Here is a 72,089-nt window from a genome sequence, read left to right on the forward strand (position 1 = left end):
TGTTCTAGCTTCATTGGACATTGGGAATTTCCTGATTCAGACTGGGGTGGCCTCAGGCTTCAACTGGACTAGAACTGAGGTCGTAGGATGGGCAAGTCCTATTGGGATCCTTTTTTGCCCAAACCTCAAGGAATTTTTGAAGGATCCACTGAAGGTAAAGAAGACTTAGAGATGTGACTGGAAAGGGAACAATTTGTACTCTTCTTTTTTTGTAAGACACCAAAGTTGCCTTACCACAGGAGTGCAACCCAAGAGGACAAATTTGCTGGAGCTGACCTCTGATCTCTTCGCCAATTGTGGTCTGGGGGAGCATGATTACTGGCCAATGCACCAAAATGTTGTAAGACCCCATAGTGCACCACCCATAGAGCACAGATTGACAAAGTGACCAATGCAATAGCCTAAGGGTATAAGGTTTTTAATCCACATATGTGGGGTTGCTCATCCCCACAGGGAGAGGCAATACCAAATCCAAAAAGCACACAACTTTTATTCATTACAGAAGGCAGACTTCAGCAACATTGTTAGCTGGCTTATTCTCACTACTCATACACAGGACAAAGGATCTTGTCAGGTATTGGCTGGCCTGCTCAAGGGGCAGTTCTTGCCTCAGTTAGATATTTTCCTCATCCAGTGCTACAACTGACCTTGGTGTATCACTGGGAATGGGTGAAATTGGCACATCCCTTGGCAGGGGGTGAACTGGGTGTTCGGGCAGGGTCAGGATAACCTCTTGGGATTGTTCTCAGAATTTACCACAGGGAGGGGTAGGGAGTCTTTCCAAGAACAATTGTTTTTGTTTTGTCCTAATTAGCTTGGCCTTGGTCAGTGAGGCCTGGTCATTCTTGACTCAATATCTTGATCACCAAAACTATATCATATCACTTGGCATCCTGACATCAGATGTATCTCTCAGAAAGGTCACAAGTTTGTCATAGGCATCCTGACCACCAGATATAGTTCTCGAAACCTTGCTTTTACACCTTTGTTTTTCAAGTCTATGAAACTAACAAACCTTATTTCTTCAGTGTCAATTATCTTCTTCTCCTCTTAAATAGAAAGCCAAAGACACATGGTTAAAGCTGCTTAGTTCTCCTGCTTGCAGGAATTGGAACATGGCCCTCTTGTTCTATTACAACATCACTAGCTTCCTCTTTTCTAAATCCTTCACTGTCTAAAGTTGGCTGTCCAGGATATTGCTCTGTAGATTGACCATGAATTTAGACATCTGTGTGCCAGTCTCGTGGGATTAAAGGTCTGTACCACCACACGTGATTTAAGCTTTGTCTCACCTAGAATTTGCTCTGTTCTAGTCTGGCATTGAAATCGGAGTTTTGCTTGTCTATCCCTTCTAGGATTAAAGGTTTGTACTAAGTTGCCTGGTGCTAACTTAACTGGGTGGGAACTTGCCCCAAGGTCATTACTTCCTTAATTTAATTTAATATCTTTGAACACAGGATTCAGCTCCATTTCACTTCCTGCTGTCCCTTTAATACTCGAATCACATAATTTGCTTCCTCCTTTTTCAACTTCCTTTTCTCATTAAAATGCTCGTCATAAGACTTAATTTTAGTAACCGTACAGAAGAACTTACAGTAGGCTGTTTTGAGTCTTTCTTTTTCAAGGAAATTAATCTAAATCTCTTCACTTCAACCTCAGATAGACACTTCAGACAAGGGCAAAAAGTGGCCACATTCTTCACCAAAATACCACAAAAGCATCCTACAGAAATTCTTCTCCTCTAAACCCCTTGGGCAAGGCCTGCGCAATTCAAATTACTCTCAGTAACAAAGTCTACTCCATTTCTACTAAGATGGTCCATTAAGCCCCATTTATATTATTATTATTATATATTATATATTATATATATTACAATATATATTATATTATATGGATTTCCTAATCCAAAGTCTCCAAATCTATATTCCCCAAACGAAAGCTTGGTCAGGCCTATCACAGCAACACCTGGCTCCGGGTACCAACTTCTATTCTAGTTAGGGTTATATTGCTGTAAACAGACACCATGACCAATGTAAGCTTTATAAATGACAATTATTTGGAGCTGGCTTACAGTTTCCAAGATTCAGTCCATTATCATCAATGAGGGAGCATGGCAGTGTCACAATATCCAGGCAGGCATGGTGCAGGAAGAGCTGAGTTCTACATCTTTACCCAAAGGAAGCCAGGAACACACTCAGTATCCTCAGTCAGCTAAAACAAGTTCCTCCAAGCCTGCCCCCACACTTATGCACTTCCTCCAACAAGGCCCTGCTTTCTAATAGTGACACTCCTGGGCCAAGCATTCTGAAACCATCACAAATGGAAACAAATTATCCAGCACTTTCACTCCCTCTGGGTCAAAATGGAACTGTGCTCCTCTTTGGTGACGGAATGTTTTCCATCTGGGAGTATGGGCATTCAGAAATAACCATAAATGAATCCGAATTATTCCAAAATCTCTCTTTCTTTGGCTAGACCTGGATAGGTCATGGTGGCTGTTGCCCCTGTACCCATGGTTTTTTTTTTTTTATTTGAAATTTGCACCAGTGCTTTTTTCAAGACAGAATTTTGTGCCCTGTGCCCACAAAAAACTATCTGGCTTTCCCCTCCTCCTTTAAGATTACACAGGGCATGGAATGAAGGTGAGCCACGAGGCTCTCAGTCATATAGTTCTTCCTATATAAAGTTATAGGACGTTGCTTACCAGCAAAACAATCCAGGCACTGAAGTTCCTGACAGATATCAGGGTCTGTTTGTTAAAAAAAAAAAGCCAAGCTTCCCACTGACAATTTTCTCTCATTTCTGGGTCCTACAGTATATAAATCTTATGGGCTTCAAACAGTTCTTTTTAAATATTCTGTAGAGCTCTCATTATTTCACCTGGTTACCATAGGTAAATTTATAGGCCAACTTGATTGAAGCTTCCCTGAGGCTAGGCCTACAGAATCTGGTAGTAGACACATATACTCTCCCTATCTTCAACAGCCTTAAAATCCCAGTTGGGTATGGTCAAAGTTAAGGCTGTATCAAGATTTGCCTGGACTTGTGTGGGCAGACCATTTACCTCTGGAACCAATTTCCAAGCTTCTCTGACAATTCTCTCACTTTCTTCATCTGTGAAAAGAACCTGGAACTGTTGTTGACAGTCATCCCAGGTGGTATTATGAGTCAACATGATTGAATCTAAAAGACCTAGGTGATCTGAGGGTCTTTTTGAAAAAGGAGGGAGGTGATCTACGACTTACAATTATAAAGGTTATTACTGGTTAATGGTACATAGGACACAAACTGTCTCTCCTGTACATCTGTGTGTTCAGAAGACTAGAGGAGTAAGGTCATAGCACAGTCAATCCCTTTGGGCAGTATAGCATGAATGTGTGTTGAACTCATATTAGGTAAGGGCACTAAAACTCATCAAAGTAAAAACGCCTAAGCTGCCATTTCAATTCTCACTATCTGTGCACCAAATCAAAGGCATCAAAGTATAGCAGCAGTCATTAAAAGTCTCCCCATCAGAAAATGCCCAGGTCCATAATTTTCATCTGCTATACTAAGAGGCATTATGGCATATACTCCTCAAATCATTTCACATAATAAAAAGAGAAGGAATATTTCCCACTCTATTTTATGAGAGACTACAGTTACAGTGATATCTAAAACACACATCAATTTCCCTTATGGACTCATGCAAACATAATCATTAAATAATTGCAAGAATACATGAAAAATATCATTCACAAAAAGTAGGGTTTGTCTCAAGGTGAGTAATGGTGGTTCAATATACAAAAATCTATAAAATTTAATTGACCACATAGATTAACTGAAAGAAAAAAAAAGCAAAACAAAAGCGAACAAACAAAATCAAAAAACATGATCATTAAACTGCATCAGTACATGGTCTTTAAGAAATGATCCCTTAATGATAAAAGTTCTACAGAGATTGGCACACAGATGATATGGCTAAATATAATAATGGTAATATAGAAGAACCCCATATCAATATCAACTTAAATGGGGAGAAACTCAAAGCAACTGTACAAAAGCAAAGGTCAGTCAAGGTTGCTCATTCTCTTAAATGGATTGAATACAATTGAAATCTTAATTGAAACAATAAGGCAATTATCAGTAAAGAGGATAAATACAGTAAAGTTGAAAGAATTTTTATTTGCAGATAGATACTACACATGAATTAGGTGGAAAACTTTACACACATCAGTTAATACATTTAAGTTAGTTCACCTATTCTGCTCAGTCCAATGCAAACAGGTTTCTCCAAAGAAAGTCAGATAGGATCTGCTTCAGGCCACATAAATTCCAGGTCCAAGACATCAGACAAGAATAAAACAACATCAACAGGATAGGTGTCACGTAGAGTGTCCAAGACCCTAGTGCTGCACTTACCCTACACACCGTTTTGAAATATTACTGCTCTGTGAAATCCATAGCCACCATGCTACCTTGCCCCAGATTCACTGTAAGTGTTCCAGTCAAACTGTAATCTAAACAGAAGTCATTGTTAAAAACACTTGTTATAGCTGTTAGCAGCCAGGTTCAGGCCATAACTGACAAGCTCCTAAAATATCTTTTGGCGTTTGAGTGAGGGCTCCAAGGAAAAACAATGTACAGAAGCTAGGGTGCGAAATGCTTCCTCCACCAAGTGGGGATGTGACCCCACCATTGACTTCCACTCCAAGGTCTCAGAGACTTCAGAAGCATGAAGTATAATGAAATCCATGGCCTTAGTCTTCAGGTGCTCTGTGCTGTGGAGGTCAGCCAGGATGAGAGTTGTTACAGCATTCTTCACAGAGAGGTTCCTGCACAGGGAATCCTCACAAATGACCTTCAAGTCCTGCAGATCATACTTATCAGCAGTTGCCAACAAACCAGTGGCCATTGAGTGGCTGTGGAGATGTGGTGCCTTCCCTGTGTAAATGAAGGCCATCATTTCCTTAAAGACTTGCAGGTGAATGTCATGGATCTCAATGCGGTTTGTTAGGCGCTCCTGCATTTCATGTTCAAACATGGCTCTGAAAACTGGAGAGCGAGCTGCTAGGATGGCTTTGTGAGCTCTGAATTCCTGCCCATCTACAACAAGGGTGCAGTCTGTGAAGAGGGAATTTTCCCACAGCTCTCCTATGTCATTAGCCAACATCTGTGTTGGATCCTTGATTGCAGGTCTCATGTTATGTCCAGGCCTGCTAAAGGAGGGTCCTACTATGGACACCTTGCAACACAGGATGAGCTGGTCTTCAGGGAGAAGCCAATGCCTATGAGAGAGGAGGAAATCTCGAAGGATGAACTTCCTCAATGCCCATTGTTCATTTGGAAGAAACCTTATAACATTTGGGATCTCTGTAATTTGATGTTTCTCTCCTTGGGCATTTATGATCCAGCACTGGAACTTTGCCAAAACTGGGCTCTTTGGACAACTGTGCAAACCCAGGCAAACAGACAGGTAATCTTTGCTTTCTTCATCAACACCATTTGGATATAATGTCAAACACCATTGCACTTCTTCATTGGCCTCTAATGAGAACACTGGGCTTGTAATAATTTCCCAAATTCCATCCATACAAAATGAAAAGTTGCTAATGGTCCACTTGTAGCAGAATTTCTGAACACTGATATGTGTGTAGCCGCAGAGCTTGTCTTCCAGGTCCCCTGACATATCTTCTGGAGGTAGTTTGGAGATTAAGGTTGATCTGAAAGAAGTAATAGAATTTACTCTTTATTCTGCAAGATACAAATATAGATAGCCTTTCGTTTTTATTTTCAATTTCTGCTAAATTGCCCCTTTCATATTCTTGAAAATGTCTATTTCTAAGCAGGATCTGTAGGTTTCCATACTTGTTCTACCAAACATAAAACAGACCCACTATGACTGTTAAATCTCTCTCTCTCTCTCTCTCTCTCTCTCTCTCTCTCTGTCTTGTCTCTCTCTCTCTCCTCATTTGATTGTGTCTGTATATCTCTGTCTTTGTTTTTTTATGTCTCTCTCATTCTCCACTACCCCCACCCAAAACTACCATGGTTCTGTATAACTCTGTGTATCTTTATTGAATATTAGGTCAATAGTAACTAGGTTTGACTATTCTATCCAACTTTTGAACTGTTTGGAAATGGATAAACACTACCATTTCAACTGTGTTGTACTAATCAGGGGCGTGTAATAAACATAAAGAATAAATTTCTCTATATAAATAGAAACTGGATGTATGAGAAAAATCTGTAGGCAGAAGTCAAACTAATATAAAGTTGGCTAATGTCAATACTTACTTATTCCACAAGATTTGAAGTCTCAGATCCTCTTCATAATTCAACAGAATCCTGCAGAAATAGGTTCAGATGTCAGTATAGAAATGAGCTTGCTAGTAAAGTGAGAGCAAGCAGGCAGACTCACAGCATCCTTCTTCTATGTACTTTTATAGGCCTGCAAGAGAAGTGGGGCCCAGTTAATGGTGTGTCTTCTAGACTTAAGATTTGGATTAATGGTACATGTTTTCCAGACTCAAGAATCAGATTAAAGGTGTGTTTTTCTACCAAAAGAGTCTGTAGATGAACTGGATATATCTACTTCAACTTAAGCCAAAAACTGTTAAAAACCATCCTCTCCAGTTTTTTAGGTTACTTAAGTCCACAGGAAGTCTAAAAAGGAGGATGTTAGGTACTCCTTCACAAGCAAAATGATGTTTCATGATTGTGGTGCATTGGGATGTTGGGAGGGGTGGGGGTGTCTGAGCTAGAAAACAAAATAAAGACCCTGCTATGAGTTTTGTCAGATAGTCTCCTGTCTGTTATTTGAAGCAAGGGGGTGGTGAAGAACTCTGCAAGGATAAACTGGAATTTACATCCCAAATATATTTATTTACATTTGGGATGTAAATAAATAAAATAAATAATGAAGAAAAAGAAACCAGTACAGAGAGAAAAGTAAGAGGGGAGGCAGTTTTTCCAGGAGAGTTTTTCGGAGACAGGTTAAAGAGAGAGAAATGGAGACACAGGGAAAGACAGAAGGATTCAGAGAACAAGAAAGGAGCCAGAAGAATACAATAGTTGGTGAAAGTTAGTATGAGGCAAGGAAGAGCAGCTCAGGAAATCCTGAAATAATTCAGATTGAATCAGGTACAATGGAGAAGAGTTTTAAACTACCCATCCAGACCTCAGAAAAAACTAAAAAGGAGTGACTTATTCACCTATAAGTATCACAGGCTAAATTTTTTTTCTAGGCCTAGAATAGACTTAGTGTCTAGAAGCTTCCAGAGATGACAATAAATACAAATAATAGTAGTTATTTTTACTATAAAAACACTAGAAAGTCTTCAGCAGGTCTAAACCAGATGTGACAGCTGAGCTGTTCCATGAACAAGTCAAACCCTCTTCATTCAGCAATAGAGGATGAATGATTACAGGGAAAGGAAAGACCACTTGTCCCTCAAAGAAAACATGCCCATTTATCTCTGTGTTTTTCTCTTTTTATGGTTTTTTTTTTTTTTTGCTCATACACATCCATTTATGACAATTACAAGATACAAAAAACCTATGACTTTCCTTCAGAGAGGGGTGTAGCTTCAGCACCATCTTCATTGAGGGCAGACTGCTGAGTGACTGCCATCTTTGTTGTTGGTAGATAAGGATTTCCTGTGCTATTGTTTCAGCACCAACTTAGCTAATGCAGACCATATGACTGGTTGTAGCTTCAGTGTCGTCTTAGTTAATGACAGGCCAGTGGCCATCTACCATATTTGCTATAGGCAGTTACATAAACATTGCCTCCTTACATTAGAATACTCTTTGAATCACTAATTTCTATCCTGATTTGGTAAATCTTTATTTAATATTAATTTAATGATTTGCAGCAGTAAAAATTTAAAGAGCATTAATGATTGCATAACTCATATGCTTAATAGATATTCACTATCAATCTTTTTGGAAATCTGCTGAATGTAACCTTACATGTTTAAAGTTATTAGGACAGAGAATCCCATCCATAGATGTTACAACTGCCCCACCCCCACCCACCAAGATCTCTAAGAAATAGACACAGTGACAAGTTTGCCTAGATTGTGGTATGATAACCACTAAGAAACAGTGCTCCATTGCCTTGCTGCTGTCTGTATCAGCCTACACTGCTGTCAAACTGAGGATACAAGAGAGTTAAATGTCTCATATTGCCTAGGACAAGGTAAGGCTGCTTGCTCCTTCCTACTCCCTTATTCTCTTACTCCTACTCTCCCTGATACTTTAACCCCTTTCTCTATCTCTCTCCCCCTTTCCCCATTCCTCTTCTTTCTCCATGTGTTCCTGGCCAACAACTCTATCTCCATTTCTCTCTCTTTTTGTCTTCCTCGCTCTCTGACTCACACAGTCTCTCTAAATGTATGTCTTCTTTTTCAGCCTCTACTCTCTTCTCTTCCCTACCCGACTTCCCTTCCTATGCTCTAAATAACCTTGATTCTACACTGTAACTATACTAAGTGCATATATATATATATATATATATATATATACATATATATAATATGTATTTCTATATCCATGTATCTACTGATTTATCATCTATCTATACTATCTATACTAAAAATAAACTACATCTAAACCATATAATAAACTATATTCTATACAATGGCTGGTAACCCTGGGGGAAAGGATACTTCAGGATGGGCCTGAAAGTGCAACCCTCCTACCCACACCACACCTAGTTCTAACAAACATATCCTGGCAATCTTTTCATAAAACAAAACAGATGTAATGTCGACCTATCAATGGGTTTCAAAAATGTTCTACGTTCTGATTTCAAATTTGTTATGTTAGTCAGAGGCCTCTAGAGAATGTACAGAATAAGTTTATCTGTATGAATAGAAACTGGATATATATGAGAAAAATCTAAGGGTGAGGTCCAGCTACCTAACAATGGCTAAAGCCAGTACTTACGCAGTCAACAAGGTTTGAAGTATCAGGTCTTCTTCTTCAATATATAATAGAATTCTGAAGTGGGCTCTAATGCTGGTGAGGAAATGGGCTGCTAGTAAGATGAAAGCACTCAGGCAAAGACACAAGGCTTCCTTCTTCCAAGTGCTTATATAGGCCTCCATCAGAAGGTGTGGCCCAGTCCTGTAGTCCCAAAATCTGGATTAAAGGTGGGTAAGTTTCTGACTCAGCACTCAGATTAAAGGCGTGTTTTTCTAGCGAGACACTATTTGAACCAGCTGTATGTACTTCAACTTATGAAAAAAATTAAAGGTTATGTATGCCAACTAGTTTTGGACTTAAATTAATTAAATTAATTAAATTAATTCCAGAGTTAGTCCAGATGGGAATATGAGTAGCCATGGCCAGTGAACTGTGGTGAATCTTCCATAAATGAAGGGAATTTTCTGCAAAGCTATTATTTAAGCTTGTGCTGGTCTTACATTAATTCCTTACACAAACATCATCAGAGAAGGGATCTGAACTTGTCAGAAGTATGAGTGTTCACAAAATGGGGGGCAGGTGGAAGAACTCTTATATGGTGGGCAAAAAGCAGAGCCCCAAACCTCTGATGGTGGCTTCTTCTATCACGTATATTTGTCCAATCAGACCCACAGACCTTGTGGTGACTCCCCCAAATTTGGTTGGGGGGGTCTTGTAATTCCCTCTCAAGTACATCCTCCTTAAAAATGATTTCCCAGTTTTACTTAAGGGTGTGGTTAAAGAATATCCTAAGTGCTTTTTCAATTCAATCACTTTAACTGGAAGGATTCAGCTCATCAGTACTTCATAATCTACATCCTGTGCAGGTGAGTTCTCACCTCTTCAGACTTGGGACTGCACTGCTTGTTCTCTTGGTCCTGAGAAGTGAGAGAGTATTCTTTTTGCCAAGGGCTACAGCATATATTGAATAGATATCAAAGATTGAAGTTTGTGATGTTTACATTGATGTAAAGTACATGTAAAATTCTATTTAGATCTCTCATCTCTCTAGTTTGTCATGTCTTAGGAAGAATCCATGGCAAGGAAGACACAGAAAAATATTCAGTGATTCAATCACTTCAACAGCACCTAGCTCTCGTGTATAACTTGCTCCAAGTTTCTTTATCTCTCAATACTAGATAAATCAATCAATTGATTTTTACTCTTTATTCCTGTGTTAGACTTATTGAAAAGTATGAGTATCAGTGACTCTGTCTCTGGTTTTTGGGGGCTTCAATAAGAGGATCCCTGGATAGATATGTAACATTGGAGATGCTTGTAGATGATCACTGTGCAACCATTCCTTTACAGGAAAGATGCTCTAAATAGTTCTTTTCTTAGCTCTCAGGAGCAGGCTCCTGTAGAGTGGAAGTGTGACCACCTGGGCATGAATCATGGGCTTTGCTAATGAAATCTCTGTCATAGGGTAAGATAGTGGTAGAGTATTTGTAGGGTCATGAATGGGAGGAGTGATTTACTAGAATCCTGCCAGAAACAAAAGGCTTTTGTACCACACAGTAGGAAGACAGATGATAATGGTAGTAATTATCCTCATACCAAAGAATGCACCTAGTTATTATAAAAATCCAAACTGATTGTATGAGGACCAGCAGTCTCTTTTAGCTTCTATCCTCGGGATCTAGTAGAAACAGTATTACCAACCAGGCAGTATACACTAGCTGAGATGAGGCCTCCAACATATGCACATCAGGAGACCTCTGAGTCTGGGTTCAGTCAGAATAGACAAACCTAACCCTCAAGAGACTGGAGGCCCCAGGAAGGTTAGAGTTCTGGTGGAGTATATGAGAAGGGGACATCCTTGTGGAGATTGGAGCGTGTGGTTTAATGGGGGCTGGGAGTTTGGGATGTGGAACCCTGGGTGGGAGGGTGGATCAGGACTGGAATAAAATCTGGAATGTAAAAATAAATAAGTAAAAATATTGAGAGATATTTAAAAAACAGACAAATGTACATAGAAAGCTCAAGAGAGAGATGGATAGAGCAGGAGAGAGAGAGAGAGAGAGAGAGAGAGAGAGAGAGACAGACAGAGAGACAGACAGAGAGACAGAGAGACAGAGGACACAGAAATGAGATAGAGATAGACAAAGATGCACGGAGAGATAAAGAGACATACAGTGACACTAAACAGACAACAAATTGTGGCTGGCACACATCCATGCTCCCAGAAAGAGGAGAATCTGGTGATGTCTTTCACAGGCTCTAGAAACTGGTATGTACACTGAAGATGCTTTAACCATACTTACCTCAGAGGTTTCAGTCCAGGAAGCAGTCAAATACTTTCCTCTAAAAGACATATTTATTTGCACATATTAATTGTCATCCTTGAGGTTTTTGCTTTGGTCTGCTGACATAGGACCAATCATGGAAGATTCTAGCCTATGTCAAATCAAACTAGGCTTAGAATGTTCTCATCTTCTGATATTTATGGCTGAATAAGCTCACCACTTTCTAGTGCTTTCTGATCTCTGGCTGCCTGATTTCATTTGTTCTGGCTCTAAACTTCTCTCCACTGAAACTGTTTTATTTTGGCTTTTCTCAGCTGCCTGTGAATTGCCTACTTGGTCTAATACTAACTTTGGAAATCAGTTCTAATCTTCTGTCTCCACCTCACTCTCTGACTTGTTCTGTCTGTGTCTCTCTTGTAGTCTCTTCAACCTCTCTCTGTATCTTTGTCCCATTAAAACTGGCCTCTCTATCCTTTGCTCTCTTCACTGACCTCTTGAATAGCTTCCATTCCTATACCGTCTTGTCAAAGTTGGGCACATCCTTTTCTGTCTAATACTTCTCTGATTTTTCACTTTCCTTTCACACTGTTGCTTCTTTCTACTAATTTATTTTACTTTCAGTGTGTGGAATTTATTGTGGATACTAAGGGTTTGTCTGTATTCCAATCAGAGGGATTAAACTTGTCTCCCAAAGCTAAGCCACTTCACAACTAAAAATTTTATTTATATCAAATGAGTTTTGAGTTCTTTGTGTAGGCATTTTGGGGTTGAGGATTTACTGTTATAAATCTGGCTAATAAATTACAAGCTGGTGAGGATTTGATTTTATGTGGTTACAGGTACTTGTTCAGACTTGTAGCCAGCTTTCTGGCGACTAGTCAAGCTTTTGTTTGTTTGCTTGTTTTTTTTTTCAGGAGGTAACACAATTATTATCAAGTATGCTGAAACAGTTTCCTTTTTTTGTTGAAGTATCAAGCTCCTTGTAAGTGTTTTAGGAAAAAAAAAATGATCAAACAAAATCGTCCCAATCTGGAACTCAGGTTGAGCACACTCTGGAGTCCCTTGACCACTGCCCTCTCTTCCTTGCTCTGAAGGGGTTAGACCCTAGCATCTCAAAGTATAGTTTCTAGAATTACTGTGGAGCCTCCAGGATTCTTGTTTTGGGGTCTCCTGAGAAGTCTTGAACATGAATTCATGTTCCATGGCATTTTCATATTTATTGACTTTTCTCTTATATATTACACCTTAGGAAGAGTTTTTCCTCCCTCATTTCCTCCATGTAGGCCCAGCAACCCCAATACATCCTCTTACACATCAACTACTTTGGTTCCTTCCAAAGGAGAGCAGGCCTCCCAAAGATGTCAACCAAGCAGGACAGGTTACATTAAGTCTGGCACACGCCATCATACTGAGGTGGGACACTGCAAACCAGTAGGATGAAAGAGGTCCAAAAGCAGGCAAAACAGTGAGAGACAGGTACCTGGTGATTATAAAAAACGGTCCATGCTATATCCTGCTGCCAACAACAGTTGTCTTTTCTGTCCCCTTGGTTCCCATGGATAGCAGGGTTCAGAAATACCCAGATCTTCCCAGGCCACCCTGGAGAACGAGGAATGCTGCTGGAATAAATCCTCATCTCCTCATAGAACCAAATGTACAGTCTCGTAATTTATCAGCTAGATTTATATCAGTAAATCATCAACTCTGAAAAAGCCCAAACAAAGAACTGAAAACTCAATTGATATAAATACAAGCTGTACCCAGATGGGGCAAATGTACCCTACATTACTCTACTGCCCTTTGATAGCAACTTGGAGCTCAATCAGGCCATTTGGTTCTGTTTAAACATTTCTCTCAATGTCCTGTCTCATCTCCCCCTCTATCTAACTCTGTCGCTCCCCTCTCTAAACCTACAGCTTGCCCCTTCCTCCCACTCCCCTATCACACCCTGTAGACTTATCTGACTAATTAAGATTTTGCTGACTGCATGTGAATAGAGGCACTCCTGAGAAAGCAGAACATACACACAGCAATCCACAACAGGGACAGGCTATCTTCGCATTGTTACAAATCCCACCAGAACACCAAGCTACTCAACTATAAAATATACACACAGGGCATGTCTGATCCCATTGAGGCTCCCTGAATTTACAAGAAGTCTCTGTGAGCTCCATGGGACTAGGTTAGGTCAGTTGATACTTTGAGTCCTGAGCTTGTGGTGTCCTTGACACTGCTGCCTTCTAAATCCTTCTTCCCCCTCTTTTGCAGGATTCTCTGACTTCTGCATAATGTTTGGTTTTAGGTTTCTTCCTCTACTCCAATCTATTGCTGGATGAAAACTCTCTGGTGACAGTTATGATAGACTCCTTTCTACAAGTATAGCAGAGGATCATTAGGAACAGCTCCATTGACTTTTTTACCCAGTTGTATTTGATTCTACATAACATCTCTGGACTATTCATCCTCTGGGTCTTGGCCCTCCAGACACTTCCAGGTAGGTATGGGCTCCTTCTTCAGGCATGGGCTCAGGTGGTACCAGTCACTTGGTATCCACACTTACAATTTCTGTGTGATTATTACCATAGGACACCTTCCATATGGAATAAATTATAGGTTGAAGTTTGAGTGGCTGCGTTGGTGTTTCAATTCCTTCCACTGGATGCCAGGCCTTACAGAAGCTGGCCAGTTCAGGCTTCAAATCCCAACTAAGAGTCTTTGCTAGGATTGCTCTTGTAGATTCCAGGGAGTTTCTATTGCACTGGATTTCTTTCCTCACCCCTGAAATCATTCTAAATCCTACCGATGTCTCCCAGTACTCTCTGCTTCCATAATGTTCCCTCATCTTTGCTTTATCCATCCCCATATGACCACTGTCACCAGGGAATCTATTCTGTTGTCCCTCCCTGGAGAGGTCCCTGCATTCCACACTTGAGCTCTCTTGGTATTGATCTCATGGGTCTGTTGTATGATTGTTCTTTGCATTACAGCTAATAACCAATTTTAAGTGAATTCATTACTGTGTGAATTTCTGAGACTGGATTACCTCACTAAGGCTTTTGCCTGCCAAATTCATGATGTTATTTTTTAATATCAACCTTGTAATGCTCTATTGAGTAAATGTGCAATTTTCCCTATCCATCCTTCTTTTGAGTTTCATCTAGGTTTCCAGTTTTTGGGTATGATGATTAAAACTGCTCTGAACATATTTAGGAAATGAACTTGTGGTAGGATGGAATGTCCTGGAGATTGAGTCCCAGTTATCTGAGAAACAGACATAGTGATTGTCATAGCATCTGTACATGTTACCATTTCTACCAGCATATACTTCATAGCCTTAACTGCATGGGCTCTCACTTGTGTTTTTGAACTTAGCCATTCTGAGAAGTATCATATGGATTTTTGCAGTCATTTTGATTTGCATTTTTCTGAGAACCAAGGATGTTAAACATTTCCTTAAATGCTTCTTAGATATTTCAGATTCCTCTGTTCAGAATTTCCTCTTCAGATGTCTAGCCCATTTTTAGTTGGTTTACTTGGTTTGATAGTGTCTAGATACTTGAGATGTTTATATATTTTGTAAATTAGTCTCCTGTCAGACGTTGGCTTGGTGAAATTTTTGCATTTCAACAAACTGCCATCTTGTCCTATTAATACTGTCAAAATCTCTCATCGAAGCATTTCAGTTCCTTGACGTCCCACTTATTAATTCTTAACCTTGGTGCCTTGGTTCTTGTTGTTTTGTTAAACAAGCTATCTAAGCAAGTTCCAATGTTCTCATGGTTATTCCTGTAAACATTTCAATAGAGGAAATGATAACATACTTCTCTTGACACCCAAACAGTTCAATATTCCTAATAGTTACAGAAGTGCATTGATACAACTGAATGTGGGTAAACAGAAAAAAGATGGGGCAGGAGAAGAGACTTCTGTATCAGTAACACCAAGCGTTTAGATATGCACCTAAAAGAGGAAATTGTGCTCCCTCTTTGGGGTGCTTCAGAACTCTGAATTCATTTGTCATGTTTCCATACCACATGAGCTTCTGCGGAGAGTAACAGAAGATGTGGAATCCAAGCTGAGCCCATATGTTGCTGTAGTTAGGAATATTTGATGCTATTCAGGAGAACACAGGTTTTCTTCCTAGTAAAATGTAAAAAAAAAAAAAAAAAAAAAAAAAAAAAAAAAAAAAAAGCTCCTGAATTCCATCTGGATGCCAGCCTCATGGAATCTATCACTCCCTTCTTATTTCTATATGTAGCACACATGCAAGTATTACGCACATACATATGCAGAATAAACACCCTAAATATGAAATGAACTAATTTTCCAAAACAGTGACTGAGACAATTTCATCACAGTTGGAAGAAACAGCCAAGAAAATCAGGAGCCAGCTTCTGTACTTTAATTTTTCTCAGGTATTTTAAAATGTTTCCTTATACATAGTTACTGCTAATATTAATGAATATAAGTGTCCCTAGTCACATTACACTAAAACTGAACCAGAACTGTGCTACTTAGAAACATTTTTGTCTCATTATGAACGTTCTCAAAACCTCATTGGCCCATACCCCTTTTTTCATTTTAATTAGACATATATTATCTATATAATAAGAATACAGTTCCACTTTCCTTTTTTCTACTTCCTTCCTAATTTCCCTCTCATATGGATCCCCCCTTTCTGTCTCTCAGAAGAGGAAAGGCTACTATGAAATAACAATAAACAACTTTGCCATGCTGTTTCTATTACTATAGCTCTGTACCTCAAAATATGGAAGGTGAGAGCTCCTGTAGTTCTTTTATTGTTCACATTTGTTTTATCTTCTCCGGGTTTTCTCATGTCTTCTTATGAAGGTGAGAACTGTGCTTTCAACTTATTTAAACTATTACATTGGCTTTAGCAGGAAATGGCATGGAATCTGTAGATTGTTGTGGTAAGGTGGCCAGTTTAATGTGTTAATCCTACTGATTCATGAATATTGGAGATCTTTTCATCTGAGATGTTCTTCAATTTGTCTCTTCAAAGACTTGAAGCTTTTATCATGTAAGACCTTCATTTGTTTGGTCACAGTTAGTTAAAGATATTCTATTTTGTCGGAGGTTATTTCTTTCTCAGGCTGTTTGTCCTTTCTATAAAGGGGGACTGCTGAGTTTCTTTATTTGTAGTTAATGTTTCCAGCTTCTTTGCTGAAAGTGTTTTTCAGCTCTAGGAATTCTCCAGTAGACTTTTAGGGTCAGCGATGTTTTGCATATCATCTGCAAATAACATTTTAATTTCTTCCTTTCTGAATTGTGTCCCCTTAGTCTCCTTCACTTTTCTTAGTGCTCTACATAAGACATCAAGTATTATATTAAGTAAGTATGGAGAAAGTCGAAAATCTTTCCTTCATTTTGATTTTGCTGGAATTATTTTGAACTTCCCACATTTAAACTGATGCTGTTTATTGTTATGGTGTAAACTGTGCTCTTATTTTTAGCTATGTCCCTTGTATCCCTAATCTCTCCAGGACTTGTGTTAGTTATCACGGGGTGCTGATTTTTGTCAAAGGCTTTTCTACATGTAACGAGATCTTCATGTGGCTATTTCTTTCGATCTTTTATATGGTAGATTGCATGTATTGAATTTTGTATGCAGAACCATTCCTGCATCTCTGAGATGGAATTTTCTTTATCCTAGTAAATGATTCTCTCGATGTGGTCTTGGATTTGGTTTGCAAATACTCTATTGCTTATTTTTGCATCTGTGATCATAAGAGAAATAGGTTTGTAATCTTCTTGCTCTTCTGGGTTTTTGTGTGATTTGAGTATCAAGGTAACTGTGGTCCTCTACAATGTATTGTCAATTGTTTCCTCTACTTCATTTTGTGAAATCATTTGAGGAGTACTGATGTTAGCTCCTCTTTGACATTCTGGTAGAATTCTGTCCTAATGTCACCTTAACCTGAGATTATTTTTTTCCTGTGGAGAAGTGATTTATAATGACAGGTTATATTTCACTAGGGGATATAAGTCTCTTTTTTCCTTTCTTAAAATTTTTTATTAGTTACATTTCTTTACTTTCATTTCAAATGTTATTCCCCTTATGGTTTCCTGTCCATAAGCCCCCATCCCTTCCCCTCCATCTCCCCCATGATCCTGATTTTACTGTGGTAAGTGGAAGCTATTGAGAAATTTAACCCTATCTTTTAGAGATTTCACTTTAGTGGAGTAGAGGCTTCCAAATATGTCCATAGAATTCTCTGGATTTCTCCAGTATTTAGTTAATTTGGATAAGGGTTTGCTGATCTTACTGATTTTCTCAAAGAACCAACTCTTTTTTTAATTTTACTTTTTTTATATGTCTGTGATGTGTTTTGACAATATTTAGCCTCTGTACCCATCTCTTATTTCCCTCCATTCTCCCTGGAATGCTTCCCTTCCTAATGTCTCCCTGATTGTTCAATATGTTTGTGTGTGGGGGTGTGTGTGTATGTGTGCAGAGTGCATAATGTGTAATGACCAAATCATGGTAACTTGGACTCCTATATTTTTAATTGCTAAGATTTGTAATCTGAGCCTCTCTACTTGTTTTTTTAAATTACAATTATTTTTTATTGAATATTTTATTTACATTTCAAATGTTATTACCTTTCCCAGTTTCTCAGCCATAGGCCACCCTCTCCAATCCCTCTTCTCTTTCTTCTATGAGGATATTCCCACACCACAACCATCTCCCTCTCCGACCCCCTCCTTACATTCCCCTGTCCTGTTGGGGTCCAGCCTTGGCAGAACCAAGGACTTCTTCTCCCACTGGTGACCAACAAGACCATCCTCTGCTACACATGCAGCTGAAGCTATGCATCTGTCCATTGTAATCTTTGGGTAGTGGATTTCTTCCTGAGACACATTTGTTTAATTGATACTTTGTATTGTTTCAACTTCATTGACTTCAACGTTGAGTTTGACTATTTCTTTCTGCCTACTTCTTTGGGTGTGTTTTTGTTTTTGTTTTGTTTGTTTTTGGTTTTTTTTTCACATTTCTATGTAGAGCTTTAAGGAGTGCTCTCATGTTTCAAATAGGATATCTCTCCACGTTTTTTTCTGTTTTAAATTATCTTTGACAGTGGGGTTGATGATTTCTATGGAATCGTCTGCTCCTCAGATTCTCTCTTCTATCTCTTGTATTCTGTTGGTGATGCTTGTATCTAGGGCTCCTTGTCTCTTCCTTTGGTTTTCTATATCCAGGGTTGTCTCCCTTTGTGCTTTCTTTATTCCTTCTATTTCCATTTTTTTAATTCCTTCACCTGTTTGATTGTGTTTTCCTGGAATTATTTCAGGGACTTTTGTGATTCCTATCTGTAGGCTTCTACATGTTTATTTATGTTTTCCTGCGATTCTCTAAGGGAGTTCTTAATGTCTTTCTTAAAGTCCTCCATCATCATGATCAAATGTGATTTTAAATCAACATCTTGCTCTTCTTGTGTGTTTGGACATTCAGTGTTTGCTTTGGTGGAAGAATTGGGCTCCGATGATGCTATGTAGACTTGGTTTCTGTTGCTTGGATTCCTGCGCTTGCCTCTTGCCATCAGGATGTCTCTGGTTTTACCTTGTTCTGCTATTTCTGACAGTGGCTAGACTGTCCTATAGGCCTGTATGTCAGGAGTGTTGTGGACCTGTTTTCTTGTTTTCTTTCAGCCAGTTATGGGAACCGAGTGTTCTGCTTTCAGAAGTGTTGTCTTTCTTGTCTACTGTTCTTCAGTTGTTCCTGTGGGCCTGTGTTCTGAGTCCACCAGGCAGGTCACTTGGATCAGAAAAGTTGGTCTTACCTGTGGTCCTGCGGGGTTGCTTATGAGCTTTTCTTGACGGCTGCAACCAGGAGGGCCTGCACCACCTTTTCCCAGGTCCCTGTGCACCAGGGTCCTAGATGGCATTAGATGGTTTCCTCTGGAGTCAGAAATGTGGGCAGAGTGTACTCTTTTCTGGCTTCACAGGCATGTCTGCCCCTCTGAAGTTTTAGCTACCCCTCCCACGGGATTTGGGTGCAGGGAGCTCTTAATCGGGTCCCTTCAGGTCCTAGCATTGTCTGGACCTAAGGGTACCTACAGCTTGAGTGCCCCTATCTTCTGCTTCCCAGAGGCTCTATACAGTTTCCTCTTGGGCCTGGGATGTGGGCAGTATTGGTGGCTTCTCTCGCTCTGCAATCTCAGTAGTTCCCACCTGCCTAGGTGGGGAGGTCTCTCTCTCTCACAGGGTTTGGGAGCAGGGAGCTGTGGGCCAGGGTAAGCGAGGTTCCAGCTCCAGCTAAAAACCGGAAGTGTCCGATCACAGAGGACTTTTACCCCTGTGTGTCCTGAGTCCACTAGGCAGATCACTGGTAGCAGAATAGTTGGTCTTAACTCTGGTCCTGTGGCTGAAGTTGCTCCTGGGAGGCTGCTTTTGAGCTCTCCAAGTGTGCAGCAACCAGGAGGGCCTGAACTGACTTTTCCCGAGGCCCCGGTGCACCAGGGTCCCAGATGGCGTTAGGTGTTTTCCTCTGGAGTCAGAAATGTGGGAAGAGTGTTGTCTCTTCTGGCTTCCCAGGCATGTCTGCCCCTCTGAAGGTTTAGCTCTCCCTCCCACAGGTTTTGGGTGCAGGGAGCTGTAGATCGGGTTACTTCAGGTCCAGGCAGTGTCCCTGGTGCTCCAGGCTTGAGTGTCCCTGTCTTCTAGTTCCAGAGGCCCTATCCAGTTTCCCCTAGGCCAGGCATGTGAGCAGGGGTGGGCAGTATTGGCGGTCTCTCCAGCTCTACAGTCTCAGGAGTGCCCACCTGTCTGGGTGGTGAGCTCTCTCCCCCACGGTATTTGGGAGCAGGAAGATGTTCTCTCCACTTTTTAATTAGTCACTTATTGCTATGAACTTTCCACATATATCTACATTCACTGTGTCACATAAATTTGGGAATGATGTATATCCATTCACACTTAATTCTAGAAAGTCTTTGATTATTCTTTAAGGGCCTCTATCATTTTCATAAGGCTGGTCTAAGGTCCCATTCTTTAGCTATGTTGGAATATTCCATGTCAGCTATGGTAGGGTTGCTGGGTTCAAATAGGTACATGCTGTCCCGGATGTTATTGGTTGTGCCCTTGACGGTGACATCGATGCACCTGACGCTGTGAAGACTTTTATAGGTCTGGGTGATGAGATCTGCTTTTGTCTCTCCAGGATAAGAATTTTGTTATTTCTCTCTGCTTCCTGGAGTTTAGGAGGGTGTGGTGGCTTTCTGGTGCACTGTAGAAAACTTGGTAAGCACCTGTTCTCATGGCCTGCTCTGCTTGCATGTTTCCAGCCTATGCCTGCTGGGATTGGAGGTTGTGATCATGGGGTCAGTAGGAGGAGGTAGGTTGGAGATCTTTGTGATCCTTTTAATCTCCTGCAATATAGCAGGGAAATGGAGACTGCAGCAGGTTTTATGCTACAAAGCTGGGGATGGGACTCAGGGTTTGTGTTTGGAGATGTTGGATTTCTGTGGATCCAACATCACCCTACATGTAGCCTTGGCAGTAATGATCTTTGAAATTAGCAGGAATGGGAGTTGTGGTTGTGTGGTGGGACAAAGCAACAAATGGGGAGAGGGAGAACACAAAGGGAAGCTGTTTAGGATCCACTGATGATAGGAAAGGATGGGGCAGGTAGAAAGCTATAGGAGTTAGATGCGTACTAGGAGGTGAGCCTGTGTTATAGCATCTATGGGAACTGAAGGAGAAATGAAGATTGGCAGGCAGACTGCCAGGTTTGAAAACGCTCAAGTTAAACTATGTTTAACAAAATAGAATTAAAATTTTATCTAGCTAACATTGATATAATTTTTAAATTAATAAATATCGGACCACTTTCGAATGTTGTAGCTTTTCACCTAGAAGATTTAACTGTAGGCTGTAATGTATGAACAGGTAAACAAAATGAGGAATTAAGTGTCTTCCTAAGGGCAGAGGTCTATGATTTATAAAACATTCCTGACCTTTCAACAGTTTGCATTTGAAAGAAAATAAGTTTGTGTTCTATAGGATTCTGTGGTCTTCCTCATGGACACACACAACTGTAGTAAACACTGTTTTTCATTGCCATCACTTTAAATGTTTTTTCTGGTGTTTGAATTATGTATAAATGAAACATCAATGGACTCCTGAATGTTGGGATTCTTCTCTACACTGGGGTGTGAGATTCACACAGGCTGAGTTGTCAGGAGGGCCTTTTACCATCCTTGAAGTAAGGAACCTATTCATTAAGTTGGCAGCAAATCGAGGTTTCTCACAGATACCTGACTAGATTCTACTTCAGTGTTGTGGTAACTTTGAGGGAGACACAGGGGAGGGTCCCCCTTGCCTTTTTATTAACTCATTTATGTTGAAGATATCCTAGGAGTGGAAACATTAGGGCCAGAGCATCCTGAAAATTTTCAGGTTGGAGGGACTGCCAAAAAAGTAATTTTGTCAACTCAGACTTTTTCCAGACCAGACAATGGAAAACTTCATTTCTCCACAGGGTCACCAGTGACTGGTTCTGACAGATTTTAAGAATAATTGTGATAGATGATTAACTTGTGATTTTCATTTCACTGTTGTTTTGGGTCATTGTAAGCATTAGTATTACTGTGAGAAACACTATGACCTGAAAGACTTTAATCAGCCTACACATTCACATTGCTGTTAATCCCTGAAGGAAATTAGGACTAGAATTCACACAGGAAGCAGGAGCTGATGCAGAAGACATGGAGAAATGTTACTTATTGCCTTGCTGGTCCTCACATGCTCAGCTTGCTCTCTTATGGAACCCAAGACTACCAGAACAGCAAACACACCATGCAAAATGATCTGGCCCTCCCCCATCAGTCATTATACAAAATGCCTTGCAGCTGGATTTCCTGGAGGCATTTTCTCAGTTAAGTTTCCCTTCAATCAGATACCTCTAGTTTGTGTTGTTAGTTAATATAAGACAGGCCAACATGTGTAGTAAAGCTGGAGATCCCTTGACTTTACTATGAATCATGTCCACATTCTCCTTGATGATGATGTGCCTACTCAACTGCTGTAATAATTGCTCAACCTGTTTTTGTTGTTTCTTTTATTTAATATTTGGTTGGCTGTTTTTGTTTTGTTTTTTAGATATTAATTTGTTTAAGAAGAATGACATCAATTCAAATAAACTAATTTCCCATGACAGCCTTACTCACTGTGTTTTCCATGACACCACTTCAGTTTAGGTCCTTCTGCTTCTACCTCTTGACTATAATTTTCAGAAGGATACCTCTGACTTTAGTTTCAGAGTTGATCTTTTGGGGAGTTATACATAATGGTGTGGATATTCATGTGGAATTTGTGAGTTTGTTTTCATTTTGGAGAGAGAGAATCAACATATATGTGAGAGACACACCTATCAAACACCCAGGAGTCCGACTTTATGAATTTTCCAATGCAGACCATTTAAAATATACACCTTTTCTGCATATAGTGAAAACAGATTTTCATCTCTCCAGGGAGAATTTTGAATCATTGTTCAAAATGATCTTCTTGTATATAAACAATTTCCTCTGACAATCACAATAAAATTGTGAACTAAAACATTAATCACTCCATACATAACCACAGACCAATTTCAGATTGATTTGTGCTTGTTCTCTCTCTCTCTTTCTCTCTCTCTCTCTCTCTCTCTCTTTCTCTCTCTCTCTCTCTCTCTCTCTCTCTCTCTCTCTCTCTCATTTGCAACAGAGTATCTTTATATAGCCTTGGCTGTTTTGAACTTACTCTATAGAACAAGCTGGTCTAAAAATAAGACAGCGATGTTCCTACCTCTCCCACTTATGACTAGAATGTAAATGCTTAACTTCTTAATTTGTAAGGCACAATACTAGAAGTGGGAAAGGTTATTACAAATGAAAAATACATAATGTAAAAGTATTTTGGAATGTATGGAATGTTCATTGTTGACGTGCTGTCAGTGGGCCCTATTAATGCAGAGACAGAGTTAGAAGAATAGGTGTCCTTTAGTCTGGTCTGTACATGGAGCTCCACCACAGCAGAAAGAGATGGAAGAAAATATCAGTTGATATCTTTGTTTAATATGATTATTTTGCCTGGCAAATGCAGAAGGAGATCTTTCTCATGCTCTCCTCTTCTCCTTATATGTATACATTCTCAGTTTGTTACTCTTGTAACATCTCTCTGCCCACCAGGCTAGCCTTCATCCTCCTATCCAATCTGGGTCTCCCAGGCAAGATCAGTCATGAGTACCACACACCGTGACTCAGTGACCCTATTAAGGAATGCCCCAGAGATCAATCAATGCAAATATTCAGTGTGCATCTGGCCTCCTCTGATTGGTCTCCAGGCAATTTTCTTTTTTCTGGAATCAATCCACATATACAGGTAGTCAACTGAGGAAAGTTGCATCTGTGTGTTTAGCAGAAGATAGAATTGGGGACCTCAACATGCTAGGCAAGTTCCCTACCACTGAACTAAGTTTTCACACTGCATTTCTTTATTACTCCTATGAGTTCTTTTAAAAACAGTGTACAGCAAATCAGTAGTCAACATTAAATAAAATGGAGAGAAATTTGAAGCAATCCCACTAAAATCAGGGACTATGGAAGGTTACCCACTTTCTCCCTATCCATTCAATATAACACTCAAACTCCTATCCAGAACAGTTAGACAACAAAAAGGGGTCAAATCAATACAAATTCAAAAGGAAGTATTCAAAATACTACTATCTGCAGATGATTTTGTAAACTTAAGGAATATAAAAAATTCCACCAGAGAAGTCCTAAACCTGATAAACAACTTCAGCAAAGTGTCTGTATACAAAATTAACTTAAACAAATCAGTAGCCTTTTTCTATTCAAAGGATAAGCATGCTGTGAAAGAAACTAGGCAAATGACACCCTTCACAATAGTCACAAATAATAAAAAGAAATACCTTGGTGTAACTCTAATCAAGAAAGTGAAAGATCTGTATGACAAGAACATCAATTGTCTAAAAAAAGAATTGAAGAAGATCTCATAATTTGTAAAGAACTCACATGCTCATGAATTGGCAGGATTAATATAGTAAAAATGGATATTTTGCTGAAAGCATCATGCTGATTCAAGGCAATCCCCATTAAAAATTTCAACTCAAATCTTCATAAAGTTAGAAAGGGCAGTTTGCAAATTCATTTCAAATAACAAAATGCACTGGATAGCAAAAACTATTCTTAACAATGAAAGACCTTCTGGGGTAATTACCATCCCTGACCTCAAGCTGTTTTACAGAGCAATAGTGGTAAAAACTGCATGGCATTCGTACAGAGACAGGCAGGTAGATCAGTGGAATAAAATTGAAGACCCAGAAATGAACCCACATACCTATGGTCGCTTGATCTTTGACAAAATAGCTAAAAGAATCCAGGGGGAAAATGACAGTATTTTCAATAAATGGTAATGGTTCAACTGTCGGTCAGCATGTAAAAGAATGCAAATTGATCCATTTTTATTGCCTGGTACAAAGCTCTAGTCCTAGAGGATCAATAACTTCCAAATAAAACCAAATATACTGAAACTAACAGAAGAGATAGTGGGGAAGAGCATCAAATACATGGGCACAGGGGAAATTTTCCTCAACAGAATACCAATGGCATATCCTCTAAGGTCAAAAGTAGACAAATGAGACCTCTCAAAATTGCTAAGCTTCTGTAAGGTAAAGGATACTGTCAATAGGAAAATATGGCAACCAACAGATTGGAAAAGATCATTACAGATCTCACATGCAATAGAGGGCTAATATACTATATACACAAAGAACTCAAGAAGTCAGACTCCAGAGAATCAAATAACCCTATTAAAAATGGGGTACAGAGCTGAAGAAAGAATTCTCAACTTTGGAATATTTAATGGCCCAGAAGCTCTTAAAAGAAATATTCAACATCCTTAGTCATCAGGAAAGTACAAGTTAAAACAACCTTGTGTTTACAGCTCACAACAGTCAGAATGACTAAGATTGAAAACTCAGGTGACAGTAGATGCTGGCAAGGATGTGAAGAAAGAGGAATACTTCTCCATTATTGGGGGATTACTAACTGATATAATCACTGCAGATATCAATCTGGCAGTTCATCTAAATTGGACATAGTACGTTTCCCCAATATAACAAAGATATATGCACCACTATATTCCCAGCAGCCTTACTTATAAAAGCCAGAAGCTAGAAAGCACCCAAATGTTCTTCAACAGAGGAATGGATTCAGAAACTGTGGCACATTTCCATAACCAAGTACATTGCAGAGGCCAAGAAGTGCTTGCTGACAGGAGCCTGATATTGATGTCTCCTGAAGATTCTATTCCAGAGCTTTAAAGATACAATGGGAAGGCTTGCAGTTAATCATGAGGCCCCAGTAGAGTTAGAGAAAGGACTGAAGGAGCTGAAGGGGTTTGGAACACCACAAGTAGAAAACAATATCATCTAACCAGAGAACTCAGAGCTCCTAGGGACGAAACCACCAACCAAAGAGTACACTAAGGGACCCATGGCTCCAGCAGCATATGTAGCAGAGGATGGCCTTATCTGCCAACAGTGGGAGGAGAAGCCCTTGGTCCTGTGCATGCTGGATTCCCTAGTGTAGAAGAATGTCAGGGCATGAAGGCAATAGAGAAATGTTGGTGTTAGGGGGCACATCCTTATATAAGCAGGAGGATGGGGATGGGAGTGGGTGTAACCAAAAAGGAGATAAAATTCGAAAAGTAAATACATAAAAATATCCAATAATAAAATCAAAATTCTTAAACAGTTTTTCTAAAGAAAACTTGGTTCAAGAAGTACACAGAGCAGATAATACTGTGTTTCTGAGACTGGTGTTACTCATAATGTGTTGTATCAGTGCATGGGGAGCTCAGGTCTCTATTTCCAGCACTGCAGATTATAAGGCAGAACAATCTTTATTACTTAGATGTTAAAATCATCTACATCAAGAATTATAATATAACAAAAAATATAGGTTTCTGTAAATCCAATAGAGGGGATTCAAAAAGTTCATTTACTGGGTTTTCTACTCTCCCATGGTCATTGGTTTCTCCTAAGACCAGTCCAGGCTCTGCTGCAAGGTGAGCATAGTACAAGGGTCCTTTAGCATTTCTGGACAAACCAGTAAGTTTTTATTCAACATTCCAAGAAATGTGAAGCCCCACCTGGCTTGTTATGTCTTCACAAAGATGGGTAAAAAAAAAAACCCTTTTATTTGGAAGGATAGGAGAATTCAGCCAGGATCAGCTGATTCAGTGTCCAGAACATGTATGAGATGCTACCAGATTTTTAGTGTAAGTCATTCTGTCTGCAACCTCCACACACACAATGCACTACCTGTCAAATCAGAAACCAAGGAGTATTTGATCATAGTCCATGGTGTTGGACTGTAGTGCCAGGGAACTCTTCGTAATCTCCTAAAACACAGACAGAAGCTAATCTGAAACAAGTTAAATCAGGGTCTTATTCTATTCTAGCTATCTCAGGCCCCTCCAACACACCACGTTTACAAGCACAGAATGATTAAATCAAATTTGATATCAGGGCCTACAGGAGGACTCCTTTTCTGATGTTAAAGGGTAACCTTGCCTATCCCTGGTTGATCTGCATTCATCAGGCCAGTGTCAGACTTTGACAAACGTTTTGCATTTTCCAGAAGGCTGAAGTTTTCTCTTTTTATTCTTTCTAGGTTAAAAAAACTGTTTCTAGTCATGTCTTGCCTATAATTCGTTTTCAAATGTCCTTCCTCACCACAATTAGAATATCTCCCATTAGGCATGAAGATCCCAGGAGCCAAACTAGGGAAAAAAAGAGGCCTTTGACTGAAAAAGAGGCCCGGGTTCTGTTTGAGAAGATTACAAAATACATTGGAGAGAATCTAAAACTCCTCCTGGACAGACTGGACGGCACCTACTGTTTCCAGCTCCAGAAAGACCAAGTGTGAGTGAGATGAACCCTAAACTGGATGCCAACATATCCAGAATAAGCTAGTGTCCCTGGGGACATGTTTTGGAAAGTTTACTAAGACCCACACATTCTGGTTGCACATTACAACATTGGATTACCTTGCACCCTATGCTAAGTATGAATAAAGCCTGGAGCAAAGCACTCCTTCTTGAATGGAAACCCTGTGTGAAATCCTGTCTGAGTCAAATCACTGAATACACGTCTCAGTACCAGGGAGTAGTGATTTATTCCATGGCAGACATTCCTTTGGGTTTTAGGATAGCAGTGAAGTCTACCCAAGAGTGCAGAAAACTGGACCCCATTGTAGTGGTCATGTTCCATCAAGCAGATATTGGAGAGTACGTATGCCAAGAAGAGACATTGATTTACAATACCAGGGAGTAGTGTTTATATTGAATAAGTAGGGAGAGTGTGGGCAACATTGTCTAGTCTCTGATTTTAGTGGGATTTCTTCAAGATTCTCTCCAGTTAGGCTAATGTTAGCTATTGTTTTACTGTATATGGTTTTACCAAGTTTAGGTATGGACCCTGAATTCCTTTTTATTTTTCTGGGACTCTTATCATGAAGGGGTGTTGAATTTTGTCAGATTCTTTCACTGCATCTAATGAAATGATTGTGTGTTTTTTTTTCTTGGGGTTTGTTTTTATAGGGGATTACATTGATGCTTTTCTGGATATTGAACCATCCCTGCATACCTGGAATGAACCCTAATTGACCATGATGAAGGATCGTTTTGATGTGTTCTTGGATTCTGTTTGCAATAATTTTATTGAGTATTTTTGTGTACATATTCCTAAGGGAAATCAGTCTGAAGTCCTGTTTCTTTGTTGGGTCTTTCTGTGGTTCGGTATAAGAGTTATTGTGGCTTCATAGAAGGAATTTGGTAGTGCTCCATCCATTTCATCTTTATGGAATAGATTGGACAGTATTGGACTGAGGTCTTCTATGAAGTTCTGATAGAATTCTGCACTAAATCCATCTGATCCAGGGCATTTTTTTATTGGGAGACTTTAAATGACTGCTACAATTTCCTTAGGAGCTATGGGGTTGTTTAAATTGTCTGTTCCTGATTTAACTTGGGTACCTGGTATTTGTCTACAAAATTGACCATTTCCTTCAGATTTTCAAGTTTTGTTGAATACAGGCATTTGTAGTAGGATCTGATGTTTTTTTGAATTTCCTCTGATTGTTTTGTTATGTCTCCCTTTTCATTTCTGATTTTGTTAATTTGGACATCCTCTCTGTTCCCTCTGGTTAGTCTGGCTAAGGGTTTATCTATCTTGTTGATTTTATCCATGAACCAGCTTTTGGTTCTGTTCATTCTTTTTATAGTTCTTATATTTCTACTTGGTTGATTTCAGCACTGAATTTGTTTATTTCCTGCCTTCTACTCCTCCTGTGTGTATTTGCTTCTTTTTGTTCTAGAGCTTTTAGGTGTGCCGTCAAGCTGCTGATGTATGCCCTCTCCTATTTCTTTCTGCAGGCACTCAGAGCTATGAGTTTTCCTCTTAGCACAGCTTTCATTGTGTCGTATCAGTTTCAGTATGTTGTACCTCATTTTCATTAAATTCTAAGAAGTCTTTCATTTCTTTCTTTATTTCTTCCTTGACCAAGTTATCAGTGAGTAGAACATTGTTCAACCCCCATGTATAAGTGGGCCTTCTTTCCTTATTTTTGTTATTGAAGAACTTTCTTAGTCCCTGGTTGTCTGATAGTATGCATGTGACTATTTCCGTCTTTCTGTATCTGTTCCATCCTGTTTTGTGAATGATTTTATGGTCAGTTTTGGAGAAGGCACCATGAGGTGGTGAGAAGAAGGTATATCCTTTTGTTTCAGGATGGAATGTTCTATAAACATCAGTTAAGAGCATTTGGTTCATAACTTCTGTTAGTCTATGTCTCTGCTAAAACTCTGAAAGATATTTTAGGAGCTTGGCAGCTATGACCTACACCTTGCTGCTAATAGCCACAACCAGTATTTTTAACAATGACTTCTGTTTAGATTACGGTTTTGCTGGAACATTTACAGTTAATCTGGGGCAAGGCAGCATTGTGAATATGCATTTCATACAGCTGTAATATTTCAAAATGGTGTGTAGGGGAAGGGCAGCATTAGGGTCTTGGACACTCTACCTGACATCTATCCTGTGGATGTTTTATTCTTGTCTGATGTCTTGGAACTAGGATTCAACTGGCCTGAAGCAGAGCCTAACTGACTTTCTTTGGAGAAACCTGTTTGCATTGCACTGAGCAGAATAGTTGACCTAACTTATACGTATTAACTGACATGTAAAGTTTTCAACCTAATTCATGTGTATTATCTATTTGCAAATAAACATTCTTTCAACTTTACTGTATTTATCCTCTTAATTGCCAGTTGCCTTATTGTTCTAATTAAGACTTCAATTCTTTTATTGAGTTTATTTAAGAGAATGAGAAACCTTGACTTACCTTTGCATTTGTATACTGGCTTTGAGTTTCTCCCCATTTAAGTTGATGTTGATATGGGCTTCTTCTATATTACCATTATTATATTTAGCCATATCACCTGTGTGCCAATCTCTGGAGAACTTTTATCATTAAGGGGTAGCTTCTTAAAGACCATGTCCTGATCCAGTTTAATGATCATGTTTTTTGCTTTTTGTTTGCTCCCTTTTGTTTTGCTTTATTTCGGTTAGTTTATGTGGTCAATTAAATTTTATTGATTTTTTTCTATATTGAACCACCCTTATTCACCTTGAGACAAAGCCTACTTGGTTTTTGAAAATGATATTTTTAATGTGTTCTTGCAGTTATTTAATGATTATGTTTGCATGAGTCCATAAGGGAAATTGATGTGTGTTTTAGATATCAGTGTAACTGTAATCTGTCATAAAATAGAGTGTGAAATATTCCTTCTCTTTTTATTTTGTGACATGATTTGAGGAGTATATGCCATAATGCCTCTTAGAATAGCAGGTGAAAATCATGGGCATTTTTGATGGGGAGACTTTTAATGGCTGCTGCTATACTTTGATGCCTTTGATTTGGTGTACACATAATGAGAAATGAAATGGCAGCTTAGGCGTTTTTACTTTGATGAGTATTAGTGCCCTTACCTAATATGAGTTCAACACACATTCATGCCATTCTGCCCAGGGGATTGACTCTACTATGACCATACTCCTCTAGACTTCTGAACACCCAGATGTACAGGGGAGACAGTTTGTGTCCTAAGTACCATTGACCAGTAATGACCTTTATAATTGGAAGTTGCAGACCCCCCTCCCTCCATTTTCAAAAAGACCCTCATATCCCCTAGATCTTTTGGATTCAATCATGTTGACTCATAAACCCACCTGGGATGACTGTCAACAGCAGCTCCAGGTTCTTTTCACAACTGAAGAAAGTGAGAGAATTGTTGGAGAAGCTTGAAAATTGGTTCCAGAGGCAAATAATCTGCCCACACAAGTCCAGGCAAATATTGATGCAACCTTTACTTTGACCATACCCAACTGGGGATTTTAAGGCTGTTGAAGGTAGGGAGAATATATGTGTCTACCACCAGATTCCATTTGCTGAGCCTCAGAGAAGTTTTAATCAAGTTGGCCTATAAATTTACCTACGGTAACCAGGTGAAATAATGAGAGCTCTACAGAATATTTAAAAAGAATTGTTTGACCCATAAGATTTACATTCTCTCAGACACAGAAATGAGAGAAAATTATCAGTGGGAAGCTTGGCTTTTTTTTTTTTCAACAAACAGACGCTGATGTCTCTCAGGAACTTCAGTGCCTGGATTGTTTGGAGGCAAGCAATGTCCTATAACTTTATGTAGGAAGGACTATATGACTGACAGCCTTGTGGTTCAGCTCCATTCCATGCTCTGGGTAAACTTAAAGGAGTAGGGGAAAGCCTAATAGTTTTCTTTGGGCACAGGGCACAAAATTCTGTCTTGAAACAAGCACTGGCACCAATTTCAAGTGAAAAAATGGGTACAGGGGCAACAGCCACCAAGACTTATCCGTGTCTAGCCAAAGAGAGATTGATTTTGTAATAAGTCAGATTCGTTCATGGTTATTTCTGAATGCCAGTACTCCCAGATGGAAAACATTTCTTCACTAAATAGGAGCACAGATACACTTTGACCCAGAGGGAATGAACATGCTGGATATAATGTTTCCCTTTTTGATGGTTTGCATATGCTTGGCCCAGGGAGTGTCACTATTAGAAGGCATGGCCTTGTTGGAGTAAGTGTGTCATTGTGGGTTTGGGCTTGGAGGACCTCCTGCCAGGTGCCTGAGGTTGCTGAGTTTGTTCCAGGCTTCCTTTGGTAAAGATGTCCTCCTACACTATGCCTGCCTGGATATTGTGACACTCCCATGCTCCCTCATTGATGATAATGGACTGAACCTTGGAAACTGTAAGCCAGCTCCAAATAATTGTTGTCCTTTATAAAGCTTACATTGGTCATGGTGTCTGTTTACAGCAATATGACCCTAACTAGGACAGAAGTTGGTGCCAGGAGCCGGGTATTTTTGTGATAGGCCTGACACATGCTTTTGTTTGGGGGAATGTAGATTTGGAGACTTTGGATTAGGAAAGCCTTATAATGTTTTAAAATGGGGCTTAATGGACCATCTTTGTAGAAATGTGGAAGACTTTGTTACTGAGAGTAATTTGAATTGTTCAGGCCTGGTCCAAGAGGTTTCAGAGGAGAAGAATTTCTGTACCTGCTATGAAGGCTGCTTTTCTGGTATTTTGGTGAAGAATGTGGCCACTTTTTGCTCTTATCTAAAGTGTCTGCCTGAGGTTAAGGTGAAGAGATTTAGACTCATTTTCTGGAAAAAGAAAGACTCAAAACAGCCTAGTGCAAGGTCTCTTGTATAGTTGCTAAAATTCACTCTTACGAAGAGCATTTTAATAAAAAAAGGAAGTTGAAAAAGGAGAAAACAAAATATGTGATTTGAGTATTTAAGGAACAACAGGAAGTGAATTGGAGCTGAATTCTGTGTTCAAGGATAGTAAATTAAATAAGGAAGTAATGACCTTGGGGCAAGATCCCACACAGGTAAGTTCACACTCCAGGCAACTTACTACAAACCTTTAATCCTAGGAGGCAAAGACAAGCAGAGCTCTGATTTCAAGGTCAGACTAGAGCAGAGCAAGTTCTAAGTGAGGCAATGCTTAAATACAAGTGTAGTGGTACTCACCTTTAATCCCAGGAGACCAGCATACAGATGTCTAAATTCATGGTCAATCTAAAGAGCAATATCCAGGACAACCAAGTTTAGACAGTGAAGGATTTAGAAAAGAGGAAGCTAGTGAAAGTATAATAGAACAAGGGGGCCATGTTCCAGTTCCTGCAAGCAGGAGAACTCAGCATCTTTAGACATGTGTCTCTGGCTTTATATTTATGAGGAGAAAAAGACAATTGATGCTGAAGTAATAGTTTCATAGTTTCATACTTATGAGAAACAAAGCTGTAATAACAAGGTTTTGAGAAATATATCTGGTGGTCAGGATGCCTATGACAAACTTGTGACCTTTCTGAGAGATACTTCTGACATCAGGATGCCAAGTGATATGATATAGTTTTGGTGATCAAGATAATGAGTCAAGAATGACCAGGCCTCACTGACGACGACCAAGCTAATTAGGACAAAACGAAAACACCTGTTCTTCAAAAGACTCCCTAACCCTCCCTATGGTAAATTCAGAGAGCAACCACAAGATGTCATCCTGACCCTGCCTGACTACGAAGCTCACCTCCCCCCCCCCCAAGGGAAGTGCCAACCTAGCCCTTTCCCAGTGATTCACCAAGGCCAGGTGTAGTGCTGGATGATGAAAATATCTAACTGAGGCAAGAACTGCCCTTTGAGCAGGCCAGCCAATACCTGACAAGATCCTTTGTCCTGTGTACCAGCAATGAGAATAAGCAAGCTAACCCTGTTGGTGAAGTGTGCCCTGTGTAATGAATAAAAGTTGTGTGCTTTTTGGGTCCAGGGTTGCCTTGCAAGAATAAAGAATTAAACTATCCCCCACTGACCCTGCTATGAGGACAAGTGCACCTCACAGCAAAGAATAACATAACATATTTTGGGAATGTAGCCTGGATATAGCCACCACAAACCATCTGACCTTGATAAGGCCTGACTCAACAGTTCTGAGAAAAACAAGAACTAGGGTCAGCTTGTCTCAGAAGCAGGGTGGCCTAGAGTTGAACTGAGCCCAAGTTAGATCATGTGTGCCAATGTAAACCAACCAGTGAAATTGCTTTGTGTGACTGTTGCCAACTGCCTCTGTAATTTTCCCTATAAATACCTTCCCCTAATTGGGCTCGGGGTCGACTCCTCTGTCTCCTGTGTGAGATAGGTGTCATCCCCAGAGCTCTGGTTCCTCAAATACTCCTCTTCTTTATTACATCAAGATTGGTTTCTCGTGAGTTCTTGGGGGGTTGTGTTATCTCGAGATTTGAGTGGGGGTCTTCACCACCCAGGTGGACTTTAATTTGGGGGCTCATCCAGGATCTCTCAACCACCCACGACTCTAAAGACCTTCTTGGAGGTAAGGGGGCTCTCCAATTGTGTCTGAGTGTGTGGCCACTGTCTGTGTCTTTCTCTGTTCTGGTTCTGGTTATTATCTGAAAAGTGGTTTGGTTTCGCAGATGCTTTCTGGAGTTGTAAAGCTCAGAAGCTGTGGCCGACAGATGTGTCCAGAGGACTGCAAGCTACAGCCCTGGGGATGCTTCAGAGCAACAGGAGAGCGAGGGATTCCTGGTGGTCTCCTATCCAGTAGAAGAGGATAGTGTGTTCCTCTTGGAAGAGAAACTTCAAAGACCTTTTCTATCTGAAACTGTCTTTGCTGGTGCCTCCAGACTAGGCATGGCAGTTGTAGTCTGGATATTGTGGATATTGTGGTCTCTTTGTGTTGTCTGCTGTTTATCTGTTTAGTGTTTTTTGTGATGATGGGACAGATGGTAATGACCCCCTTAAGCCTGACATTAGATCAGTGGAGTGAAGTTAAGGACAGAGCACATAATATGTCAGTTGAAGTTAAGAAGGGAAAGTGGCAGACTTTCAGTGTTGGCTGGCCCCCCAAGGGCTCTTTTGACCTGACTATGATTCTTGATGATAAAGCTATTGTTTTTTTTTTTTTTTTTTCAGGAAAATCCAGGAGCTCACCGGGACCAGCAACCTTATATCTCGGTTTGGCAAAACCTGGTCCAAAATCCCCAGTACCCTCTGCTCCTCCTAAGACCTATCCTGAGATTGAGAAGACTCCTGAATGGCCATCTCCTCCCTCATATCCCCCATTTTCTCCCCAGTGGCCTCTATTCTCTGCTCCACAGGTAAAAGAAGCATGGAGTAGATGTTCGGTTACAGGTACCTGAAGCCGAAGGGCTTGGAGACCCACAGAGCCTGACTCCACAATAACCATGCCTTTGCACACTTATGGTGTACCCAATCTTTTGAATCCTCTGCCCCTCTGGAGGCAGACACTTCTGGTCCAGCCCAGGGGACATGAAGTCGGCTATCACTCACCCCTGACTCCTCTACTGGCCAGATTCTTGTTTTTGCCTTGAAGGATTATAGACCTCCCCCAGGTCCAGGGAAGGGGATGCAGCCCCTTCAGTATTGGCCTTTCTCCTCCTCTGATCTTTATAACTGGAAACTTAATCACGGAACTATTTCTTTTGTTCATCAAAGAGTTTTACTTGGTCCTCTTGGTACTTAACTTAGAAGTTAAAAATAATTTGCTTGAGAAAAATTGTTTTCTGCCAGGGAGTTTTATCTTTCTCTCTTGAACCTCCTCCCCATGGAGAGATGCCCCTCCATTTGCTCCCCTTGACCAGTCAAGCTGCTGTTGACAATTGTGTATGAAGGACTCCAGGTTAGTGAGTGACCCTGTCTGAAGCGGGTATTAACAAGAACCTGAAAGCTTTAACTTGGATCCTGAAGAGAAATTCTACCTGTTGCTTAAACATTCACAGCTTCTAAGGAAGGAACAGCACAGAGTAGGGAAGTGTGGGGCTGAGGGTGGCAAGTGCACAGGGAAGCAACCTGCAGGCTGTGCATGGGCAGCAGCCTGAGCCATTGGGAAAGAGTTTCAAGGTGAAGGGGCCACCATCCAGGGCTGATGCTTTGGCAGCAAAAAGAGAGTGCCTTAAGAGAACTTTCTTTGAGAGAGTCTGCCTTCCTCCCCTTATCTGCTGGCCCTATTGCAAGAGAAGAGTCTGTCTCCAACATTAAGTCACCTTCCCTGTTAAGTCATCATTGACATGGAGAGTGCTGAGGGGATCCTATCCCCTCAGCAGCCAGTTCCTGCCCATGTGGTCAAAATGCCCCAGGTTGGGGGGCAAGGAAGCCCATAAAATAGTTTCAAAAAGAATCTACTAAAGCTGTGAAGAACTTTGTTTTGCCAGTCAAAATTTAGATTTCAGGCTTTGGTTATGGCCAAGGTCAGGATTAATGTTTTCTTTTCCATGGGCCTTTAATCCAGTGAGACAGTTTGGTAAAGGGCTGCTACTGAGGTCCTGAATGTCCCAGGTGAACTGGTTACAATTCTTATGTCAGCCACTTGGCATCTAACACCCAGGTCCTAATCATCTCTTCATCATTTTGTTATTAGTTCTTACTAGAAGCCTAGTGTCATTCGGAGGCTGGTTATATTGAGAGGCAAAGCCACCAAGCTGACACTGAAGAGAGATACCCCTTGAGGGAAAATCTAAGTCCTGAGAGACAATCGGTAACAGATCAACTGCCTCTCTGCCTGCCTTTCTGTTTCACAGGCAAAAAGCTTCTGCTTATTTTTACAATGGCCTTTTTGTCCCAAAATGGCCTCCTGGTTTAGCTGTGTGACTAAATGCTATTTGTCCTCTTCAGTGGACCTCTATTCTCTAGATTCTCTTCTTGTTTTGTCACCATCCCACTTGAGATGCCTGTTAGTAACTGTTCCGGGTCTTCTTTACCACCAAGGAAAGACAGAATCCTACTAGAGGCCAGAAAAAATGTTCCAGACATGGATGGAAAACCTTCACTCCTGACTGTTGACTTCCTGAAGGTAGGGAGTGCTCCTGGTCTACCACCAGGCTCCAAGGATAGGTCTCTGAGGGGCTGGAAAATGTCCTACCAATCTGGCTAAGGTAAGAAAAAGATATAAAGAAAAAGTTACAGAAACTTGAGGGGTTAAGATAAGTTGCTGAGAGAGTTAGTGTAAGTTGCAGAGAAAGTAAGGTTGAAGTATGGTTCAGGGTCTGAGCACCTAAGTGGACAGCATCTAGTAGCTGTAGAGGAAGATGCAGAAGATATCATAACAGAGAGACTGAGGAAGAGAAAGAGGAAAGAAGGTAAAAAGAGCAGGAAGCTAGGGAAGAAAAGAGACAAAGAGAAGAGGAAGTTAGAGAGCTAAAGAGAGATAAAAGACAGGAGAGGAACATATACTGGCAACAGTAGTTATGGAACCTAGGAAGACATTACCTGGCAACAGAAGAGAATTCCTGGCTAAAGATCAGTGTGCCTAATACAAAGAAAAAGGACACTGGGTCAAGGACTGCCCCAGGAAGAACAAGGGGCCTCTCCAGTGGCCAGAAGGCCTAGAGTGCTGTCTATGAGCAAAGATAGAAGGGAAGCCCATCCAATTGTTTTGTGAATATGGGGGTCCAACACTCTGTGCTCCTATGACGAAATAGGCTAGTGTCCAGCAAAAGACCTTGAGTACAGGGTACTACCGGCAACAAACAATACTCATGGACTACCCGAAGAACCGTGGACCTTGGCATGGGCCAGATATCCCACTTGTTCCTTGTGATTCCAGACTGCCCCTATGAGTCTGAACCTGGCAACCCTGCTCCGCACCCTGAACTAGACCCCCACTTCATGACTATTAGCAGGTGCTCGCTAAAGCACAGGGGCGTTATCAAGATCTGACTGAAGAGCCACCAGAGGGGGTAGATGATATCTGGTCCATAGATGGGAGGCAGCTTCTTAGAGAAGGAAAAAGATGGGCTGAGGCAGCAGTGGTAGATAGAAACAGAGTCATATTGGCTCAGGCCCTACCAGAAGGCACCTCTACTCTGAGGGTAGAGCTCGCTCCCCTCACCAAAGCTCTTGAGCTGAGAAAGAGACTTAACATCTATGTGGACAGCAGGTATGCCTTTGCTATAGCCCATCAGCAGAGGGGCCTACTGATATCTGAGGGCAAGAAAAAAAGAGCTTCTGGCTATGTTAAGTGTCCTCCATGACACAGCCAGGCTGACGAAGAGACTCTTGTATAACTCAATGGGAAAAAAGATCCTGCTACAAAAGCAGGCAGAGGCCATGATAAAACAAACGCATCAATGGACTCACTTAGGGGTAAGCAAACTCATCCAGATGTTTTCAAAAACTAAATATTATGTCACAGCTGTCAAGTATCTTGTGGAACAGATAGTGCACTGATGTATACCATGCCAAAAGGTAACTGTTTTCAGGAAAGTTGACTCTGGAAGGAGGCTCCATGGGGAACGACCTGGATCCTACTGAGAAGTGGACTTCACAGAGATAAAACCAGGAAAATATGGTTACAAATATCTCCTAGTGTTTATAGATACCTTTTCAGGACTAGGTAGAAGCTTTCCCCACCAAGCAAGAGATGGCCTCGGTAGTCATCAAGAAGATACTGGAAGAAATCTTCCCCCTGTTTGGAGTGCCCAAGGTAATTGGGTCAGACAGTGGCCCTGCCTTCATTCCCAAGGTAAGCCAGGGTTTGTCCAGGCATTTAGAGGTCGATTAAAAAATTATATTACATCTTCAGACCTCAAAGTCCAGGACAGGTTGGGAGAATAAATAAAATTCTAAAAGAGACCCTGACCAAATTGACCATGGAGACTGGCACAGACTGGGTGACACTTCTTCCCTCTTGCTCTATTCAGAGTAAGAAATGCCCCTTCCAGATTCAGCCTTACCCATGCCCCCAAAGAGACTACAGAGTTCTGAGCAGGTAAAAAAGATAAATAGAACTCTAAAAGACACCTTGACAAAATTGGACTTAGAGACGGGTTGGGGGAAGACTGGACTGTCCTCCTTCCTATTGTTCTGTTCCACGTACCGAACACTTCTCACCCTTTTGGCCTAATATCTTATGAGATTATGTATGAGAACCCTCCCTCATTAAGTTGGGCGAGGTCCCTTACCCTGAGGTTTTTCCTAAAATGTGTTTGCTCATTTAAAGTCTTTAGAAACAGTCCAAAGTGGAATTTGGAGCCAAGTGAAGGATGCCTACAAGATGGGAAGTCCAGGGCACCTCACCAATTCCCAGCAGGAGACACAGTCCTGGTCCAGCAACACCAGGCTGAGAATTTATAACTTCACTGGAAAGGACCCTATCTAGTACTGTTAACCACTCCCACTGTTGTTAGGTAGATGGGAATGCTGCATGGGTCCACGCCTCCCATTTGAAGACAGCACCAGATATTCTCAGAAATGAATGGAAGTTAGAAAAGACTGTTAATCCTCTTAAGCTTTATCTCTGTTGTAAGAGCTTATAATCCCCATATCCCTCAGGAACTGATTTGGCAAATTTCCTCCCAGGCCTGGGAGGTAATATGGTCCATCTCCAAGGTGGCCCCACCATACACATGGTTGCCCACTCTCACCCCTGACTTTTGTAAGTTGGTAGCTGGGCTGGACACCTGTGAAACTCCTGACACAGATCCTCAGAGTATGCCCTTAAAAGTCCCAAAGAGATTTTCACCTGGGAGCAAGTTCAGATGCGGAAGTCCAGAAGCAAGTTGCCAATTGGGGAGACTGGGGTTTTAGGTTTGCCCCCGAGATGGCCGAGACTGGGCTACCATCCGACGTTGTGGGTGCTTAGAAAGTTTATACTGTTCTGCTTGGGGATGTCAGACTAATTTCCACACTCCCAGGACCCTTAGTAATTCTCTTGTTACTTTTGACATTTGGACCCTGTATTTTTAATAAGTTAATAGCCTTTATTAGAGAAAGAGTTAGTGCAGTGCAGATTTTAATGCTTTGCCAACAATATCATGCCTCAGAAGACCTTAGGGGAAAAATTGAAGAAGGCCCTGAGTTCTAAGATTAGAACTAGTCACAAGCAGAAGTGAGGAATGAAAGAATAAAAATTTTAAACTATCCCCCACTGACCATGCTGTGAGGACACGTGTACCTCACTGCAAAGAATAACATAACATGTTTTGGGGATGTAGCCTGACTATAGCCACCACAAACCATCGATAAGGCCTGACTTGAGTCCTGAGAAAAACAAGAACTAGGGGCAGCTTGTCCCAGAAGCAGGGTGGCCTAGAGTTGAACTGAGCCCAAGTTAGATCATGTGTGCCAACGTAAACCAACCAATGAAATTGCTTTGTGTGACTGTTGCCAACTGCCTCTGTAATTTTCCCTATACATACCTTCCCCTAATTGGGCTCGGGGTCGACTCCTTTGTCTAATGTGTGAGATACATGTCGTCCCCAGAGCTCTGGTTCCTCAATTACACCTCTTGTTTATTACATCAACACAGGTTTCTCCTTAGTTTTGGGGGGTTTCTGTCGTCTCGAGATTTGAGTGGGGTTCTTTCCCACCCTAGTGATCATTTAACCTCTCCCTGTGTGGAAGAGCAACCCCACCAATGTGATTTAAAAACCTTATACCTTCAGGCTATTGCATCAGTCACTTTGTCAATCAGTGCTCTGTGGGTGGCACTCCTGAGGTAAGGCCACTATGGGTTCTTACAACATTATGGTATGTTGGCCAGGAATCATGCTCCCCCAGACCACAATTGGGGAAGAGATCAGAGACAAGCTCAAGCAAATCTGTACTCTGTGGGCTGCACTCCTGTGTTAAGGCCACTTTGGTGTCTTACAAAAGAACAAGAGTACGAATTGTTCCCTTTCCAGTCACATTTCTAAGCCTTTCTTTATCTTCAGATGATCCTTGAAAAATTCCTTGAGGTTTGGACAAAAAAAAAGAACCCAATAGGACTTGCCCATCATAAGACCTCAGTTCTAGTCCAGTTGAAGGCTGAGGCTACCCCAGTCTGGATCAGGAAATACCCAATGTCCAGAGAAGGTAGAACAGGAATTCACATGTCAACGATGAACTGGAGATATGACCTGCTACTGGAGCTAAGCCAGCTGGGTAAACAAGCATCTGCTAAAAAAGCCTAGTCCTGTCAGCTTGAGGTCACTTTTTCCCCTCATGTTTATTAACTTGAGTATTTCTTATTTACATTTCGATTGTTATTGCCCTTTCTGGTTTCCAGGCCAACATCCCCCTAACTCCTACCCCTCCCCTTCTAGATGAGTGTTCCCCTCCCAATCCTCCCCCCATTACTGCCCTCCACCCAACAATAACATTCACTGGGGGTTCAGTCTTGGCAGGAACAAGGGCTTCCCCTTCCACTGGTGCTCTTACTAGGTTATTCATTGCTACCTATGAGGTTGAGGCCAGAGTCAGTCCATGTACAGTCTTTGGGTAGTGGCTTAGTCCCTGGAAGCTCTGGTTGGTTGGCATTGATTTTCATATGGAGTCTCAAGCTCCTTCAAGCTCTTCCAGTCCTTTCTCTGATTCCTTCAACGGGGGTCCCATTCTCAGTTCAGTGATTTAATGATGGCATTCGCCTATGTATTTGCTGTATTCTGGCTGTGTCTCTCAGGAGAGATCTACATCCAGTTCCTATCAGCCTGCACTTCTTTGCTTCATTCATTTTATCTAGTTTGGTGACTGGATATTTTATGTATTTACATTTCCAATGTTATCCCCTTTCCCCTCTGTACTATACTGCCTCTCCCTTCACCCTTCTACGAGGATGTGCCCATTCCCATCCACCTACACAAAGTTCAACACCCTGGGGAATCAAGCCTTCACAGGACGAAGGGATTTTCCTCTCATTGAAGCTGGACAATGCCATACTCTTCCACTTATGTGGCTGGAGTCATGGGTCCCTCTATATGTATTCTTTGTTTGGTGATTTAGTCACTGGGACATCTGGTGACATTTGTTTGATTGATATTGTTGTTCTTCCTATGGTATTGCAAACCCCTTCAGCTCCTTCAGTCTTTTCTCTAACTTCTCCATTGATGTTCCTATGATGTGCAATGATTAGCTGCAAGCACCCTCATCTGTATCACTAGGGCTCTGGTAGAACCTCTCAGGAGACACCCATATGTGGCTCCTGTCAGAAAGCAGTTCTTGGCATCAGCAATAGTGACTAGGTTTGGCAGAAGCATATGGGATGAATCATCAGGTGGTGCAGTCTCTGGATGACCTTTCCTTAAGTCTTTGTCTCTGTAGTTCCTCCTATGAGTATTTTGTTCTCTTTTTTAGAAGAAATGAAGCATTCAAATTTTGGTTTTCCTTCTTCTTGGGCTTCATTCTTCTACATACAGCCATCCAGGAAATTTTGATAGACATTGCATTGAATCTCTTTATCACTTGTGTTAGGATATCTGTTATTTTATTATGTTAATTCAACTGATTCATAAGCATAACAGAACTTTTTGTCATCTGACTCATTCAATTTGTTCAAAGACTTGAATTTTTTTATCATAGAATGCTGAATTACAAATCCAGCTTGAATTTCATGATCATAGTTTAATGCAATTTCGTCTAGCAGCTTTAAATGCTTGAGATAAAATTGAAGAGTCCAGAGAGAGGTCTGTGTCACATACTATAATTATACAGGGTCCAAAGGAAGTCTTCCCTGAATTTTTGCAAAGATTGACTTCAGCAACAATAGAATAATATCAGATTCAAAAGTCAGAAAAAGACTAATTAAATTTTTGAAAATTGAAATTCAGATTGAAGAGGGTGATTAGACATTTAAAGGCAAGATCAGCCCCAATAGATGAATAAATTAGAGATACAGCTGCTATTGAATCTCACGTTTATAGTGATAATATGATAGAAGTAATTTCTAAAGGTATCAAGAAAAATCAAAATGGCAGATATTTTTAAACCATTAAAATTTATTAAACTTCATATATAAAACCACAGGCATGGCACACTATCCTTAAAGTCAACTGTGCTATTATCATCCTGGAAAAGTGGTATCACAGTTAACAGTAAGATTACCCCTGTTCTCACTGAAGTGTCTGAGAAGCTGTCACTCAGAACAAGTCTCCTGATTCAAACAAACATGATGCAGATACAAACACTCTATTTGTTCACACAAACAGTCACAGGTTCTGGTTTGCATGTTTTAGATTTTTGAGAAAAATCTCACTAGGTAGCCCAAGATAGCCTTGAACTTGCCAAATAGCCTGAGCTGGCCTTACCTTTGTTATCCACCTGGATTTGATTCTAGAGTTCCAGAAACCCTATTTTTGAGCCATTTCTGTTGATAAGAATCCAAGCTGCATATCTCAGTGTTATCCTGATTTAGCATGAAGGCTAGCACATAGGAAACAAAGCTAAGTCCTCTCACACAGCAAAATGTTCTTGGGATGACTATTGTAAATCAATGTCTCTTCTTGGCATACGTACTCTCCAATATCTGCTTGATGGAACATGACCACTACAATGGGGTCCACTTTTCTGCACTCTTGGGTAGACTTCACTGCTATCCTAAAACCCAAAGCAATGTCTGCCATGGAATAAACCACTACTCCCTGGTACTGATTCAACTCAGACAGGATATCACACCAGGTTTCCATACAAGAAGGATTGCTCTGCTCCAGTTTTGTCCATACTTGGCATAGGGTACAAAGTGTTTTAATGTGCAACCAGAAAGTGTGGGTCTTAGTAAACTTTCCAAAACATGTCCCCAGGGACACTAGCTTATTCTGGATATGTTGGCATCCAGTTTAGGGCTCATCTCACTCAGATAATACACTTGGTCTTTGTGGAGCTGGAAAAAGTAGGTGCCGTCCAGTCTGTCCAGTAGGAGTTGTAGATTCTCTCCAATGTGTTTTGAAATCTTCTCAAACAGAACCCGGGCCTCTTTTTCAATCAAAGGCTTCGTTTTCCCCTACCTTGTCTCCCGGGATCTTCATCCCTAATGGGAGATATTCTAATTGTGGTAAGGAAGGTAATTTGAAAACGGATTATAGGCAAGACATGACTAGAAACAATTTTTTAACCTAGAAACAATACAAAGAGAAAACTTCAGCCTTCTGGAAAATGCAAAAAGTGTGTCAAAGTCTGCCACTGGACTGATGAATGCAGATCAACAAGGGATAGGCAAGGTTACCTTTAACATCAGAAAAGGAGTCCTCCTGTAGGCCCTGATATCAAATTTGATATAATCATTCTGTGCCAGTAAATGTGATGTGTTAGAGGGGCCTGTGTTAGCTAGAATAGAATAAAGACCCTGATTTAACTTGTTTCAGATTAGCTTCTGTCCATGTTTTAGGAGATTACGAAGAGTTCCCTGGCACTACACTCCAACACTATGGATTATGATCAAATACTCCTTGGTTTCTGATTTGACAGGTAGTGCATTGTGTGTGCAGAGGTTGCAGACTGACTTACACTAAAAATCTGGTAGCATCTCATACATGTTCTGGACACTGAATCAGCTGATCCTGGCTGAATTCTCCTATTTTTCCAAATAGAAGGTTTTTTTACCCATCATTGTGAAGACATAACAAGCCAGGTGGGGCTTCACATTTCTTGGAATGTTGATTAAAAACTTACTGGTTTGTCCAGAAATGCTAAAGGACCCTTGTACTATGCTCACCTTGCAGCAGACCCTGCGCTGGTCTTAGGGAGAAACCAATGACCATGGGAGAATAAAAAGCCTAATAAATGAACTTTTTGAATCCCCTCTATTGGATTTACAGAAACCTACATTTTTTTGTTATATTACAATTCTTGATGTAGATGATTTTGACCTCTAAGTAATAATGATTGCTCTGTCTTATACTCTGCAGTGCTGGGATTAGAGACCTCAGCTGCCCCATGTACTGATATAACAAATTATAAGTGACATCAGTCTCAGAAACACAGTAATATATGCTCTGTGTCCTTCTTGACCTAAGATTTCTTTAGAAAAACTGGTTAAGAATTTTTATTTTATTTCATGTATTTACTTTTCAAACTTTATCTCCTTTTTGGTTACCCCCACTCCCATCCCCATCCTCCTGCTTATATAAGGATGTGCCCCCTAACACCAACATTTCTCTACTGGCTTCATGCCCTGGCATTCTTCTACACTAGAGAATCCAGCCTTCACAGGACCAAAGGCTTCTCCTCCCACTGTTGGCAGATAAGGCCATCCTCTGCTACATATGCTGCTGGAGTCATGGGTCCTTCCTGTGTACTCTTTGGTTGGTGGTTTCGTCCCTAGGAGCTCTGAGTTCTCTGGATAGATGATATTGTTTTTCTACCTATGGTTTTCCAAACCCCTTCAGCTACTTCAGTCCTTTCTCTAACTCTACCATTGGGGCCCCATGCTTAGCTGCATGCATTCCCATTGTATCTGTAAAGCTCTGGAATAGCATCTTCAGGAGACATCAATATCAGGCTCCTGTCAGCAAGCACTTCTTGGCCTCTGCAATGTACTTGGTTATGGAAATGTACCACAGTTTCAGAATCCATTCCTCTGTTGAAGAACAATTGAGTGCTTTCTAGCTTCTGGCTATTAAAAGTAAGGCTTCTGGGAATATAATGGTGCATATATCCTTGTTATATTGGGGGAAAGTACTATGTCCAATTCAGATGAACTGCCAGATTGATATCTGCATGATTATATCAGTTTGTAATCCCCCAATAATGGAGAAGTAGTCCTCTTTCTTCACATCCTTGCCAGCATCTACTGTCACCTGAGTTTTTAATCTTAGCCATTCTGACTTTTGTGACTCAAGGTTGTTTTAATTTACATTTTCCTGATGACTAAGGATGTTGAATATCTCTTTTAAGAGCTTCCCGGCCATTAAAAATTCCAAAGTTGAGAATTCTTTGTTCAGCTCTGTACCCCATTTTTTTTTTGGATTTTTTTTTTTATTAACTTGAGTATTTCTTATATACATTTCGAGTGTTATTCCCTTTCCCGGTTTCCGGGCAAACATCCCCCTCCCCCCTCCCCTTCCTTATGGGTGTTCCCCTCCCAACCCTCCCCCCATTGCCGCCCTCCCCCCATAGACTAGTTCACTGGGGGTTCAGTCTTAGCAGGACCCAGGGCTTCCCCTTCCACTGGTGCTCTTACTAGGATATTCATTGCTACCTATGGGGTCAGAGTCCAGGGTCAGTCCATGTATAGTCTTTAGGTAGTGGCTTAGTCCCTGGAAGCTCTGGTTGCTTGGCATTGTTGTACTTTTGGGGTCTCGAGCCCCTTCAAGCTCTTCCAGTTCTTTCTCTGATTCCTTCAATAGGGGACCTATTCTCAGTTCAGTGGTTTGCTGCTGGTATTCGCCTCTATATTTGCTGTATTCTGGCTGTGTCTCTCAGGAGCGATCTACATCCGGCTCCTGTCAGTCTGCACTTCTTTGCTTCATCCATCTTGTCTAATTGGGTGGCTGTATATGTATGGGTCACATGTGGGGCAGGCTCTGAATGGGTGTTTCTTCAGTCTCTGTTTTAATCTTTGCCTCTCCCTTCCCTGCCAAGGGTATTCTTTTTCCTCATTTAAAGAAGGAGTGAAGCATTCACATTTTGATCATCCGTCTTGAGTTTCGTTTGTTCTAGGGATCTAGGGTAATTCAAGCATTTGGGCTAATAGCCACTTATCAATGAGTGCATACCATGTGTGTTTCTCTGTGATTGGGTTACCTCACTCAGGATGATATTTTCCAGTTCCAACCATTTGCCTAAGAATTTCATAAACTCGTTGTTTTTGATAGCTGAGTAATATTCCATTGTGTAGATGTACCACATTTTCTGTATCCATTCCTCTGTTGAAGGGCATCTGGGTTCTTTCCAGCTTCTGGCTATTATAAATAAGGCTGCGATGAACATAGTGGAGCACGTGTCTCTTTTATATGTTGGGGCATCTTTTGGGTATATGCCCAAGAGAGGTATAGCTGGATCCTCAGGCAGTTCAATGTCCAATTTTCTGAGGAACCTCCAGACTGATTTCCAGAATGGTTTTACCAGTCTGCAATCCCACCAACAATGGAGGAGTGTTCCTCTTTCTCCACATCCTCGCCAGCATCTGCTGTCACCTGAGTTTTTGATCTTAGCCAATCGCACTGGTGTGTGGTGAAATCTCAGGGTTGTTTTGATTTGCATTTCCCTTATGACTAAAGATGTTGAACATTTCTTTAGGTGTTTCTCAGCCATTCGGCATTCCTCAGCTGTGAATTCTTTGTTTAGCTCTGAACCCCATTTTTTAATAGGGTTATTTGTTTCCCTGCGGTCTAACTTCTTGAGTTCTTTGTATATTTTGGATATAAGGCCTCTATCTGTTGTAGGATTGGTAAAGATCTTTTCCCAATCTGTTGGTTGCCGTTTTGTCCTAACCACAGTGTCCTTTGCCTTACAGAAGCTTTGCAGTTTTATGAGATCCCATTTGTCGATTCTTGATCTTAGAGCATAAGCCATTGGTGTTTTGTTCAGGAAATTTTTTCCAGTGCCCATGTGTTCCAGATGCTTCCCTAGTTTTTCTTCTATTAGTTTGAGTGTGTCTGGTTTGATGTGGAGGTCCTTGATGCACTTGGACTTAAGCTTTGTACAGGGTGATAAGCATGGATCGATCTGCATTCTTCTACATGTTGCCCTCCAGTTGAACCAGCACCATTTGCTGAAAATGCTATCTTTTTTCCATTGGATGGTTTTGGCTCCTTTGTCAAATATCAAGTGACCATAGGTGTGTGGCTTCATTTCTGGGTCTTCAATTCTATTCCATTGGTCTATCTGTCTGTCTCTGTACCAATACCATGCAGTTTTTATCACTATTGCTCTGTAATACTGCTTGAGTTCAGGGACAGTGATTCACCCTGAAGTCCTTTTATTGTTGAGGATAGCTTTAGCTATCCTGGGTTTTTTGTTATTCCAGATGAATTTGCAAATTGTTCTGTCTACCTCTTTGAAGAATTGGATTGGTATTTTGATGGGGATTGCATTGAATCTGTAGATTGCTTTTGGTAAAATGGCCATTTCTACTATATTAATCCTGCCAATCCATGAGCATGGGAGATCTTTCCATCTTCTGAGGTCTTCTTCAATTTCTTTCCTCAGTGTCTTGAAGTTCTTATTGTACAGATCTTTTACTTGCTTGGTTAAAGTCACACCGAGGTACTTTATATTATTTGGGTCTATTACGAAGGGTGTCGTTTCCCTAATTTCTTTCTCGGCTTGTTTCTCTTTTGTATAGAGGAAGGCAACTGATTTATTTGAGTTAATTTTATACCCAGCCACTTTGCTGAAGTTGTTTATCAGCTTTAGTAGTTCTCTGGTGGAACTTTTGGGATCACTTAAATATACTATCATGTCATCTGCAAATAGTGATATTTTGACCTCTTCTTTTCCGATCTCTATCCCTTTGATCTCCTTTTGTTGTCTGATTGCTCTGGCTAGAACTTCAAGAACTATATTGAATAAGTAGGGAGAGAGTGGGCAGCCTTGTCTAGTCCCTGATTTTATTGGGATTGCTTCAAGTTTCTCTCCATTTAGTTTAATGTTAGCAACTGGTTTGCTGTATATGGCTTTTACTATGTTTAGGTATGGGCCTTGAATTCCTATTCTTTCCAGGACTTTTATCATGAAGGGGTGTTGAATTTTGTCAAATGCTTTCTCAGCATCTAATGAAATGATCATGTGGTTCTGTTCTTTCAGTTTGTTTATATAATGGATCACGTTGATGGTTTTCCGTATATTAAACCATCCCTGCATGCCTGGGATGAAGCCTACTTGATTATGGTGGATGATTGTTTTGATGTGCTCTTGGATTCGGTTTGCCAGAATTTTATTGAGTATTTTTGCGTCGATATTCATAAGGGAAATTGGTCTCAAGTTCTCTTTCTTTGTTGTGTCTTTGTGTGGTTTAGGTATAAGAGTAATTGTGGCTTCGTAGAAGGAATTCGGTAGGGCTCCATCTGTTTCAATTTTGTGGAATAGTTTGGATAATATTGGTATGAGGTCTTCTATGAAGGTTTGATAGAATTCTGCACTAAACCCGTCTGGACCTGGGCTCTTTTTGGTTGGGAGACCTTTAATGACTGCTTCTATTTCCTTAGGAGTTATGGGGTTGTTTAACTGGTTTATCTGTTCCTGATTTAACTTCGATACCTGGTATCTGTCTAGGAAATTGTCCATTTCCTGAAGATTTTCAAATTTTGTTGAATATAGGTTTTTATAGTAAGATCTGATGATTTTTTGAATTTCCTCCGAATCTGTAGTTATGTCTCCCTTTTCATTTCTGATTTTGTTAATTTGGACACACTCTCTGTGTCCTCTCGTTAGTCTGGCTAAGGGTTTATCTATCTTGTTGATTTTCTCAAAGAACCAACTTTTGGTTCTGTTGATTCTTTCTATGGTCCTTTTTGTTTCTACTTGGTTGATTTCAGCTTTGAGTTTGATTATTTCCTGCCTTCTACTCCTCCTGGGTGTATTTGCTTCTTTTTGTTCTAGAGCTTTTAGGTGTGCTGTCAAGCTGCTGACATATGCTCTTTCCTGTTTCTTTCTGCAGGCACTCAGCACTATGAGTTTTCCTCTTAGCACAGCTTTCATTGTGTCCCATAAGTTTGAGTATGTTGTATCTTCATTTTCATTAAATTCTAAAAAGTTTTTAATTTCTTTCTTTATTTCTTCCTTGACCAGGTTATCATTGAGTAGAGCATTGTTCAATTTCCACGTATATGTGGGCATTCTTCCCTTATTGTTATTGAAGACCAGTTTTAGGCTGTGGTGGTCCGATAGCACGCATGGGATTATTTCTATCTTTCTGTACCTGTTGAGGCCCGTTTTTTGACCAATTATATGGTCAATTTTGGAGAAAGTACCATGAGGAGCTGAGAAGAAGGTATATCCTTTTGCTTTAGGATAGAATGTTCTATAAATATCCGTTAAGTCCATTTGGCTCATGACTTCTCTTAGTCTGTCTACATCACTGTTTAATTTCTGTTTCCATGATCTGTCCATTGATGAGAGTGGGGTGTTGAAATCTCCCACTATTATTGTGTGAGGTGCAATGTGTGTTTTGAGCTTTAGTAAGGTTTCTTTTACGTATGTAGGTGCCCTTGTATTTGGGGCATAGATATTTAGGATTGAGAGTTCATCTTGGTGGATTTTTCCTTTGATGAATATGAAGTGTCCTTCCTTATCTTTTTTGATGACTTTTAGTTGGAAATTGATTTTATTTGATATTAGAATGGCTACTCCAGCTTGCTTCTTCTGACCATTTGCTTGGAAAGTTGTTTTCCAGCCTTTCACTCTGAGGTAGTGTCTGTCTTTGTCTCTGAGGTGTGTTTCCTGTAGGCAGCAGAATGCAGGGTCCTCGTTGCGAATCCAGTTTGTTAATCTATGTCTTTTTATTGGGGAGTTGAGGCCATTGATATTGAGAGATATTAAGGAATAGTGATTATTGCTTCCCGTTATATTCATATTTGGATGTGAGGTTATGTTTGTGTGCTTTCATTCTCTTTGTTTTGTTGCCAAGACGATTAGTTTCTTGCTTCTTCTAGGGTATAGCTTGCCTCCTTATGTTGGGCTTTACCATTTATTATCCTTTGTAGTGCTGGATTTGTAGAAAGATATTGTGTAAATTTGGTTTTGTCATGGAATATCTTGGTTTCTCCATCAATGTTAATTGAGAGTTTTGCTGGATACAGTAACCTGGGCTGGCATTTGTGTTCTCTTAGGGTCTGTATGACATCAGTCCAGGATCTTCTGGCCTTCATAGTTTCTGGCGAGAAGTCTGGTGTGATTCTGATAGGTCTCCCTTTATATGTTACTTGACCTTTTTCCCTTACTGCTTTTAATATTCTTTCTTTATTTTGTGCGTTTGGTGTTTTGACAATTATGTGACGGGAGGTGTTTCTTTTCTGGTCCAATCTATTTGGAGTTCTGTAGGCTTCTTGTATGTCTATGGGTATCTCTTTTTTTAGGTTAGGGAAGTTTTCTTCTATGATTTTGTTGAAGATATTTACTGGTCCTTTGAGTTGGGAGTCTTCACTCTCTTCTATACCTATTATCCTTAGGTTTGATCTTCTCATTGAGTCCTGGATTTCCTGTATGTTTTGGACCAGTAGCTTTTTCTGCTTTACATTATCTTTGACAGTTGAGTCAATGATTTCTATGGAATCTTCTGCTCCTGAGATTCTCTCTTCCATCTCTTGTATTCTGTTGGTGAAGCTTGTATCTACAGCTCCTTGTCTCTTCTTTTGGTTTTCTATATCCAGGGTTGTTTCCATGTGTTCTTTCTTGATTGCTTCTATTTCCATTTTTAATTCCTTCAACTGTTTGATTGTGTTTTCCTGGAATTCTTTCAGGGATTTTTGCGATTCCTCTCTGTAGGCTTTTATTTGTTTATTAATGTTTTCCTGTGCTTCCCTAAGTGTGTTCATGTCTTTCTTGAAGTCCTCCAGCATCATGATCAAATATGATTTTGAAACTAGATCTTGCTTTTCTGGTGTGTTTGGATATTCCATGTTTGTTTTGGTGGGAGAATTGGGCTCCGATGATGGCATGTAGTCTTGGTTTCTGTTGCTTGGGTTCCTGCGCTTGCCTCTCGCCATCAGATTATCTCTAGTGTTACTTTGTTCTGCTATTTCTGACAGTGGCTAGACTGTCCTATACGCCTGTGTGTCAGGAGTGCTGTAGACCTGTTTTCCTCTCTTTCAGTCAGTTATGGGGACAGAGTGTTCTGCTTTCGGGCGTGTAGTTTTTCCTCTCTACAGGTCTTCAGCTGTTCCTGTGGGCCTGTGTCTTGAGTTCACCAGGCAGCTTTCTTGCAGCAGAAAATTTGGTCTTACCTGTGGTCCCGAGGCTCAGGTTCGCTCGTGGGGTGCTGCCCAGGGGCTCTCCGCCGCGGCAGCAACCAGGAAGACCTGTGCCGCCCCTTCCGGGAGCTTCAGTGCACCAGGGTTCCAGATGGTCTTTGGCTTTTTCCTCTGGCGTCCGAGATGTGTGTGCAGGGAGCAGTCTCTTCTGGTTTCCCAGGCTTGTCTGCCTCTCTGAAGGTTTAGCTCTCCCTCCCACGGGATTTGGGTGCAGAGAACTGTTTATCCGGTCTGTTTCCTTCAGGGTCCGGTGGTGTCTCTGGCAGGGGTCCTGCCGCTCCCCCACAGGAGCCCAGAGGCCTTATACAGTTTCCTCTTGGGCCAGGGATGTGGGCAGGGGTGAGCAGTGTTGGTGGTCTCTTCCGCTCTGCAGCCTCAGGAGTGCCCACCTGACCAGGCGGTTGGGTCTCTCTCTCACCGGGTCTGGGAGCAGAGAGCTGCTGCGGGCCGGGATCTGCGGGTGTGGGACTTCCTGTACCCCATTTTTAATAGGGTTATTTGATTCTCTGGAGTCTAACTTCTTGAGTTCTTTGTGTATATTGTATATTAGCCCTCTATTGCATGTGAGATCTGTAATGATCTTTTCCAATCTGTTGGTTGCCATATTTTCCTATTGACAGTATCCTTTACCTTACAGAAGCTTAGCAATTTTGAGAGGTCGCATTCATCTACTTTTGATCCTAGAGCATATGCCATTGGTGTTCTGTTCAGGAAAATTTCCCCTGTGCCCATGTGTTTGATTCTCTTCTCCACTATCTCTTCTGTTAGTTTCAGTATATCTGGTTTTATTTGGAAGTTATTGATCCTCTAGGACTAGAGCTTTGTACCAGGCAATAAGAATGGATCAATTTGCATTCTTTTACTTGCTGACTGACAGTTGAACCGGTACCATTTATTGAAAATACTGTCATTTTTCCCCTGGATTCTTTTAGCTATTTTGTCAAAGATCAAGCAACCATAGGTATGTGGGTTCATTTCTGGGTCTTCAATTTTATTCCACTGATCTACCTGCCTGACTCTGTACGAATACCATACAGTTTTATCACTGTTGCTTTGTAATACAGCTTGAGGTCAGGGATGGTGATTGCCCCAGAAGTTCTTTAATTGTTAAGAATAGTTTTTGCTATCCTGTGTATTTGTTATTCCAAATGAATTTGCAAATTTCCCTTTCTAAGTTTATGAAGATTTGAGTTGAAATTTTAATGGGGATTGCCGTGAATCAGCATGTTGCTTTCAGCAAGTTATCCATTTTTACTATATTAATCCTGCCAATCCATGAGCATGGGAGTTCTTTCCAAAATCTGAGATCTTCCTCAATTCTTTTTTTAAGACAATTGATGTTCTTGCCATACAGATCTTTCACTTTCTTGGTGAGAGTTTCACCAAGGTATTATTTTTTTATTATTTGTGACTATTGTGAAGAGTGTCATTGGCCTAGTTTCTTTCACAGCATGTTTATCCTTTGAGTAGAAAAAGGCTACTGATTTGTTTAAGTTAATTTTATATACAGACACCTAGCTGAAGTTGTTTTTCAGGTTTAGGACTTTTCTGGTGGAATTTTTGGTATTCCTTAAGTTTACAATATCATCTGCAAATAGTAGTATTTTGAATACTTCTTTTATAATTTGTATTTTTTGACCCTTTTTTCTTCTCTAATTGTTTTGCATAGGACTTCAAGTGTTATATTGAATAGATAGGGAGAAAGTAAGCAACCTTGTCTTGTCCCTGATTTTAGTGATATTGATTCTAATTCCTCTCCATTTTATTTAACGTTGGCTACTGATTTGCTGTACACTTCTTTTAAAAGAACTCATAGGAGTAATAAAGTTATGAAGTGTAAAAACTTAGTTCAATGGTAGGGAACTTGCCTAGCATGTTGAGGTCCCCAATTCTCTCTTCTGCTAAACACACAGATGCAACTTTCCTGCCTGTATTTGTAGATTGATTCCAGAAAAAAGAAAATTGCCTGTAGACTAAGCAGAGGATGCCAGAGGCACACTGAACATTTACTTTGATTGTTCTCTAGGGCATTCATTAATGGAGTAAGTGAGTCAGGGTGTGTGGTACTCATGACTAATCTTAACAGGGAGACAGAGATAGGATAGGAGGATGAAGGCTAGCCTGGAGTGCAGAAAGATGTTACAACAGTAACAAACTGAGAATGTATACATATGAGGAGAAGAAGAGAGCATGAGAAAGATCTCCTTTTGCATTTGCCAGAGGGAATAATCATATCAAGCAAATTTTGGGGTGGAAAGATATACATTGATATTTCCATTCATCTCTTTCTACTGTGGTGAGCTCCGTGTGCAGCCCAAACTACAGGACACCTATTCCTCTTCCTCTGTCTTTGCACTGATAGGTCCCAATTCCTGCACAACAACCATGTACATTCCATATATATAAAAATACATTTACATTATATATTTTCCATTTTCATATCCTTTCCCATTCTTAATATTGTGCCTTATGAATTAAGAAGTTAAGCATTTAAATTCCAGACTTCAGGGGGGAGATGTAGGAACATCTCTGTGTTATTTTTAGACCAGCTTGCTCTATAGAGTGAATTTAAAACAGCCAAGGCTATATAAAGATATTCTATTTCAAATGAGAGAGAGAGAGAGAGAGAGAGAGAGAGAGAGAGAGAGAGAGAACGAATCAACCTGAAATTGGTCTGTGGTTATGTTTGGAGTGATTAATGTTTTAGTTCACAATTTTCTTGTGATTGTCAGAGGAAATTGCTTATATACAAGAAGGTCATTGTGAAAAATGATTCAAAATTCTGCCTAGAAGAGATGAAAATCTCTGTTTTCTCTATATGCCGAAAAACTGTATATTCTAAGGGGCCTACGTTGGAAAAAGTCAGTCTCCTGGATGTTTGATAGGTGTGTCTCTCACATATATGTTGATTCTCTCTCTCCAAAACGAAAACAAACTCACAGATTCCACATGAATATCCACACCATTATTTATAACTCCCCAAAAGATCAACTCTGAAAAGTCAGAGGTGTCCTTCTAAAAGTTATATTCAAGAAGTAGAAGCAGAAGGACCTAAACTGAAGTGGTGGCATGAAATGCACAGTGAGTAAGGCTGCCATGGGAAATTAGTTTATTTGAATTGATGTCATTCTTCTTAAACAAATTAATATCAAAAAAACAAAACAAAAACAGCCAAGCAAATATTAAATAAAAGAAACAACAAAAACAAGTTGCGCAATTATGACAACAGTCGAGCAGGCACATCATCATCAAGGAGAATGTGCACATGATTCATAATAAAGTCAAGGGATCTCCAGCTTTACTACAAATGCTGGCCTGTCTTATATTAACGAACAAGACAGAGTAGAGGGATCTGATGGAAGGGAATCTTAACTGAGAAAATGCCTCCAGGAAATCCAGCTACAAGGCATTTTCTATATTGACTGATGGGAGAGGGCCAGACCGTTGTTCATGGTGTGTTCCCTGTTCTGGTAGTCTTTGGGTTCCATAAGAGAGCAAGCTGACATTGCCAGGAGAAGCAAGGCAATAAGTCACATTTCTCCATGCCTTCTGCATCAGCTCCTGCTTCCTGCGTGAATTCTAGTCCTGATTTCCTTCAGGGATTAATAGCAATGTGAGCGTGTAGGTGTAGGCTGACTAAAGTATTTCAGGTCATAGTGTTTCTAACACCAATACTAATCCTTTCAATGATACAAAACAACAGGGAAATGAAAATCACAAGTTAATCATCTATCACAATTATCCTTAAAATCTGTCAGAACCAGTCACTGGTGACCCTGTGGAGAAATGAAGTTTTCCACTCTCTAGTCTGGAAAACGCCTGAGTTGACAAAATTACCTATTTGGCAGTCCCTCCAACCTGAAAAATTTCAGGATGCTCTGGCCCTAATATTTCCACTCCTAGGATATCTGCAACATAAATGAGTTAATAAAAAGGCAAGGAGGACCCTCCCCTGTGTCCCTCACAGTTACCACAACACTGAAGTAGAAACAAGCAAGGTGTCTGTGAGCAGAAGCCTCGATTTGCTGCAAACTTAAGGAATAGTTTCCTTATTTCAAGGATGGCGAAAGGCCCTCCCCACAACTCAGCCTGTGTGAATCTCACACCCCAGTGTAGAGAAGAATCCCAACATACAGGATTCTATTGATGTCTCATTTATACATAATTCAAACACCAGACAAAAACATTTAAAGTGATTTCAATGAAAACAGTGTTTGCTACAGTTGTGGGTGTCCACCAGGAAGACCCCAGAATCCTACAGGACACAAGCTTATTTTCCTTCAAATACAAACTGTTGATAGGTCAGGAATTTTTTTTTCGTTCATCTTGATTAACTTGGGTATTTCTTTTTTACATTTTGATTGTTATTCCCTTTCCTCGTCTCTGGACCAATATATCACTAACGAATGCTCCTCCCCTTCTCTATGGGTGTTCCCCTCCCTATACTCCCCCCATTACCACCCTCTCCCCAACAATCACATTCACTGGGGGTTCACTCTTGGCAGGACTAAGGACTTCCCCTTCCACTCATGCTCTTACTAGGCTATTCATTACTACCTATGAGGTTGGAGCCCAGGGTTAGTCCATGTATAGTCTTTGGGTAGTGACTTAGTCCCTGGAAGCTGTGACTAGTTGGCATTGTTGTTCATATGGGGTCTCAAGCCCCTTCAAGCTCTTTCAGTCCTTTCTAAGATTTATTTTTTATAAAGTCATAGTACTGTGCCCTTAGGAAGACACTTAGTTCCTCATATGGTTTACCTATTCATAAATTACAGCCTATAATTACACCTTCTATGTGTAAAGCTAGAAGATTAGAATGCGAGCCTATGTTAACTATTTTAAAAAGTATATCAATGTTGGCTAGACCAAATGTTAATTCTATTTTGTTAACCTTAGTTTAACTTGAAAGTTTTTAAACCTGGCAGGCTGCCTATCAAACTTCATTTCTCCCTCAGTTCCCATAGATGCTCTACCACAGTCTCACCTCCTAGAATGCATCAAACCCCTGTGGCTTTCTACCTGCCCCATCCTTTCCTCTCATCAGTGGATCCTAAAGAGCTTCCCTTTGCGTTCTCCCTCTCCTCACTTGTTGCTTTGTCCGAACACACAACCACTGTTCCCATTCCTGCTAATTTCAAAGGTCACTACTGCCAGGGCTACATGTAGGATGATGTTGGATCCATAGAAATCCTTCTGCTTCTCCAAACACAAACTCTGAATCCCATCCCCAGCTCTGTAGCATAAAACCTGCTGCAGTCTCCATTTCCCTGCTATATTAGTGGGGATCACAGGGATCACAAAGATCTCTAACTCTAACTCCTCCTAATGACCCCATGATCACACCCTCCAATCCCAGCAGGCACAGGCTGGAAACATGCAAGCAGAGCAGGCTATAAGAACAGATGCATACAAAGTTTCTACAATGCACCAGAAAGCCACCATACTATCCTCCTAAAATCCAGGAATCAGAGAGAAAGAACAAAATACTCATCCTGGAGAGACAAAAGCAGATCTCATCACCCAGACCTATAATCTTCAGAGCTTCAGGTGCCTAGATGTCAGCCTGAAGAGCACAACTAATAACATCCAGGACAGCATGTACCCATTGGAACCCAGCAACCCTACCATAGCAGAAATATTCCAACACAGCTAAAGAATGGGACAAGACCTTAGAGCAGCCTTATGAAAATGATAGAGGCGCTTAAAGAAAAATCAAAGACTTTCTAGAATTAAGTGAAAATGGATATACATCATTCCAAAATTTATGTGACACAGTGAATGTAGATATAAGTGGAAAGTTCATAGCAATATGTGACTAATTGAAAAGTGGAGAGAACTGCTTCCTGCTCTCAAACCCTGTGGGAGAGAGAGCTCACCCCCCGGACAGGTGGGCACTCCTGAGACTGCAGAGAGGGAGAGATCACCAATACTGCTCACCCCTGCCTACATCCCTGGCCCAAGAAAAACTGTATAGGGCCTCTGGGAACCAGAAGATTGGGGCATTCAGGCCTGCAGCACCAGGGACACTGTCTGGACCAGAACAGACCCCATCTACAGCTCCCTGCACCCAAAAACCGAGGGAAGGAGAGCTAAACTTTCAGAGGGGCAGACACGCCTGGAAAGCCAGAAGAGACTACACTCTGCCCACATTTCTAACTCCAAAGAAAAATGCCTAATGCCATCTGGGACCCCGGTGCATGGGGCCCAGGGAAAAGTCAGTTCAGGCCCTCCTGGTTGCCGCACTCACGGAGAGCTAAAAAGTAGCCCCCAAGGAACAACTTCAGCCGCAGGACCAGAGATAAGACCAACTTTTATGCTCAAAGCGACCTGCCTGGTGGACTCAGGACTCACAGGGGCAAAATTCCTCTGGGATCGGACACTTCCGGTCTTTAGTTGGAGCTGGCACCTTGCCTATCTTGTCAAACAGCTCCCTGCTCCCAAACCCGTTGAGAGAGAGCTCACCACCCAGACAGGTGGGCACTCCTGAGACTTCAGGGCAGGAGAGACCACAAGTACTGCCCACCCCTGCCCACATCTCTGGCCCAAGAGGAAATTGTATAGGGCCTCTGGAAACAGGAAGATAGGGGCATTCAACACTGCAGTTCAGACACCACCCAGATCTGAAGGGACCAGGTCAAACAGCTCCCTGCACCCAAACCTGTGGGAGAGAGAGCTAAACCTTCAGAGGGGCAGACATGCCTGGGAAGCCAGAAGAGACTACACTCTTCCCACATTTCTGACTCCAGTGGAATCCACCTAAAGCCATCTAGGACCCCAGTGCACTGGGATCCCCGGGAAAACCAGTTCAGGCCCTCCTGGTTGCAGCCCTCATGGAGAGTTCAAAAGCAGCCCCCCCATGTGCAACTTCAGCCCTGGGACCACAGACAAGACAAACTTTTCTGATCCAAGTGACTTGCCTGGTGGACTCAGGACACAGGCCCACAGGAACAGGTAAAGACAAGTAGACAGGAAAGACTACTCTCTGAAAGCAGAATACTCTGTTCCCATAACTGGCTGAAAGAAAACAGGAAAACAGGTCTACACCACTCCCTACACACAGGCCTATAGGACTGTCTAGCCACTGTCAGAAATAGCAGAATAAGGGAAAACCAGAGACATCCTGATGGCAGGAGGCAAGCGCAGGAACCCAAGCAACAGAAACCAAGACTACATAGCATCATCGGAGCCCAATTCTTACACCAAAGCAAACACTGAATATCCAAACCCACCAGAAAAGCAAGATCTAGACTTAAAATCACATTAGATCATGATGATGGAGGACTTTAAAAAGACATAAAGAACTCCCTTAGAGAAACGCAGGAAAACACAAATAAACAGGTAGAAGCCTACAGAGAGGAACCACAAAAATCCCTGAAAGATATCCAGGAAAATACAATCAAACAGGTGAAGGAATTAAAAATGGAAATAGAAGCAATAAAGAAAGCACAAAGGGAGACAACCCTCGATATAGAAAACCAAAGGAGAGACAATGAGCCATAGATACAAGCATCACCAACAGAATAAAAAGATATAAGAGAGAATCTGAGGAGCAGAAGATTCCATAGAAACCATCAACCCAACTGTCAAAGATAATTTAGAACAGAAAACACGTGGAGAGATATCATACTTGAGACATAGGAGCACTCCTGTAAGCTCTAGATAGAAATGTGAAAAAAAAAAAAAAACAAAACAAAAGCCAAAACACATACAAAGGAGTAGTCAGAAAGAAATAGTCAAACTCAACGTTAATGTCAATAAAGTTGAAACAATACAAAGTATCAATAAAACAAATGTCTCTCAGGCAGAAATCCACTACCCAAAGACTACAATGGACAGACCCATGGCTCCAGCTGCATATGTAGCAGAGGATGGTTTTTTTGGTCACCAATGGGAGAAGAAGCCCTTGGTTCTGCCAAGGCTGGACCCCAAAAGACAGATGAATGTAAGGAGGGTGTCAGACAGGGGGATAGTTGGGGAGGGGCAACACCCTCACAGAAGAAAGAGAAGGGGATTGGAGAGGGGAGCCTGTGGCTGGGAAACCGGGAAAGGGAATAACATTTGAAATGTAAATAGAAATATTCAATAAAAAATAAGTGTAATTTAAAAAAAACAAGTAGAGATGCTCAGATTACAAATGATAGCAATTAAAAATATTGCAATCATCGTTACCATGATTTGATCATTACACATTATGCACTCTGCATACCCCCCATACACACATACATATTGAAGAATCAGGGAGATATTTGGAAGGGAAGCATTCCAGGGTGAATGGAGGGGGACAAGAGAGGGATATGGAGGCTGAATATTGTCAAAACAAATCACAGACATATAAAAAAAAAAGGTAAACTAAAACAAAGAGTTTGTTCTTTGAGAAAATCATAAGATCAGCAATCCCTTACCGAAATTAACTAAATGTTGGAGAAAGCCAGAGAATCCTCTGGACATATTTAAAAGCCTTTACTCCATTACAGTGAAATCTCTAAGAGATAGGGTTAAAATCCTCAATAGGTCCCACTTACAACAGTAAAATCAGGATCATGGGGGAGGGAGAGGGGAAGTGATGGCAGCTTATGGACAGGAAACGAGGAAGGGGAATAACATTTGGAATGTAAGTAAAGAAATATAACTAACAAATTTTTTGAAAAAAAGAATAAAAAGAGACTTATATGCCCTAGTGAAATAGAACCTGTCATTATAAATCACTTCTCCACAAGAAAAAGAAATCTCAGGATAAGATGACTTTAGGACAGAATTCTACCAGAATGTCAAAGAGGAGCTAACATCAGTACTCCTCAAATGAGTTCACAAAATGGAAGTAGAGGAAACAGTTGACAATGCATTCTAGAGGGCCACAGTTACCTAGATACTCACATCACACAATGACCCAGAAAACCAAGATTACAAACCTATTTCCTTTATGAACACAGATGCAAAAGCAAACAATAGAGTATTTCCAAACAAAATCCAAGACCACATCTAGAGAATCATTTACCAAGATAAAGAAAGTTTCATCCCAGAGATGCAGGGATGGTTCTGCAGACTAAATTCAATACATGCAATCTACCATATAAAAGAACTGAAAGAAATAGCCACATGAAGATCTCATTACATGTAGAAAAGCCTTTGACAAAAATCAGGACCCCGTGGTAACTAACACAAGTCTTGGAGAGATTAGGGATACAAGGGACATAGCTAAAAATAAGAGCACAATTTAGACCATAACCATAAACAGCATCAGGTTAAATGGTGAGAAATTCAAAACAATTCCAGCAAAATCAAAATGAAGGTAAGATTTTCTACTTTCTCCATACTCATTTAATATAATACTTGATGTCTTATGTAGAGCACTAAGAAAAGTGAAGGAGACTAAGGGGACACAATTCAGAAAGGAAGAAATTAAAATATTGTTTGCAGATGATATGAGAAACATTGCTGACCCTAAAACTCTACTGGAGAATTCGTACAGCTGAAAAACACTTTCAGCAAAGGAACTGGATACAACATTAACTATAAATAAAGAAACTCAGCAGTCCCCCTTTATACAAAGGACAAACAGCCTGAGAAAGAAATAGCCTCAGACAAAATAGAATACTCTAACTAACTGTGACCAAACAAATGAAGGTCTTACATAATAAAAGCTTCAAGTCTTTAAGAGACAAATTGAAGAACATTTGAGGTGAAAAGATCTCCCATATTCATAAATCAGTAGGATTTTCATTTCCTCTATTGAAAAGTTTACATGAATAACCATGAGAGCCCTGAAACTTGCTTAGATAGCTTGTTTAACACAACAGGAGCCCAAGCACCAAGATCAAGAATTAATAAGTGGGACATCACGGAACTGAAATGCTTCTATGAGAGATTTTTAGAGTGTTAATAGGACAAGATGGCAGCTTATTGAAATGCAAATATTTCACCAAACCAACATCTGATGGCAGACTAATTTACAAAATATACAAACATCTCAAGAATCTAAACACTATGAAACCAAATAAACCAACTAAAAAGGGGGTACAGGTCTGAATAGAAAATTCTGAATGGAGGAATCTCAAACATCTAAGAAGCATTTAAGCAAATGTTTAACATCCTAGGTTCTCAGAAAAGTGTAAATCAAAATGACTCTAAAAATCCATCTGATACTTCTCAGAATGGCTAAGTTCAAAAACACAAGTGAGAGCCCATGCAGTTAAGGCTATGAAATAAGTGCTGGTAGAAATGGTAACATGTACAGACGCTATGACAATCACTATGACTGTTTCTCAGATAACTGGGAATCCATCTCCAGGACATATACCCAAAGGACACTCAATCCTACAACAAGGTCATTTCCTAAATATGTTCAGAGCAGTTTTAATCATAATACCCAGAAACTGGAAACCTAGATGACACTCAAAAGAAGAATGGATAGGGAAAATTGCATATTTACTCAATAGAGCATTACAAGGTTGAAAAAAAAATCATGAATTTTGCAGGCAAAAGCCGTAGTGAGGTAATCCAGTCCCAGAAATTCACACAAAATGAATTCACTTGAAATTGGTTATTAGCTGTAATGCAAAGAACAATCATACAACAGACCCATGGGATCAATACCAAGAGAGCTCAAGTGTGGAATACAGGGTCCTCTCCACAGAGGGACAATAGTATAGATTCCCTGGTGACAGTGGGCAGGTGGAGATGGATAAAGCAAAGATGAGGGAACATTATGGAAGCAGAGAGTACTGGGAGAGATCAGTGGAAGTTAGACTCATTTCAGGGGTGAGGAAAGAAATCCAGTGCAATAGAAACTCCCTGGAATCTACAAGAGCAATTCTAGCAAAAACCCTTAGTAGGGATTTGAAGCCTGAACTGGCCATCTTCTGTAAACAGGTATGGCATCCAGTGAAAGGAATTGGAACACCTACACAGCCACTCAATCTTCAACCTATAATCTATTCCATATGGAAGGTGTCCTAGGGTAATAATCACACAGAAATTGTGAGTGTGGATACCAAGTGACTGGTACAACCTGAGCCCATGCCTCAAGCAGGAGCCCACACCTACCTGGCAGTGTCTGGAGGGCCAGGACCCAGAGGATGAATAGTCCAGAGATGTTAGGTAGAATCAAATACAACTGGGGAAAATGGCAATGGAGTTGTTCCTAATGATCCTCTGCTATACTTGTAGAAAGGAGTCTATCATAACTGTCACCAGAGAGTTTTCATCCAGCAATAGATTGGAGTAAAGGAAGAAACCTAAAACCAACTATTATGCAGAAGTCAGAGAATCCTGCAAAAGAGGGGAAGAAGGATTGTAGAAGGCAGAAGTGTCAAGGACACCACAAGTCAGGACTCAAAATATCAACTGACCTAAGCTAGGCCCATGGAGCTTGCAGAGCCTTCACGTAAAATTAGGGAGCCTGAAACACAGGCCCTGTTTATATATTTTATAGTTGAGTAGATTGGTGTTCTGGTGGTATTCATAACAACTGGAAGTCAGCCTGTCTCTATTGTGGATTGCTGTGTGTATGTTCTGCTTTCTCAAGAGTGCCTCTATTCAGGTGAAGTCAGGTAAGATCTTAATTAGTCAGATAAGGTTACAGCATGGAATAGGGGAGTGGGAGGAAGGGGCAGAGCTGAAGGTTTACAGAGGGGAGAGACAGAGTTAGATAGAGGGGGAGATGAGACAGGATATTGAGAGAAATGTTTAACCAGAACCACATGGCCTGAAAGAGCCCCAAGTTGCTATCGAAGGCAGTAGAGTAATGTAGGCTACATTTGCCCCATCTGGGTATGCGGCTTGGATTTATATCAATTGAGTTTTCACTTTTTAGTTTCGGCTTTTTCAGAGTTGAGGATTTACTGATATAAATCTGGCTGATAAATTACAAGACTCTGTACATTTGATTCTATGGGGTTATGAGGACTTATTCCAGCAGGATCCCTCTTTCTCCAGGCTGGCCTGGGAAGATCTGGGCATTTCTGAACCCTGCTATCCATGGGAACCAAGGGGGCAGAAAAGATCACTGTTGTTGGCAGCAGGATATAGCATGGACCGTTTTTTTATAATCACCAGGTATGTGTCTCTCACACTTTTGTCTGCTTTTGGGACCTCTTTCATCCTACTGGTTTGCAGTGTCCCACCTCAGTATGATGGCATGTGCCAGGCTTAATGTAACCTGTCCTGTTTGGTTGACATCCTTGGGAGGCCTGCTCTCTTTTGGAAGGAACCAAAGGAGTTGATGTGAAAGAGGGAATATTGGGGTTGGGGTGGTATATGGAGGAAATGAGGGAGGAGAAACTCTTGCTAAGGTGTAATATATAAGAGAAAACAATCAATAAATATGAAAATACCATAGAAAATGATTCATGTTCAAGACTTCTCAGGAGACTCTCAAACAAGATTCCTGGAGGCTCCACAGTAATTCTAGAAACTTCACTTTGTGATGCTAGGGTCTAACCCCTTCAGAACAAGGAAGAGAGGGCAGTGAACAAGGGATTCCAGAGTGTGCTCAACCTGAGTTCCAGATTGGGAAGATTTTGTTAGATCCATTTTTTTCCCAAAACACTTACAAGGAGCCTGACACCTCTACCACAAAAAGGAAACTGTTACAGCATACTTGATCATAATTGTCTTACTTCCTGAATAAAAAACAAACAGCAAACAAACAAACAAAAGCTTTGACTAGCCACCAGAAAGCCGGCTGCCAGTCTGTACAAGTACCTGTGACCCCATAAAATCAAATCTTCCCCAGCTTGTAATTTATTAGCCAGATTTATAACAGTAAATCCTCAACCCCAAAATGCCTACACAAAGAAATCAAAACTCCCTTGATATAAATAAAATTTTTAGTTGTGAAGTGGCTCAGCTTTGGGAGACAACTTTCATCCCTCTGGTTGTAATACAGATAAACCCTTAGGATCCACCATTAGTTCCAAACACTGAAGGTAGAGTTAGTTTGTAGAAAGAAGCACCAGTGTGAATGGAAAGTGAAAAATCAGAGAGGTATTAGACAGAAAAGGATGTGCCCAACTTTGACAAGAAGATATAGGAAGGGAAGCTATTCAAGAATTCAGTGCTATGAGTAAAGGATAGAGAGTCCAGTTTTAATGGGACAATGGTACAGAGAGAGGTTGAAGAGAGTACAAGAGAGACACAGGTAAAGACAGAACAAATCAGAGAGTGAGGTGGAGACAGAAGATTAGAACTGATTTCCAAAGTTAGTATGAGACCAAATGAGCAATTCACAGGAAGCTGAGAAAAGCCAAAATGAATCAGTTACAGTGGAGGGAAGTTTGAAACCAGAACAAATGAAATCAGGCAGCCAAAGATCAGAAATCACTAGAAAGTGGTGAGCTTATTCAGCCATAAATATCAGAAGCTGAGAACATTCTAAGCCTAGTTTGATTGGACAGAGGCTAGAACCTTCCAGGACTAGTCCTATGTCAGCAGACGAAGGCAAAAAGTCTCAAAGATGACAATTAATATGTGTAAATAAAAGTGACTTTTACAGGAAAGTATTTGACTGCTGCCTGGACTGAAACCTCTAGAGGTAAGTATGGTTAAAGCCTATTCAGTTTAGGTACCAGTTTCTAGAGACTGTGAAAGACATCACCAGATTCTCCTCTTTCTAGGAGTATGGACGTGTGCCACCCACAACTCATTGTCTGTGTAGTGTCACTGTGTCTCTTTATCTCTCTGTGCATCTTTGTTTCTCTCTACCTCATTCTCTCACTCTCTCTCTCTCTCTCTCTCTCTCTCTCTCTCTCTCTCTCTTTCCTCTCTCCTGCTCTGTCCACCTCAGAACTCACCTGTAGAGGATGTAGACTATGAAGTACGATTGAGGTGAATCCTGATAGTTAAAGTGATTGAATTGAAAAGCAATTAGGATATTCCTAAACCACACCTTTAAGTAAATCTTGGAAAGGATTTTTAAGTAGGAATTCTTCAGAGGAAATTACAACCCCCTCAAACAAATTTGGGGGAGTCACCACAAGGTCTGTGGGTCTTATTGGACTACATGATAGAAGAAAGCCACTATCAGAGGTTTGGGGCTCTGCTATGCCCACCATATAAGAGTTCTACCACCTGCTTTCCATTTTGTGAACACTCAGACTTCTAACAAGTTCAGATCCCATCTCTGATGATGTTTGTGGAAGGAATTATTGTAAGACTAGCACAAGTGTACATAGTAGCTCTGCAGAAAATTCCATTCATTTATGGAAGATTGACCACAGTTCCCGAAGTACACTGGTTATGGCTACTCATATTCCAATCTGGACTAACTCTGGAATTAATTCAAGTCAAAAACTAGTTTGCATACATAACTTTTAATTTTTTTCATAAGTTGAAATACATATAGCTGGTTCAAATAGAGACTCTCTAGAAAAACACGCCTTTAATCTGAAATCTGAGTCAGAAACTTACCCACCTTTAATCCAGATTTTGGGACTACAGGACTGGGCCACACCTTCTGCTGGAAGCCTATATAAGCACTTGGAAGAAGGAAGCCTTCTGTCTTTGCCTGAGTGCTTTCATCTTACTAGCAGCCCATTTCCTCACCAGCATTAGAGCCCACTTCTTCAGAATTCTATTATATATTGAAGAAGAAGACCTGATACTTCAAACCTTGTTGACTAGGTAAGTACTGGCTTTAGCTATTGTTGGGTAGCTGGACCTCACCCTTAAATTTTTCTCATATATATCCAGTTTCTATTCATACAGACAAACATTCTGTACATCCTCTAGAAGCCTCTGACTAACATAACAAGTTTGAAATCAGAATGTAGAACATTTTTGAAACCCATTGATAGGTCGACATTACATCTGTTTTGTTTTATGAAAATAGAGCCAGGATAGATTTGTTAGAACTACGTATTGTGTGGGTTGGAGGGTTGCACTTTCAGGCCCATCCTGAAGTATCCTTTCCCCCAGGGTTACCAGCCATTGTATAGAATACAGTTTATTATATGGTTTAGATGTAGTTTATTTTTAATATAGATAGTACAGATAGATGATAGATCAGTGGGTAGATGGATATACAAATACTATTATATACATACATATGAGGAGACTGTGTGAGTCAGAGAGGGAGGAAGACAAAAAGAGAGAGAAAAAGAAAGAGAAATGCTGGCCAGGAACACGTGGAGAAAGAGGGAGAATGGGGAAAGGGGGAAAGAGATAGAGAAAGGGGTTAAAGAATCAGGGAGATTAGGAGTAGGAGAATGCGAGAGTAGGAAGGGGGCTAGCAGCCTTTTTATAGTGAGTCATGTGTATCTGTCTTTTGCCAGGTTATTGTTAGGTGGAGCCTAGGAGGAATGCTAAAATTCCATCATTATGAATTAATTTAAAATTAGAGGAATAATTTGATAGAGACTATGGTGGAACAGGAATAGGTTCATCAAGATCTTTAACTACTTCTTGCTGACTTTGGGATGATATGTGTCTGGGAAACCAAAGAAAATGTGGATGTTGTTGATCCAGTCTTAGGAGAGTTGACTGTTTCCTTGCTATCAAGGGTCTGTGGAACCATCTATAGGTACTAGGAGCAGGTCCATTTGAAGAGTCTGTATCTGTGAAAGTAGATTGGAGCATGTAGCTTGCTCCTCTAGAACTGTCATGAATATTGATAATGAGTAAATTCTTGAACCTGACAAGATTTTGAAACATGATGTGTGGGAGGCTGGGGTGTGGAGGTGGATTTAATAGTAATAGCAGTAGATTATATATAGTATAGACTAAAGTTAAGTGTATTTGGGAGAAAAGAATTTTTCTTAGCTGTACATTTGAAACCCTTAGTTCTTGTTGGTTTGGATGAGGAACATTCCAATCCCAGGGAACAGGAGAGGAATCTCACCCTCTGGAATAGGTTACAATGGGAATTAGGCTCTGATTGACAGGTTACTTATGCAGATGCAGTCTAATTGGTTTGTGGGATGTAGGTCTTATTGTGTTTCTTGGAGCTTATATGATTACAGAAGAGATAGATAGATTCGTTAACAGAGTGAGTAGTCTTTAAGATGAACTTAGGGATGACAAAACCTTTCCAGGAACAGAAAGAAGCAAGAAGGGCTTTTACTTCTGTCTGGGAGACTGAATGTATATAAATTTAGTATAATGGGAAATATTTTTAGGTATGTATTGAAAAGAAAATTAAAGGACCTTGAATATTTGACAACATTTTGAAGATAATTGATCATATAGTTTAGCATGAGTATATCTGAATATGCGTATCCATTGTCCTGAAGCCTGTGACTCATGCAAGCCTTTCTGAAATCTGGTAGTCTTAACTAGTTAATGAATGACTACTGAGGTAATAAGGTGGTAGATTACCTTGGCTAAGGAAGTAGACGTATGTTTTCTAGTCGTAGTTATCTTAGCTACAAATGCAGTCAGAAAGTTGAAAAACATGAATTTTAATCTAGATGTCATTAATTAAAATGTCAGAGGTTGGTCAATAGTCTACTACCTAGACAGTTTTCCCAGGTCCCTGTGGTCTCCATCACAACTCTGCCAGAGTTAGTGCGGTCATTAGGCCCAGAAGAGGAGAAGATTTTTCCTGTGGAGCAGGAACTTTGGAAAAAATGACTCATCCTGTCCTAGGCAATATGAGACATTTAACTCTCTTGTATCCTCAGTTTGACAGCAGCGTAGGCTAATATCTGGCAGCAGCAAGGCAACTGAGCACTGTTTCTCAGTGGTTCTCATACCACAATCTAGGCAGTCTTGTGAGGATGCCTATTTCTTCTCAGAGACCTTGGTGGGTGCGGGTGGGGCAGCTGTAACTGCTATGCATGGGCTTCTCTGTCCTAATAACTTTAAACATGTAAGGTTACATTTAGCAGATTTCTGAAAAGATTGATAGTGAATATCTATTAAACATATGAGTTATGCAATCATTAATGCTGTGATCTTTAAGTTTTTACTGCTGTAAATCTTTAAATTAATATTAAATAAAGATTTCCCAAGTCAGGATAGAAATTACAGATTCTAAGGCTGTTCTAATGTAAGGAAGCAGTGTTTAAGTAAGTGCGTATAGCAAATATGGTAGATGGCCATTGTCATTAACTAAGATGGCACTGAAGCTACAACCAGTCATATGATCTGCCTTAGCTAAGATGGTGCTGAAACAATAGCATAGGAAAACTTTACCTGCCCACAACAAAGATGGCAGTCACTCAGTGGACTGCCCTTAATGAAGATAGTGCTGTAGCTACACCTCTGTCTGAAGGAAAGTCACAGCTTTGTTATATCTTGAAATTGGCAGAAATGGCTGTGTATCAGCAAAAAAATAAATAGATAAATAAAAATAAATAAATAAATAAATGAAAAGAGAAAAACACAAAGAGATAAATGGGCATGTGTTCTTTGAAGGATAAGTGGTCTTTCCTTTCCCTGTGGTCATTCATCCTCTATTGCTGAATGCAGAGCAGACTGTTTGACCTGTTTTCAGAGCAGCTCAGCTGTCACATCTGGTTTAGAGCTGCTAAAGACTTTCTAGTGTTTTTATAGTAAAAATACCAATTATTATCTGTATTTATTGTCATCTCTGAGGCTTTCTCCCTCTACCTGTCGACCTAGGCTTAGAGCTTGAAGCTTCTAGACTCTTAGTCTATTCTAGGCCTAGAGAAAATTTAGCCTCTGAAACTTATAGGTGAATAAGTCACTCCTATTTAGTTTTTTTCTGAGGTCTGGATGGGTAGTTTAAAACTCTTCTCCATTGTACCTGATTCAATCTGAATTATTTCAGTTTTTCCTGAGCTGCTCTTCTTTGCCTCATACTAACTTTCACCAACTGTTGTACTCTTCTGACTCCTTTCTTGTTCTCTGAATCATTCTGTCTTTCCCTGTGTCTCCATTTCTCTCTCTTCAACCTGCCTCCGAAAAACTCTCCTGGAAAAACTGCATCCCCTCTCAGTTTTCTCTCTGTACAGGTTTCTTTTCCTTCATTATTTATTTAGTTTTTTACATCCCAAATGTTACCCTATTCCAGTTTATCCTTGCAGAGTACTTCACCACTCCCTTCCCCCAAATAACAGACAGGAGCCTATCTGACAAAACTTATAGCAGGGTCTTTATTTTCTTTTCTAGCTCAGGCACCCCCACCCCTCTCACCACCCCAATGCACCACAGTCATGAAACATCATTTTAGTGGTGAAGGAGTACCAAATGTCTTTCTGTTTAGACTACTCTGGACTTAAGTAACCTATAAAGCTGGAGGGGATGACTTTTAACAGTTTTTGGATTAAGTTGAAGTAGATAAATCCAGTTCATCTACAGACTCTTTTGGTAGAAAAACACACCTTTAATCTGAGTCTAGAAGATACACCATTAACTGGGCCCTACTTCTATAGCAGGCCTATAAAAGTATATAGGAGGAGGAAGCTGTGAGTCTGCCTGCTTGCTCTCATTTTACTAGCAAGCTCATTTCTTCACTGGCATCTGAACCTACTTCTGCAGGATTCTTTTTAATTCTGAAGAGGACCTGAGACTTCAAACCTTGTGGAATAAGTAAGTATTGACATTAGCCACCTTTATATGAGTTTGACTTCTGCCTATAGATTTTTCTCATACAACCACTTTCTATTTATATAGAGAAATTTATCCCTTATGTTTAGTAGAGGACCCTGATTAGTACAACACAGTTGAAATGATAGTGTTTACACATTTCCAAACACTTCCGAAGTTGGATACAATAGTCAAAACCAGTTAACATTGACCTAAGATTCAATAAACATACACAGAAATATACAGAACCACGGTAGGTTTGGGTGGGGTTAGTGGAGACTGAGAGAGACAGGAACACAGAAAGGAAGAGACATACAGACACAAACAAACAAGGAGAGACAGAGAGGGGGGGAGGAAGAGGTCGAGGGTGAGGGAGAGGGAGAGAGAGAGAGAGAGAGGTAGAGGGGGGAGAGAGAGAGGAGAGAGGGAGAGAGAGAGAGAGAGAGAGAGAGAGAGAGAGAGAGAGAGAAAGAGAGAGAGAGAGAGATTTAACAGTCATAGTGGTCTGTTTTATCTTTGGTAGAACAAATATGAAAACCTACAGAACCTACATAGAAATAGACATTTCCAAGTATATAAAAGGGGAAATTTAGCAGAAAATGAAAATAAAATCTAAATCTATCTATCTAAATCTATCTAAATTATAACTCTAATTGTATCTTACAGAGGAAAGAGTAAATTCTATTACTTTCTTTCAGATCAACTTTAACCTCCAAACTACCTCCAGAAGACATGTCAGGGGACCTGGAAGCCAAGAGCTGTGGCTACACACATATCAGTGTTCAGAAGTTCTGCTATGAGTGGACCATTAGCAACTTTTCATTTTGCATGGATGGAATTCGGGAAAATATTACAAGCCCAGTGTTCTCATTAGAGGGCAATGAAGAAGTACAATGGTGTTTGAGAATATTCCCAAATGGTGTTGATGAAGAAAGCAAAGATTACCTGTCTGTTTCCCTGCGTTTGCACAGTTGTCCAAAGAGCCCAGTTTTGGCAAAGGTGCAGTTCTGGATCATAAATGCCCAAGGAGAGAAACATCAAATCAAAGAGATCCCAAATATTTTAAGCTTTAGTCCAAAACAACAATGGGGATTGAAAAAGTTCATCCTTCGAGATTTCCTCCTCTCCCTTAGGCATTGGCTTCTCCCTGAAGACCAGCTCATCCTGTGTTGTAAGGTGTCCATAGTAGGACCCTCCTTTAGCACGCCTGGACATAACATGACACCTACAAACAAGGATCCAAGGCAGATGTTGGCTGATGACATAGGAGAGCTGTGGAAAAATTCTCTCTTCACAGACTGCAGCCTGGTGGTAGCTGGCCAGGAATTCAGAGCTCACAAGGCCATTCTAGCAGCTCGCTCTCCAGTTTTCAGAGCCATGTTTGAACATGAAATGCTGGAGAGCCTAACAAACCGCGTGGAGATCCATGACATTCACCTGCAAGTCTTTAAGGAAATGATGGCCTTCATTTACACAGGGAAGGCACCACACCTCCACAGCCACTCAATGGCCACTGATTTGTTGGCAGCTGCTGAAATGTATGATCTGCAGGACTTGAAGGTCATGTGTGAGGATTCCCTGTGCAGGAACCTCTCTGTGAAGAATGCTGTACCAACTCTGATCCTGGCTGACCTCCACAGCACAGAGCACCTGAAGACTAGGGTCATGGATTTCATTATACTTCATGCTTCTGAAGTGTCTAAGACCTTGGAGTGGAAGTCAATGGTGGAGTCACATCCCCACTTGGTGGAGGAAGCATTTCTCTCCCTGACTTCTATACAGTGTTTTTCCTCGGAGCCTTCACTCAAACACCGAAAGATATTTTAGGAGCTTGACAGATATGACCAACACCTGGCTTCTAACAACTACAACTAGTGTTTTTAACAATGACTTCTGTTTAGATTACAGTTTTGCTGGAACATTTACAGTGAATCTGGGTCAAGGTAGCATGATGGCTATGGATTTCATACAGCTGTAATATTTCAAAATGGTGTGTAGGGAAAGGGCAGCACTAGGGTCTTGGACATTCTACCTGACATCTATCCTGTTGATGTTGTCTTATTCTTGTCTGATGTCTTGGAACTGGCATTCAACTGGCCTGAAGCGGAGCCTGACTTTCTTTGGAGAAACCTGTTTGCATTGGACTGAGCAGAATAGGTGACCTAACTTGTATGCATTAACTGACATGTAAAGTTTTCCACCTAATTCATGTGTATTATCTATCTGCAAATAAAAATTCTTTCAACTTTACTGTATTTGTCCTCTTAATTGCCAGTTGCCTTATTGTTCTAATTAAGACTTCAATTCTTGTATTGAGTCTACTTAAGAGAATGAGAAACCTTGACTTACCTTTGCTTTTGTATACTGGCTTTGAGTTTCTCCCCATTTAAGTTGATCTTGATACGGGATTCTTCTATATTACCATTATTATATTTAGCCATATAATCTCTGTGCCAATCTCTGGAGAACATTTATCATTAAGGGATCGCTTCTTAAAGTCCATCTCCTGATCCAGTTTAATGATCGTGTTTGCTTTTTCTTTGTTTCCTTTTGTTTTGCTTTTTTCTTTCAGTTAGT

General features: G+C 40.6%; 2 protein-coding genes and 2 pseudogenes across 2 annotated transcripts; 2 read left to right on the forward strand and 2 right to left on the reverse strand.

The window, feature by feature from the left end:
• Positions 1-4,573: 4,573 nt before the first annotated feature.
• Positions 4,574-5,674, reverse strand: Tdpoz2l8 (TD and POZ domain containing 2 like 8). The gene has a single exon (XM_087643974.1). The coding sequence runs from the start codon at positions 5,666-5,668 to the stop codon at positions 4,574-4,576; it is 1,095 nt and encodes a 364-aa protein (XP_087500100.1). The 5' UTR covers positions 5,669-5,674.
• Positions 5,675-10,343: 4,669 nt separating this feature from the next.
• Positions 10,344-27,555, forward strand: Nip7-ps12 (nucleolar pre-rRNA processing protein NIP7, pseudogene 12; annotated as a pseudogene).
• A 15,005-nt stretch (positions 27,556-42,560) lies between these two features.
• Nip7-ps7 (nucleolar pre-rRNA processing protein NIP7, pseudogene 7) lies at positions 42,561-43,874 on the reverse strand (annotated as a pseudogene).
• A 26,370-nt stretch (positions 43,875-70,244) lies between these two features.
• Positions 70,245-71,339, forward strand: Tdpoz2 (TD and POZ domain containing 2). Its single transcript, XM_087643978.1, has one exon. It carries the CDS (start codon positions 70,245-70,247, stop codon positions 71,337-71,339), a length of 1,095 nt encoding a protein of 364 aa, XP_087500104.1.
• Positions 71,340-72,089: the final 750 nt, after the last annotated feature.

This window comes from Rattus norvegicus, chromosome 2 (assembly GCF_021556685.1).
Source record: "Rattus norvegicus strain SHRSP/BbbUtx chromosome 2, alternate assembly SHRSP_T2T, whole genome shotgun sequence".
NCBI classification, from domain to species: domain Eukaryota; kingdom Metazoa; phylum Chordata; class Mammalia; order Rodentia; family Muridae; genus Rattus; species Rattus norvegicus.

Coding starts and splice junctions, on each gene's coding strand:
- Tdpoz2l8 (XM_087643974.1), bottom strand. CDS start 5,668: ATGTCAGGGGACCTGGAAGACAAGCTCTGCGGCTACACACATATCAGT.
- Tdpoz2 (XM_087643978.1), top strand. CDS start 70,245: ATGTCAGGGGACCTGGAAGCCAAGAGCTGTGGCTACACACATATCAGT.